We start from the raw sequence: 58,836 nt of genomic DNA on the forward strand, positions 1-58,836 counted from the left end.
CTTCTCACTACTGCCCATCTCTCTCGCACGCTTGGGCATGCTGATGTTCCCGCTCTCGATACTGATAATCTAGCTCAGGGTGGCTTTGTTGGAGCTCTTGGATTATGTGCTGTCTCGGTGCGTCAATTTCTCATGCCTGTTTTGACCAGGATGGGCTGATATTTGTTTTCCAGCTTGAACGTGCATTTTCTCTACTCAGCGACAATGCCGTCAGCATCGAAAATTTGGAGGATGCGGACATACCAACCACAGCACGGAAGACTCGTTTCCAGACACCAAAGACGCTCAACAAGGCTACTGGCAAGGAGACGGGAACAGAGCATGCATTCTCGGTCGTTAAATGGGGGATGAAAACTGCCGCATTTGTTTGGGCAGCAAAAAAGAAGGGCCCGGAAGCAACACACCTGACGGCATCCATTGCATACAAGCACCTGAAGAAGCCTGGTGCAAGCATCAACTCAGACGATGAAATGGATGACCATGAAGATGTCTGGTAATTTGCACTTGAGATTTATCCTAGCCACATCCTACTAAATCCTTTATTTTTCTTTCAGATTTAATCAGGGCAAATTTCTCCCCCCCTCATATTATCTGTACCTTTTGCTCTTTTACATCGTGGTTTGCACCGTCATTTTCTTTTTTTCTACTGCATTTTCCTCCTTTCATGCAGCTTTTAATGACTTTCTCTGTCATTTATGTGCCTTTTTGTCCGGCTTGATTACCTCTTATTCCATCTTTTGAATCTTCTGCAGTCACTTTTCCGATGATATCTAGGACATTTGAATGACACATTTTTGCCCTTTTGCGAGTTTTCTTGTCTTGTGCCGCACATGAAAAGTCGGTACAAGACAAATTGAGACAGTTTAAGAAAGCGAGTGGCCTTGACACGTCTTTTGAGACTCAGGCTCATTTTGTGGCTTATATCGCGGGAAAATATCAAAAAAGGCAGGTTAAGTCATTTGTGATTTTGCTGATGCTGCTCGGGGGACTCGGTCACATTTCATTGGAGTCGCAGAATACAAAGGATTACAGGCGGGAGCTCGAAGAGAAGAAAGAGAGACTAACTAGTGGATAGAAAGGCTCGGGAGAGACGATGTTTGTTGTATATACAGAGCACACCTAGTAGTAACAATATAAATCATATGTCACTTGTATGTCACAGCAGTCCAAGTTGACGCTGCACGTTGCTGAAACCTTCGTGCTCGCTGTGGGCAACAGCGAGCTCAACTACTGCAGCAATTCATCACTTCATGCTACCCATTGTCCAGCATGACCTGAGATTACGGTGCCAGTCGAATCTGGTTGTGTCTGACGGCAGTGTTCACATCCATTCCTAGCCACATAACTCACATTTCGAGATGGGGGCATGGACTGTACGAAGGCAGCCATGGCAGACACTGTGAAGAAGGTGCCGCTCGAACAGAAGATTGTTGGTGTGTAGTTCCATATTGCATATTCTACCATTCCCTCCATAGCTTGGACACTACTGTTGTCATCTTCCGCAATCAAGATTCAAGCCTGTGTTTCAGTTTTGTTTCATGTGTCTCTTTCAGTTTTGCTCATCATTGGCGGACACGACTCGGACACGTTTCCAACCAGTAGATGACGGTCATGCTGCCAAGTCATCGCGAATGAGTTAAATGCTTTTGTCTGTCACAGCTGACACGGTTTCAATAGATGGAATATACTATTCAAAAGCACAGGCGATGTGCGGCCATGCTTCCTGTGGTGTTTGCACAGCCACCAATCAACACCCTTCCATTATACCATGTGACTGGTTATCTTTTCCTTTTGATATTCTGTGTCTCGGGTTCTGAAGTTTCCGAATAACCGTGCTGCGCGCGTACCTACTTATATCACATGGCTTATCTACAGAAAACACATAAAAGACCCAGTAGATAGTATTGTAAAGCCTGGCATTCTTGCAACTAAGCTATTACCTGGTGACATTGCGCAGATCGTCTAAGTCTTTTTCCGTGTGCCTTCACCTCAAGTATTACTACTTCGAGCCGTCGTCACATATTTTTTCACCTTCACTCTAGCTTTATCTAAACCAACCCCACTGCCGTTCCTCGATAACCTAGGTTTGGCCAACTTCTGGCGACGAGTCGACGACAGACACTCTCAACATGACAACAAACCGATACAACCTACGTCCCACCAAAAAACGCGCCCGGGGAGCCCTCCCGACTCCTAATCTCCCCAGTGCTATGCCAGCTACCCCCGTCGACTCCCCCTCGAACATCATGGACAATGACAACAACCCTGAGACAGCCGCTCCTGTAGTGGCTGGATCGGAGACCTCCGTCCTCAGGACTGTTCATTCCTATAGCAATATAGTCCAGGCGAGTAGCCCCTGGATAAGGCCTCGCGCCGCCAGGGAGACAACCACTGAGCAGGTCTCAGTGGCTGACGTTACCCCTGTGTATAATACAGAATCAGTGGAAGACGTAAACGAGATTTTGAACGAAACCATACCTCCCGCTCTCAGTGAAGCGGGTCCAGACTCTGAAAGCGATGAGTCCGACGATGACGATCATCCTTGGATTGCAGTAAAGCATAAGAGAAACCATAAGGGAACCTCTTCGGGGGAAAACGATAACGCGGATGAGAGTTCACCCGCATTAACTCGAGAACAGCGAAACCTCGTATGAGAGGCCGAGCGTCGTCTAACAGACGACGAACGTGAGCGTATTGATCGTAGACGATCGCTGTTGCACTCACGAACAAAAGCTGGCAGCCCTGACCAGCGGATGGTGGGGCCCTCCAAAGGAAAGGCCACTGACCCCAGGGAATGGGGGCAGCGGACCTGGATGAGGAAGAGCTTGACGCAGATGCCCAGCGTGTGGCGTTCAAAGCCTGGAATGCTGCGAAAGCTGCTGCTGAGGATACCGACGCTGATCAGGAAATGAATGACTCGTACCGATGAGCTGGTCGGTTCGGTGGTGAATAATGAACTGTCCGAAGATGAGATTGAAAGACTCATTCAGGAAAGAACAATGGAGGCTGTGTGCAAGGCGGAGGCCAGAATGCAGTGTAAATATGAGAAGAAGATTCGTGAACTGGCCAGAAGGGCAGAACGTGAACTGCCGCAGAAGGAGGCTCTCACTAAGGGTGCGAATAGCGCCTCTACGCAACTGAAACCAGTCAGAGCGATGTTAGAAAGGACTATTAAGCCCTCATCCAAGGCCCAGGCACCCAGCGAAGCTCCGCAGACCATGCAACCAGTGCATCAGGTGACGGTGCAAAGCTACATCGGGCGGGCCCTGAAGAGGACCAAGTCGGACAGGAAGAAGGGCAAAGTCCCATCAGATCCGTCTGACGATAGCTCTGATAGTAGCGACGAGGGCTCTGATGAAACAACAATGTCCGAGTCCTTGACAGAGTCTTCCAGCAGCTCAGACACTGAGGGGTCGCAAAGACGACGAACGAGGAAATCGTCAAGCAAGCGAAAGGCAAAGAAGAAAAGACCCACCATCCTGAGACCAGTGCCACCAACGGTGTATGACGGTGAAGCCGATTCGAGGGCATACCACCGATTCATTACTGAAGGCACCGCCTATGTGAAGGACAGTCGCGTGAGGTCCAAAGCACGTGTGTTTACCCTGTCACGTTATCTAACCGGAAAAGCGCATGAGTTCTATATCCGCGAAGTGGCTAGGGATCCTTACCAATGGCGGTTGACGGAGTTCTTCATGGAACTCTTCAACCATTGCTTCCCAGTGAACTTCCGGACGGAGCTGCGCGCTAAGCTTAAGCGCTGCTACCAGAATGACAAGACAGTCAGAGCTTACTTCTATGAACTCAGTGAACTCTGGAACATGATCGGTGACATTGATGAATGTCAACGAGTCGAACGACTGTGGTTTGGACTCAAGACGGACATCCAGCGTGAGCTATGGAAGAAAGAACTTAACCCCAAGGTCTCCACCTTTAACGAGGTGTTGGCGGCGGCAGAAATAATTGAAATATCCCAATCAGTACCTGTAGGACGGGACCGTCAGTCAAAGAAGGACCCAACGCACCTTGAAAGCTCCTTTGTTACCCCTGAGAAGAATCGCAAAGGCAAGGGGCCGCACAAGCGCAATCAAAAGAAAGGCCCGGGAGCTGGGAAGGGCGACAGGCCGTGGTCTAAGGACCAGAAACCAGGAGATCAGGCCCGCCCAAGGGGAGACGAGGGTCGAAAGCCCCCGACATCAATGGGCAAACAGTTCGAGCCGCTGCCCAAGGAAGAGCATGATCGATTGGCCGCCGAAGGAAAGTGTTTCAGGTGTAAACAACCTGGACACCAATCTCGTCATTGTCCGGAGCAGAATAATGTGAAAATGGACTCACCAGGCAGACCACCAGGCATATCGAGCTATGGAATTGAGGTAGACCTAGGGGAGGTCGATCGATTACGCGGACTGGCCGAGGCGACAGAAGCCGGAGGAGAGGCTTTTGTCAGCTCCATAGGATTCACTGATATGATATGGGAGGCAACATGCAACCCCGGCCCGAATGGCATGGGAGATGCGTTAGCTGAGTGAGCTCATGTCAAGCTGTCGGGGATACTGTATCCTGGGGATGCCCCAGACAATGCGGACTTGCTGGCCACTGACCATTTCTACCTGTACCAGGTAACAGAGAATGAGTACGTCATAATGAACTCAGGATGCAGGCTGGATCCAGAGCTTACCGTACCTATTGCGTCACTGATGAATCCGTTATTCAAACTAGATCGCTGGTACTGGCGTCACCTTGGTCTAAGACGGGGCTATGATAAACGAGACCTCACGAGGAGTGAGCGTCAATGTACCTGGAGGTCTGGGTCTATGGGAGATGCCTTGGCAGAGCACGCTACATTCCTATTGGACTCGCGGTCCCAGTACCCAAACGATGGGCCCGCGTGTAGAGCACCGCGGAGGTTCGAGTGTTGCTTCGTAGGTCATGGGCTCTACAAAGTCTACGACACCGTGTTGTCCTTCTCGGCAACTGTGTCTGAGAAACTGTTAATGAACAGGTGCTTTGACATCACTAACTGGTATGCAAAGCAACTCACTGCAGGCTACCATGCCCTGCAGGACAAGTTTGACAAGTGGACTTGCGAATGGGATGTATTTCGGCTGTTAGATCGCGGATCGCTGTTGCCAATGGATTGTCAGTTGGACAAGCTGGCAAGATATATATTAGAACCCATACCTCCAATGTGGATGTGGCAAGTGCACAGGTTAATACATATCATAGAGTTTAACGGGGTGTCAGTCCCCGCAGGGACATACCCCACATTGCAGCGCAATGCCGCACTGACTTGGGACTTCACGCAACTGTTGCCCAAGCCGATAGTCGTGGTTGTACACATCAACGGTCGCCCTGCTCGTGTTTTGATCGATACCGGGTCGTTAGCAGACTTTATGTAGTTAACCTTAGCGGAACAGTTGCGCTTACCTTTGACGCAACTAGAAAAACCCTTAACCATCCAGCTCGCGGTCCAGGGTTCGCGCTCTAAGGTGAATTACAGCGCGAAGGCCCGCTTGCAGTATCAAGGTATCAATAACAAATGATACTTCAATGTCATAAATCTACAAAACTACGATTTAATATTAGGGACGCCGTTCCTATACCAGCATAAGGTCACAGTGGGATTCAACTGACCAAAGGTTATTGTGGGGAGCAATCTGCCCATGCCAATGAAAGGCGACGAAGTCTCCATGTTGGAGTCTCGTGCGGCGCACATATACTCCGAGGAGCTCGGTAAGGTTCGTGAGTACCTAAAAGAATTAGCATGACCACTGTGTATAAAGGCGGCGGTGACAGGATTGCCACCGTTACGCGCGATTAACCACACGATCCCGTTAATCGACAAGACGAAGGTGTACCTGTGGCGACCATCGCATTGCCCAGAGGCAATGAGGCCACAATGGTCGGAGAAGAGAGCAGCGTACCTTGCGTCGGGACGCTGGCAGGTGACGAGCGCAGGGAATACGGTCCCGATGCTGTTTTTGAGAAAACCCGGATTGGATCGACTGAGGATGGTGTTTGATCTGAGTGAGCGCAACAACAACACTAGGAAGCTCTTGTCACCCCTACCTGACATGGAGGGCATCTTGCGCAGAGTATCGTGTAAGAACTATAAGTCCTTGATCGATGGTCAGGACACCTATGAACAGATTAGAATCATACCTGAGCACGTACCGCAGTCCACCATTACCACACCTGATGGGAATATGGTCAGTAATGTTATCCAGCAAGGGGATTGTAACGCGCCAGCCACTTACCAGGCACTGATGAACCATTTGTTCGGCGAGTACATCGGGAAATTTATGGACGTATACCTTGACGACATCATCGTCTACTCTGATACTCTGGAGGACCATATAGATCACATCAAGAAGGTTTTAAAGATCTTAGAGCGGGAAAATCTTTACCTGAGTGAGAGCAAGCTCCAGTTCTTGTGTGACGAGATAAAAATCCTCGGACGCGTGGTGGGCAAGGATGGGATCCGAATGGACCCTGCCAAAGTGGATAAGATCCTGGCCTGGAAGGTTCCTACGAACTGAACGCTGTGCCGCAGATTCATTGGTTTGGTAGGGTACCTGGCGGACGATATCCACCAGGTGAGGTTACCCTTGGGGGTCCTATCGGAAGCGTCAGCGGATAGTGTTCCATTCCGTTGGATGCACACGGAACAGCGTGCCTTTGATGAGGTTAAACGTTACGTGTCGGCGTGTGCCCCGCACAGTAGGATGCCGTTGGATTACTCACCGGGGCACGCTAGGATATGGATGATGATGGACGCCAGCACCACGGGCATTGGCGGCGTAATCGCACAGGGGGACAACTGGCGAACAGCGTGCGTAGCGGTGTTCTACTCCGCGAAAATGTCGTCCGCCCAATGTAACTACCCTGTGCATGAACAAGAGTTGTTAGCAGGGGTGGAGACTATGACAAGACATCGGGGCATCCTGCAGGGTGTCCCCTTCACCTGGCTGACTGACCACAAGGGCTTGGTCCACTTCTTGAAACAAAAGAACCTGTCAGGGCATCAGGCTCATTGGCAGGAGACGACAGGTGAGTTTGACTTTACCATAGAGTATCTCCCTGGGGAGGAGAACATCTTGCCTGATGCATTATCTCGCCTCTACGAGTTTGATGAGCCAGGGACGGTCAGGGCGCCGAGTGAGTACGTCGCCCTCGATGGGGACGCCATCCCGTCTTTGGTGGTAGGCATCATTTCGATGCCGGTGATAGTGGGCAAGGAGGCGATGGCTGACCTGCCTCGTCGCAGTGCGCAGGTGGTGGCCAGGCCGAGTGATCCGATTCCTGGTATGGGCTCGACCATACCTTTCATGAACCGAGGAGTTCTAGGGATGGACAAACCCAAACCTTTCATGAACCCAAGAGTTTTGGTGGCAGAGAACCCCAAACCTTCCATGAACCGAAGAGTTTTGGGGGAAGGCAATCCCAAACCTTCCATGAACCGAAGAGTTGGGGGATGTGGGCCAGTTGAGCCTGTGGAGATGGGACGCCCTGAGACGTCGGCAGAATTTGCGCGGCGGATAGGGGATCGTTTCGTCCTAAAGGGCCCAGTCGAACGAAAGGAAGGGGGAGAGCACCTGATGGTGCCAAACCCTGAGTATAGCCAACCAGATGAGACGCTGCGCGTGGCAACACGGGAAGAAATTGAAAACCTGAAAGAAGGGTTAACAGAGCCCGAATACCAGCCGGCTAAGCTGCCAATAATGTACCCTGAGAACAAAGCCCTGCTTTCCGAGGTAAAGGGGTGCTATGAGGAAGACTCATTCTTCAAAACAATACTTGACGCCCCTGGCTCGTATAAGAACTTTGAGTTGCAGGACAGGTACCTGTGGCTGCGCCTGCAGGATAGGGTACTACTCTGCATCCCGGACGTCTTGGTGGAAGGACGAAAATTGTGCAAGACTCTAATTGACCAAGCACACTCATTATTAGCTCATCTGGGTGCGCGAAAAACAATGTTGTACTTACGAGAGTATGTCTGGTGGAAGACACTAGTACCTGACGTGCAGGCATTCTGCGCTTCGTGTAAATCCTGTCAACGGAGTAAACCACCGAACCAGAAACCAATGGGACTATTACACTCATTAAAGGTGCCATCGAAGCCTTGGGAGGCAATTGGCGTGGACTTTGTTGGGCCCCTACCATTGTCGAGCAATAGGGACAGGGAATTTGATAGTATCACCATGATAATCGATTTATTCATGGGGATGGTGCACCTCGTGCCAAGCCGAATGAACTACAATGCTAAAGAGATAGCAGAATTAATGTTCGCGGAGGTGTATAAACACCATGGCCTACCTAAAGCGATCATAAGCGATCGCGACGTGCTGTTCACGAGCAGATTCTGGATGCACCTGAATAAGCTGATTGGTATCAAACAGAAGATGTCCAGTGCTTATCATCCTGAAACAGATGGATCTACTGAACGCGCGAATCAGACTGTGACACAGATGATACGATGTGTCATATCACCCAACCAAACAGACTGGGTAGGTCGTTTGCCTGCGATCGAGTTTGCGATAAACTTAGCGCACAATGAGTCAACGACGTACCCGCTGTTCTTTGTCAACTCAGGTCGCATGCCTCGGCCAATGATATGGGAAACGCCCGACTCAACTGAGTACTCAGGGGTAAGAGTATATGCTCAGAAAATGAAGGCGACAGTGCTCACCGCGCATGACACGATATTGGCTGCACGCGTTAAGCAGACAAGAGAGGCTAACAAGCATAGGAGGGCCAGCCCTTTCGTAATAGGCGACCTAGTATATGTGTTGTCTAAAAACATTAGCTTTCCTAAGGGATTATTATGAAAGTTCATACCCAAGTATATTGGCCCTTACCGAATATTGGAAGACTTCAGGAATAACTCGTATCGAATAGAGCTACCCAGCAGGCTGAAACAGCGGGGTGTACATCCTGTGTTTCACTCATCTTACCTACGGATCCACGTGCCTAATGACGACCGTCGGTTTCCCGGACGGCTTGAAACTCAGATCGCTGAGTTCGATGACCATGCGGAACGCGAATGGGCTGTCGATCGGATACTGTCTCATAAAGGCACCCGAACGAATGCGGACTTCGAAGTTCAATGGAAGTCCAGGGACAGGACTTGGCTACCATTCGATCAGGTAGAACATCTTGATGCACTAAAAGATTATTTTAACGTCGTTGGGATAGAGTCCATCGGTGAGCTGGCGGATGGCGACGGGGAGGCACCAACTGACAATCCCCAGGTGTTTTTAGGGCACATATGTCTCACTCCCGTCAGCACTTATAACACTTCCAACTTCAACATCCTTTTGGTACACTCGCAAGAAGAAGATTACCGTCCAGACCCCATGCACAACTCAGCTTTTCGCAACTTTACCCTTTCAGGGCCTGGGATGTATACCTTCTCGGACATGCAAGTCCCCCAACAACTCTACTCGGTCACTCACGAACAAGTCAAGTCTTTTGTGGACTATGACTGCGCTTCTGCGATCTGGAGAAGACCGCACTACCCAGCCTGTGCCGCTCAGTTACGACAAGTTCACATTTGAGTTTAACTTTAATGAGCCCGAGATTCTCGTTAAATTTACTACCGTCGGGACGGATGACGTGGTGAAGATCAACGGACCTGCCGTGACCACTGAATTTCTCGTCGGAGATGACAAGGTCCAACCTACCATCATTCAACCTACTACTACTACTCCCCGTGACCCGGAGGGAGGGCGTTGGCTAAACAAGCGTAAGGCGGAGTTGATTGACGACACCCTATGGGATAACCTTGAGAGGTCCCATCGTCAGAACCTCCGCCATGATGAAGCTATCAAAGCTCAGAAGAGCAAGAGGCAGTACCTTGATAGCCCTCAGCCGCCCTCCTCACCCGCACCTGCCATTCCCTGTCCTCCTAAATCCAATGTCAGTGGTTCCAAGGTTGGGCCTAGCCGGGCCCCAGCACAGAAGGAGACTAATCAGACGGATGACATGCGCATGGGAGGCGCTGAGGATGATTATAACAACGAGGTCGCGAGGGAAGTCGGCCGCGTCAACAAGAAGGACAAGGGTGTAGTGGGTAGGAAGTAAAGGAGACTTGGCAGTCCCCTGGAGGGGGGTATGTGGCATTTGCACGGCCACCAATCAACACCCTTCCATTATTACCATGTGACTGGTTATCTTTTCCTTTTGATATTCTGTGTCTCGGGTTCTGAACTTTCCGAATAACCGTGCTGCGCGCGTACCTACTTATATCACATGGCTTATCTACAGAAAACACATAAAAGACCCAGTAGATAGTATTGTAAAGCCCGGCATTCTTGCAACTAAGCTATTACCTGGTGACATTGCGCAGATCGTCTAAGTCTTTTTCCATGTGCCTTCGCCTCAAGTATTACTACTTCGAGTCGTCATCACACTTCCTTTTCAGCACTCAGCCTAGACTTTCTGGCGTGCTCAACACTAGTTAAGTTTTGACCACCGAATCCAAATTGATGGGAACTGCTGCCAGCTGGTGCTCAGCTTATTTCCTTTCCACAAAACACATGCATGACTTTCATGATTTTGTATCATAGGCCGTGACGTTGGAGCGAACACACGAAAAAACGTACATTTGTTGGTAGGCCAAGTCCATTTAATTCATCCATCAAGAACACATTGGCGCGCGATGAATCAAATGCTCGTGCCATGTGTAGCACCAGTCCCAACATAATCAGCAATGCAAATATCGCAAACAATTGGAATAAGTTGCGGATAAATTGACATTGCGTATGTAGCACGTGGTCATAAACAGTACGTGAACTCCACCGACGGACGCCAATACCCAATCTACGACTGAAAAATACATCTACTAATGGGTCAACAACTCGTAAGTTGGAGCCATCTAGGTCAATTATTCCACAATGCCGTTACAGTTTACCCCTGCGACCACTGGCCTGGCTTCTGGTATGCTCTAGTGGTGAGGTCATGCAGGCATAGGGTCAGGCCTAATGAGTTTCCACATGCATATGGTCAGTGAGTGTGTCTGTGCATCCCTGCAAATCTGAAATTGGGTGAATACATCACCATAGATCGAAGTTCACTAACATGTACTACCAGAAGGACTCAGTGGCGGAGTGCGTCCGGCACATTATTTGATGCCTTCAAAACAATTATGTCATGGAGCGCAGCTTCGTGATGCAAGCACATCCAGATTGTTTGGCTGTCCCCTATACACTACCTGTGGATAAAAGCCAGCGTATTAGTTTTTGATTCAGAAATTACTATCAATTTTCAGCCATGAAATTCACTTCACTCACCACTATGATCATCTCTGCCGCAGCGATGGCTGGCGTAGCCATCGCATCCGAGGATCTGACGGTATCGCCCTTGAACCTACCCTGCCACACAACTGGTGAGCGCTTTTGTTGCCTACAGTGCAGACCTTTGACCACATGCTGATGGCTATCCACTGATGAAGTGGGGTGCTCAAACATGAAAGGTTTCAATCACAGCAACGATTTTGGGTTTTACTGTCTCAATGACAAAATCTATAAGTTTATGGCATGCATGGGTGGAACTAAATGTCATATCACCAGTGGGACTACGTTCTTATGTTCATGAGCGCTGAGCCTTGAGGCTTGCTCCACTCCACAGTACCTGGGTGAGCCTGTCGTTGTCATTGTCTCCTGAAGCTGAGTGCTGATGTACTTGTTTTTACCAGTGCATGGAACAATGAGTATGATGCTTGCGGGAGGGCGTAAAGGAGTACTGATGACATGAAGTTCTGGAGTTTATTGAATCCGGTCATGATGAAGAAGATAGGATTTATAACAACTTTTGTATAGTCAAATTGACGTCAAATATGTTTTCCCGAGTTTCCATGCACTCTGATTCTCTGAAGTCAAACAATATCTGCACAGGCATCATGCCGAATGAGCTCCCTGCGATGTACAATTTGATGCTACGGTCGTTGGAATCCGGATACATGTGGGGACAATAGTGTGGTCATGTCACTTGCGATGCAGTCGTAGTACGGTGTCGACGGAAGAGGTAATGTGTTGCCCCATCCAGATCCTCTGCTCGACCAGCATCTTCTTCACGGCATCTATAGCATGGTTGAGTGCCGCGGCTGCCTCTGTACAGTGCACTGTGCATGCCACCAGCCTTCTTGAAATCCTTGAACAGAAAGCTCCACCCATAGCACGCCAATATGGCCCATAAAACTGAAATCAAACTGCGAGGTTGATGTATCTGATTGATGTGTCTTCTCATCGCCATCGGCGGTACAACACGCTGATGGGAATGTGAATTCGGTGTGTGGAGCATTGTTCTCGAGTCTACCTGCCTGTGTGGCTTCGTCGCCAGAAATATTAGTGAACATGATGTTGAGGGGAACAAGTCTGAGGACAAGCTCGAGCTCGCTGTCAACCAGTGGGGACATAGTTCGCGCCCAGAGCGATCTGCCTTCGTTCGAGAGGAATGAGCTGTGTGGAGAGGAATGGACATGAACACTGCCTTAGGACAGATTTGAGACTGGCATCCCCGTAATTTCAGGTCACACTTGACAATGGGTAGCATGAAGTGGTGAAATGTTGCAGTAGTTGAACTCGCTGTTGCCCACAGCGAGCACGAAGGTTTCGGCAATGTGTGGCGAACAAACCTGCTGTGACATAGAATATTGTTAGGTGTGCTTTGTATATACAATATGTACAGTGGACTATGAAAAATGCATGCGGCATGACGGCAAATCAAGCCGTCACCAAAGATCAACCATAATAAGTCTCCACAAAAACTGAAATGCGAGACTGAAGGCCCGGGGAAATATCGAGTGTTGTCAAATTTGGGGTCACAGATGCAGTGTTCTGCCGGTCAGTGACCTGCAGTGTTGTGTTTGTTCACTGAATGCAAAGTAGTGGGAAAGTCGATGACCGTTGGCAACGTTCACTTGATCATGAATGTGTCGACCCCCATGAGTCCTTGTATATTCTTTATATATGGTGCACGTCACTTAGACACCACCAATTGTGTGCTAATGTCCTACCATCTTGAAAAAATGTCAGAATTTTAATTACTCTTACCAAAACATTCCTTTCGATGAGATGAACAAAACTGTAAGAGCGATTTTCAATCTGACTAAATTTGACAGAGATAATTTTTTTGTCGGCAGTCAGATTGTCCACTTGTTATCTACCCTACTGACAGTCAATCAAAAAGTTGTGCTACAGTCTCCGGAACTCATCGGTGGGACTTGTACTTGGTTGAACTGAACTGCTGGACCTTCAGCTGTGCATCTTTGGTCCCAAGCCCCGACCGATAGGCATCCAACCACCTGTGAGCCCGATGCTCCCATAACCGGATAGTCTGCAACGAAACGGATGCCAATGCTCGTGGCATGTTAGCCTTCAACCCATCGAACGTGCAGTCAGTGTTTATGAAGGTATCTCTTGACCTTTCCCCAGAAGAACTCGATAAAGTTCAGCTCGCAATGGAACTTTGGTAAGAATATGCAAAGATGACCGGCATTCTCGATGATCTCCCGAACGAGTGAATGTTGCTCCTGAAAGTCAGGCTGCAATTCCAGTATGCGCTTGTTGCAGCAATGAGTAGCATCTGCCTCGCACTTTGATTTGCATTTCCCGCACCGGTGCTCGTACAAGCCACGTTCAGTCAGAACGGCCTTGACACCCTTTGGTTTGCCAGGATGTTCCAGATGGTCGGGTGGGAATGACATTTCCTGCTCGACTCATATGCCATCTTGGATAAACCACCCATTCCGCATGCTGGCCTGTTTCCCCCCTGGATGAATATTCATTCAGCTGACAAGAAGCGCATCCTCAGCATATGCAGAATGTCCTTGAGAGTTGTCGATGAGAAATAGTGCTTGATATCCAGGACCGTGAGCACGCTCAAATGTGGGGATGATTTTCTCAGTAAGCTGGGAGTGAACAAATGGGACATTTTCATACAGGCACAGCGATTATGACAAACCTGAGTGCAGAAATTCTCACCGCACCAATAGCCTTCGTGGTTCTTGCCATATTCCATTGTTTCTCCTGCTTCGATTAAATGACCAACTGTGGAACAGATGACATCACTTCAGTGAAGTCCACGACCTGCTCCCTTTTTCTGCAGATGGAATTCATCCTCAAAAACCCAATACTGGCCAACTGCATCATTGGCTTGTGCTGTCAATTTGTCGTGTGCACAGAGAACCAAACAATGTTCAACATAATTTGACAGATTGGCTGGCACTTCAGTATCAACGTCGCCAACAGCAAATCGAACCAATCTGGATTCACAGGCCTTCATAAATGGCAAGAACTGTTGCTGGCGATAGTGGATTACATCTGGATGGTCATGCCCATTGAAATAAAGACCCTTCCGGTGTTTGAGGAAATGAAAACCTTTGCATTGAAACCATCAACGAGCGGTGCTCAGTGAAATGCCTCGGCCAACCTTCAGATGGTTACGGGAAATATTTCAAGCTCCATGTACTTCTTCAGACCACGCAGCATCTCCTCCTCAACAAGGTTTTGTGTGTATTTTGTGGCTTCAGCAGGGATAAGCTTATCTTGTGAGAGTTGAATGAGCTTTTCTGGATTTACGACCCATTTGTTTGAGTGGACATATGCACGCAGCTTGGTGGCAATCGTGGGATCACCGAGAAGGGAGTACACCTTCACATGTCAACCTTATAAAGATTCAGGGAGTTTGCAATCTGCCACCCACAGCCTGGTCCAGCTGCGCACTTGGCGGCCACCCCAGTTTGCAGCAAATCCATGACTTTCCGCTGCCCTCTGTGATGCATCGATGGAGAGCCGTTTCATCTTGATGACCATCGTGAGGTAACTCTGGATTGAGCATGCACATTTTGCCTGCAACCCATTTGGACCTCCAACAAACACCATTTTTTTTGCCTTCAAAAGCTTTTCTATTGAAGTCAATGCCTTCTTCATCTCATCAAGTCGAGTTTCCTTCACCAGCCTTCTCTGCTCACAGTAAGGTACATTGAGCTTGCGCCATTTCAATGGCAGAACAGCTGGCTGATCACCGTCGCTATCATCACCATCAGATTCTGTCCCATCATCTGACTTGTCGGAGAGGTAACGCAATCCATGACTGGCTAACTCGAAGTCAGGTAAGTTTCGAATTCTGGGGCTGACGAGATGGGGAGGGTGCATAAAATCTGGGGCAGTCCAAACATTTTGCGCATAAGCATAACTTGTGGATCATCTCTGACGAATGATGAGTAACTCAGATGTTATTCATTGTTCAAACCTCAAAACTCACAATGTTTTCCTCTTTTCACGGTACTCCACAAGCTCTCTTGCAGCCTTGTCATGCCTCCCCTTTGTTTGGCCCGAGTGGCCATTATATCCAAGTGCCCTGTTCCATTCTGCCTTCTCCCATTCTACCGCTGTCTTCTTCTCGAACATGGGAATAGTTGGCATTGGGTGACCATGAAAACTTTCAGCCTCGGCTCTGAGAGCAGCCAAGTTTTCCTCCAAATCATTGCCCCCAAATTCACAAAGGCTTTCATCGTCAGACCATTTGCTCTCTGATGTGTCCGGTTCATATTCCGAATCACTGCCTGAGTAATCTGCATTGACACCACCCAGGTATCCACAGTCAGACTCCAAGTTGTCGTCCAAGTCAATTTCTATCGGGACATGTGCTGTGCTGTGTGACCCCATGTCATGCACACTTGAGCCTTCGTGTTCAGCATCAATGATGGGGCTATGCTCTGCTTGTGAACGAGACGGAGAAGTGGGCTTATTGGGCCAACGAGCTGCATGAGCCTGAGTAGCTTTGATATTGTTGTTTCTTTTGGTCATTGTACCAGTGAAATGTGGATTTGAAAGGGCCAGTCACTCCACACCATACGCAAATCATATTGTGTACTTAGGTTGAATCCTACGACAACAATATCAAAACAGATTCTCCATCCTCCGCGTCGACTTTGGCAGCGGCTTGTAGGGGTTACCATAATAGGCTAGGGGTTAGGGTTAGGTTTACAAACTTTGAGTCAATTTGGCCTCTGCACACAATTGGTGGTGCCTAAGTGACGCGCACCATAGCAACTGAATGAGGGGGGGCCCTTGACTCTGAACCACCACCATGGTCATATTTTCCCACGCATGAAAAACTGCAGGCAAGGTAGAGCCAACAAGGCTCGCAGCTAACAACTGGCCATACCCACCTGAACCACTACAATAATTACACCGGATAACAAAACAATACCCACTACACATAAGAACCCCATCAAACTGAATCACAATCCAATACCTGCAGCACTTGAGAGCAACACCAACACCCCCACCAACCATCACAACTGCAAAAACAAAAACACGCCCAAACGTAAAACAACAGCCCTCAAACAATAATAAAAACACAAAAACTCCCCCAACACGAACAACGAAACTCTGAGAGCCCTACCCAGAAATGAAACTGCAGACACCACAATGAACCCACAAGTATACTGACCCCTCAGAACAAAAACTCCTCACCCCAACACCCCAAACTAAACACACAGAAAAACCCATCGAAAAAGACTCTAATAATCACTAATACTGTGATATCATCCAATCACGAGCCTAATAAACATGCACACGTATAAAACCCTGCAAGAACAAACTGAAATGACCCTGACTGACAAAACAAACCCGCAATAACCACTAAAATTGTGGTATACAGACTAACACACTGCCCAATGCCAACTAAACCTCCCATGATATGTCAGATCAACAACACTCCACCGCCCCCAAAACCCCTAACAGGGAAAACACCTCCTAACCACCGAGATAAACCAACCTGACCTGCCCTATCCCCAGAACCTCGACAAATATAAAAACCTAGTCGACACCCCATCCAACACCCAGCAAAACATGAGAGATACCCAGCCATCCTCCATCAAATCCCTCTCTCAATCCCTCTGCCCATACCCCAACAATACACGCCCCAACCCCTCCACCCCACACACTGGGCCGCTCTTCTTCCTGCAAAATGTTCTCTGTGAAGACAACAACATGGATCTCCATCCCAATGAAGAACCCACCTTGCAAACACCTCCCTCCCCCACATCACCCACCTCCCCACCTACCCCAACTCCCACTGCGAGAACACTTCATGCACCCCCCCCTCCTATAATCCCCATTACCATGTCAGACCCACAGCCCCCCACAACTAAGGATGCCCACCCCGTAGAAGGGAGCAACCTAGCTGTATCAATCCATGCGCCCAATGCACCAGCGGAAGACCATAACATGCGCTCAACTTCTCACCATCTGAGGAAGACCAGGCCATCCTGGCCCACATTGCCCTCAAGGCCATCCTGGCCGGGCCTGAAACTCAATGTAACGTGAAATGTTGACCTATAAGACAGGTTCAAAGGAGACACGAACTGTCACCAGAAAGACTATCGCCCACATCTACTGATCATGAAAACAAGACAGGAAAGCGAAAGTTGTCTCACCACACATGGTGTATACCAGACCACAGAAACCTATTCAGGTTCAAACGAGCCGTGCCGAGAGGCTGAAGTTTTCACTAGTAGATGATACAAATGTTTTGGGCACTCAATATCCCTCAAAAATGCTAACATAGTCCACTGACAACTGACCAGGATACGCCAGTCCTAAGCTACGACATGATCGTAAGATAGCATTAGTAACACAATCACGCAAAACCCTCAACACAACGTGCCCCCTCAATATGGTCTTTTTTCTGGTTTTGGTGCTTGCCCCCTGAGGCAAGGAGGAGGGCTGCCTCAAACCACTGGGAGGCCCTCTGATGACCCTCCTCAGGGTTTCAGAAGTGGAAACGCCCAACACCAAGGGCAACAACACCCCCAAAACTCAAATAACATAATCCCCCCCCAGCCCCAACAGGCACATGAACCAACAAGACTAAGCAACACAAACACAAGCAAGAAAACGAGAGTGAACATAACCATAGGCACTCTCAACATCAAAGGATGCGCATCCAACAAACTAGGCCCAGGCCAAGTATCTAAATGGCCTGCTGTCAATCAAACCATGCAAGAAAAGAAGATCGGCATACTCTGCCTCCAGGAAACCCACCTAACCACAGAACACCAAACCCAGATAGAAACACTGTTCTGGAGAAGACTAATGGTCCTAAACACAAATGACCCCACCCGCCCTGGAAACTCAGCCGGAGTAGCTTTTGTCCTAAACAAAGAACTCACCAATACCGCCTCAGCCAAAATGAAGACTCTAATCCCAGGACACGCAGCCACACTCTCCCTAAAATGGCACAATAATGAAAACATAAACATCCTAAACGTATATGCACCAAACAACACAAGTGAACACCCCTCCTTCTGGGAAAAAGTAAAAACAGAATGGCAAAGATGCGACATTGGACAAATAGACCTCATGGCGGGTGACTTCAACCTCACAGAAGACCCCATCGACTGAGCACCCACCCACCTCGATAATGAAAGAGCAATAGACGCCCTGAGAGACCTGAGATCAGCTCTAAACATGCAAGATACATGGCGGATGTCATACCCCCAACACAGAATATTCATGTTCAGCAGCAACCACAATACCCTGTCCTGCCTAGATAGAATATTCTTGTCAGATAAACACACTGAGAGCCTTATAAACTGGGACTCACAAATTTGCCAAATCCCTACCGACCACCACATGGTCACGGTAAGGTTTGCACCACCAAACCTCCCACACATTGGTACCGGCAGATGGTCATGGCCAATGGGAATAATATCAGATGACACACTTCAAAAAAACATCATCACATTAGGTATTGAAACACAACAAAAAATAATAGAGAACGAACAAAGGAATGAGGATGCAAACCCCCAAATAATCTGGGAAAAATTCAAAGACGACATGATCAACCTTGCTAAAAAAAACCGCAAAGACCCACCTCGCCAGAATCAACCAACATATAAAGCGACTGACAAAAGACCTACAGAAAACATTGAACATCAGAGATATTGACACGTCAGAGGACATGAGACTGAATAGAATCATACTGGAAAAAGAAATCAAACATCTACAAAAAAAAGATACAAAAATGCAAACCTTAGAGCATGGGCCCAATGGGTGAAACACAGCAAGACGATAAGTAAATACTGGTCCAAAGTGAACAGTCAAAAGACACCGAGAGATACCATTAACAGACTAAACATACCTAACACCAATAGATACACAACAAAGTCTGAGGAGATGGCCAAAACCGCCAGAGACTATCACGACAAAATTCAACAGCAGGAAACATCAGAACAAAACAAATGCACCAGACAAGAAGCAAAAACAGCATTGATGAGAGAAATACCAGAAACACAAAAACTCAACACACCAACAAGCAAAATGCACGGACCACTACAAGAAGACCACATCCTGAACGCACTTCTATCATCAAAATCGGGAAGTGCAGCCAGCATAGATGGAATCCCATATGAAGTATGGAAAAACCTAAATGAAAAACAATCAAACTTCACACTAGGCTGGATGTGCCCAATCTATATAAAAAAGACCGCAATATGATCGAGAACTATCGCCCAATCACACTACTAAACACAGACTATAAAATCTTCACTAAAGCACTTGCAATACATCTCGCAAAAGAAATACATACCCTGATACACCCCAACCAAAGTGGGTTTATCCCAAAAAGATCCATCTTTGACCCAATAAGACTAGCACAGACAATGATGGCCTATGCAGACCTGATGGAAGAAAATGGGGCGATAATAGCACTCGACCAAGAAAAGGCCTATGACAAAGGAAAACACAACTACCTTTTTGAAACCCTCGAAACCTTCAAACTACCACAAATCTTCGTCAACACAGTAAAGAACCTATATAAGTCGGCATATGCACAGGTAGCCATAAACGGCTTCCTCAGCTCACCCTTCAGAGTCACAAGAGGGGTGCGTCAAGGTGACCCCCTATCATGCCTGTTATTTGATTTAGCCATAGAGCCACTCACATGCGCAATCTGCAACTCAACTAAAATCAGAGGATATGAGGTCCCCGGCATACCAGACAGTGTAGTAGTCACCATGTACACAGACAACACTACAATCTATCTATCCCAAGCGGATAGATACACAGACCTAGAAGAAATTCTACAGCACTGGTGCCTAGCATCAGGCGCCAAATTTAACCTAGAAAAAACAGAAATATTACCTATTGGAACAGCCGACCACAGATCAAATGTAATACACACACATAAAATAAACACCCTGGATGAACTGTGGCAAGAACCAATCAAAATCGCAAAAGACAGAAGTCCAATAAGAACCCTCAGTGCATGGATAGGTAATAACATAGAAAATGCAACATCCTGGGAGCCTGTACTAGGAAAGATTGAGAAAAACCTCGCGCGCTGGAACAAATGCCACCCCACCTTAGACGGGAAAAGACTCATTACTCAAATGGTTGTCAGGGGGATGACCCAATTCCTGACAAAAGCACAAGGAATGCCCCAACAAATAGAAAACACTATATCAAAAATAATCAAAAACTTCATATGGGACGGGAAAAAAAACCTCACCTATTAGCCTGGAAAGACTGGAACGCCCCATATCTAAAGGGGGCATCAACCTACTAAACATCAACACGAGAAACGAAGCAATAGACATCATATGGCTAAGCTCCTACATGGACATTTCAACGTCATGCCCAACATGGGCCTCTGTAACTGACAATATAATTAACACCTTGAAACCAAGTGGGACCAAGAATGATGCAGACCTAATCCCCTTCCTAACATCATGGAATCTGCCTGTCCAAGGCCCAAAAGCCAATAAATTACCGAAACAAATAACAAACATGCTCAAAGCTGCCTGCAAACACAACATAAGTTTCGCACTGCTAAAAATATCCAAAGACCTCAAGGATCAACTGCCAGCATGGGTACACCTAGGAGCACCCCAAAAAACATACCATAAAACAAAGAATGAATGCCTAAAATGAACCCACAAAGTCGAGTCCATCAAAGACATAAGATCAACCTCAGTGAGACTCCTAGAAAGAAGGCAACACCGCACACACCACAACTGCACATGTACCGAATCCTCCAATGACAGAACAGCTGGATGCAAGAACCTGCACAAATGCACAACAACCGCTAGAAAGATACTAGATAACCTCCTCCCGAAATTCAATCCAAACACATCGCCTAAGAAAGATGACTTAACACTAACACACCAAAGACTAGAGAAAAATGCACAAGCAATGAGACAACAACAAGGCGAGATCCTCTTCAACCCATCGGTAACAGAAAAGAACAACCTATCTGAATGCTTCCACATTTTTGTTGACCCGGAAAGAGAAATCCAATTACCAGCATATAGACTTAAGATCCCTGCAATGAGAAGATTAATGAACAACAACAAAGTAGTGATATACACAGACGAATCCTGCACCAACAACGGAAAAGAAAATGCAAGATGCGGCGGTGGAATATGGGTAGAAGAGAACCACCCGCTAAACCGTGCAATCAGAATCCCCGGCCCAGACCAGTCAAACCAAGTAGGGAAAATAGCAGCTGTGCTAGTGGCACTACAAACAATAAGTCTGACAACTCCAATAACAATTATCACCGACTCACACTACATTATTAATGGAATGACCTCTGTTAGGTACCGTGCCGACTCAGGAAGCAGAGGGGTCGGGGCTTGGCTTCAGCTCTTGCGCTGTGCCCTTAGCTGAGTATGTGCCCCAAATTTGGAGTGGGTCCGACATTGTCCAACAATAGGACGAGTGGACCGCTTGGGTCCGCTTTGAGGGTCGGGGAGTAAGAGTTACTAGCAGCAGGCCGACTAGGAGCGGAGCTGTCATATACCTGATCCGACCGCTCCGATATTGATATCCACTCCGCTTTCCGACCCCCTCCGCTCCATCCATCCTCTGCTCCATGCTATCACAAGCCCGCATTCCACCCTGCACTTCCGCTCAACCGCTCAACCGGTCCCCTTCCATAATCTCTCCATTCAACTGGATCTCTTTCCCCTTTTAGATATATACTTTCCCCTTTGGTACATAAACCCTTACTTCCAGATCACCGGTATTTCCTATTACCGCTCGATCACTGATCTGACGCGTACATATTGATATCCGCTCCGACTTATGTCTTCGCCTGTGTAAAGCACTTACAAACTATATCCTTGGTACATAGCTTTACAACATAGTTATCCTGGTCACTGCCTCATACATAGTAGTATATAACATATCATGTACTTAGATATTTTCCTTAGTCTTAATATTACTTGTCTTCTTGCAGTTACCTCTTGTGAGAATTCTCAGTAGGACCTTGCCTCCTCTGGACACAAGTCTCAACTTGCTGTCACCTCCGACCCTCCGCTCTGACTTAGAGCCGTGCTCTAAGTCTTTCCCTTATACTCTGCCCCTATCAACTATCCTCCCTTGTCCCTCCACATTATCCTCTGCCTTTCCCACCCCTACCAAACATTCCCCTGCTCCTATCCACCCTCCACATCACTCCCCGCCTTCTCTGCTCCGCTCCTAGTCGGCCCGCCGCTAGTAGCTCTTACTCCCTGACCCTCCAAGCGGACCAAAGCAGTCCACTCGTCCTACTGTCGGACAACGTCGGACCCACTCCAAATTCAGGGCACGTACTTGGCTAAGGGCGCAGCACAAGAGCTGAAGCCAAGCCCTGACCCCTCTGCTTCCTGAGTCGGCACGGTACCTAACAGGAGCGGAGAAGGTGGGGAGTGATGTGGAGGGTGGACAGGAACAAGGGGAATGTTTGGTAGGGTCGGGGAAGGTGGAGGATAATGCGGAGGGACAAAGGAGAATATTTGATAGGGGCGGAGTAATAAGGGAAAGACCTAGAGCACGGCTCTAAGTCAGAGCGGAGGGTCGGAGGTGACAACAAGTTGAGACTTGTGTCCAGAGGAGGCAAGGTCCTACTGAGAATTCTCACAAGTAGTAACTGCGAGAAGACAAGTAATATTAAGACTAAGGAAAATATCTAAGTACATGATATGTTATATACTTCTATGTATGAGGCAGTGACCAGGATAACTATGTTGTAAAGCTATGTACCAAGAATATAATTTGTAAGTACTTACACAGGTGAAGACACAAGTTAGAGCGGATATCAATATGTACGCGTTGGATCAGTGATCAAGCGGTAATAGGAATTACCGGTGATCCGGAAGTAAGGGTTTATGTACAGAAGGGGAAAGTATATATCTAAAAGGGGAAAGAGGTCCAGTTGAATGGAGATGTTATGGAAGGGGACCGGTTGAGCGGTTGAGCAGAAATGTAGGAGCGGATGCGGATGATGATTGGGCGGAGCAGAGGATGAATGGAGCGGAGGTGATCAGAAAGTGGAGCAGATCTTGATATTAGAGCGGTCAGATCAGGTATATGACACCTCCCGCCTCACTACCTGGGAAGACCAAGGATGGATCGACATCACAAATAAACAACTATTCAGGGCCATCTCATACCAACTATGGTGGCAATCAGCCCCAACTGCCTTCCAATGGATAAAAGGCCATAGTGGAAACCTAGGAAATGAAAAAGCAGACCAATTAGCTAATGAAGGCACACAAAAAAATGAATATGACGACATCAAAACCTACATCCCAATAAACTTCGACCTTCAAGGCATGAAGCTAACAGCCATCTCACAACAACTGGCATACAAAGGAATCATGGAAAAAACACACCTAGAATACAAAAGATCAACCCTATCCCTACTTGACATCACCCGATATGCTGTACAAAATGTGTCATCTATGCTTGAGTCTGATAAAAGCATATGGACCAGCTGCCGAAATGAAGACCTTCAAAAAAAAATACAAATGTTCATATTTAAAATGCTCAACAACTGCATACTGCATAGGGGACTTCTGGATGAAGATCCCAAACCTCGAACAACAAGCAAGATGCCAACACTGCGGCAAAAACCCAGAATCTATGGAACATATATTAATCACCTGCAAAAACCTGGAAAAAAAGAGAATATGGGAACTAGCAAAAAGTGTGTGGCCCGAAAAAACACAAACAATGGCCAACCCCCACTCTAGGACTTGTCCTGGGGTGTGGCGCAATCACCTTCCTGCATACCCCAAATGAAAATGACAACAACAAAGAAAATGTGAAGAAAGCTGCGAATAAAAAGGGGGGCAGCTAGACTACTCCGCATCCTAATCTCGGAATCAGCATACCTCATCTGGACCCTGAGATGCGAAAGAGTAATCAAAGAAACATCACACAGCAATGAAGCTATCACAAAATGATGGACCAACACAATAGACAGAAGACTACAACTAGATAGAGCAATAGCGAGCAAGGACAGAAGAAGTCAGAAAGCAATAACGCAAGTCTGCAACACATGGAACAATATAATCAAAACAAACACAAACACACCCCTACAAAAAGACTGGGTGACAACCCTAGAGGTTTTAGTGGGTATTAAGCTACCCAGGCCCCCTGCAGAACGAGGATACCAGGTAGCGTACAGAGCCCCACACTACTCTATGACAATAGAGTGTGCATTAGTAGCATTTTTTCTTGGATGACACCCCATAGTGTCGCTATAAGCGTTTTATGTAGAGCCAGATAGGTGTCGGTTGCTATATAATAAACTCGCTTTTCCAAAAAAAAAAAAAAAAAAAGAAAAGAAACTGAATGATACAGTTCAATTCATATCTGAATGGTATAGATAATAACATCGAGTGCGCAACTACTCATGTCCAGATGCATGTCTAGCTACATATGAACAAACATCACATTGTCTCACATGTCCTTGCCTTCTTTGCTGCATCTGGTAGTGTTATCAATCAAGGTGAGTTTTGCATCCAAGCTATGATATATTAATGCAAACTCAACTGCGCAATAGTAATCAACACTCGTAATAATCCATGTGGAATCCTTGTGCCCCCACTTATATGGCTTATTGTGGCTCATGGTGCGAAACACAGCACCTGCTCTTTTTTCTTGCTCTCGTCCATTGCCATTCCGCAACTGTTGTCCTATGGCCAGCGGCAAGAAGAAGACTTGGAGTACTAATTGTGGCTGGTGGTGGACAGAATTTACAGAACACCCCAGCTATAAGAGTTCAGAACCGACATCAATGATGCAGCAGAAGGCTAAAGTAATCTGCACCAGACAGCTCAAGTATTGCGTTATGGCAGAGCGGGCTCGTGATGAACTTGAGGTACAGTTTGGATCGCGGGATCATGTATGAGATGAGCAGGCGATTAAGGGAGCAGGTAAGCTTAAATTGTACCATCTATTTATTTCTAACACTTTCTATTGTAGTGTGGGCTACTGGCCAGCATGATCCGCAACAGATTTGGCATGTCAGTCATCCAAAAACACTCATGATGCATATCTGGGACTGTGAGCTACATATGGAGAGTGTTCAGTCACGTGTGTGAGGTGACCTTGTAGCGCATGGCTCACCCAACAAATCTACTCGCTCCAATCAAGTGATGCAACCCATGGCGGTACATGCTACACTGTCCATGCCTCAGTTGCACAACAATTCTTCTCAGATTGTGGGACTGTCCTCAGCTCCACATTCACCAGCTCTCAGTCTCTTTATTCCAGGTCTTTTGGTGCTGTCTCCAATTGCCAGTGGCTCTTCAGGCTTGTTATCTTTACCGAGCCTGCTGGCATTTGATTCTCATGCACCCAGTCCCACAATTTCTGATATCATGCTCCTTTTGCTTCCGTCAAAGCGCCAGTGCCTGACCAATTCAGGTACATATTGCTCTGTTTTGCAGCCTGTTGCTGCTGGATCTGTCTTGTCACCATTTGTCAGAGCTCACTGGTCAACCAGCCAAACTTGGACCAATGCTGATCAAGCAGATTTGGAAGCAGGGTTAGCATGGGTAACTGTGAGTGCAGGATTGCCACTGCGATGGGTTGAAAATCCAGAGTGGTTGAGACTTTGTGATAGGTTTATTCTTTGAGCGAAAGCACCGTCGGCGAAGGTTCTTATGAAACATGTCATGCCTCAAGTCCTTCATGGTATCAAAGCCACTGTGAAAGAAGAATGTTGTGGTGCAGTCGGAACACTGCAATGTGATGGCTGGACTGGTGAGAATAGCCATCATTTGCTTGGTTTCATGATGACCGTAAAATGAAAGGTAAGCTGTGGACATTTTTATGACCTTTAAACTAACTGCTTTGTCTTACAAGCTGCATGCTGTCCATGTTCACGATGCATCTGGTGACTCACGCAATGCTGAAGAACTCCTGAAGCAGATTATTGAATCAATCAATCAAGTTGAGAGCAAGTGGGGAGTGATTATTATTGCACGTACTACTGATGCATCTGGAGAATCTTGTAAGGCTTGGCGACTCCTTCGCACCAAATTTCCGCACTTGGTAACACCTGACTGCCTAGCTCATCAGGTAGGTCATTGATGTGAGAATAGTATGTGAGTTAGCTTCATCTATTTTACAGTTCAACCTTATTGTGGGGGATCTCTTCAAAGCCAAGGATGGCTATGGGCAGTATGGTGACCTCGCACAGGAGTTGATTACATGGCTTCATAGCAAAACCCACATTCTTGCACTCCTTCACGAATTGCAAATGTCGACCATGGAAAAGACATTGGCCATCATTTGTGCTGTTCTTACTCGATGGTTGTCACATTATTTAGCATACTGGCGACTTTTAGATGTTTGACCATCACTAGAGCTATTGATAGCAAAGCACGAAGCAGAGATACGGTCTACAGGTAATGCTTGTTCACGAGCAAAGACCTCAGCCACCATTGCAACAATCAAAAATCCAACATTCTGGCATGCAATGGCTCGGTGGGGATATTTCCTTTTTCCTTGGGACATAATGTAATTTTGACTAACATTGCACTACCATTTAGATGGAAAAACCTTTTGGAGCCAATTGCCCTGATGATGAATGTTCACCAAGCTGCCCACTTGAAACCTGAGCATATTCCAATCTCATTTGGGTTTCTCTACTACCGCTACTCAAGAGTTGGTGACGAATCTGACCTTGTGGCTTGAAATGCAGTCTTGGAGAGTGCTGAGCATCACTGGGCTCAAGTTGATCAAGAAGTTTTCATTGCTGCTGTTATTGTTGACCCACTCTACAAAGACAAACCATTCAAAAATATTCCTCTGACAACATGTGCTGGGCTAATGTCCCTCTTCAGTCGCCTCTGGACACATTTTTATGGTGGAGTGCCACCACTTGAGCTTTTTACAGATCTCGATAACTATTTAAAAAGTTCGCCTGAATTCCAGCCACTTGACATATATATGCAAATATTAGTATCTCGAGCGAAGGACCAGGTAATTCATCTACTACAGCTGTGTTCCTCCACGTCTGACCTATTTCTGCATACAGGGCACATCAGTTGATCCTCTTGATATTTGGGATGGATTTTTGCACAGCAGCTCTGAAATCAAGCCCCTCCAGAAAATTGCTCAGCAAATTCTCTCCATTTGTCCAAATTCTGCTTCATGCAAGCGTCTTTTCAGCATCTTCAGTGCAATCCTCACAAAATGGCAAGATCAACTTTCCACCCAGAATCTTATGCTACTTGCAGAGTTGAAGATGTACCTCCATAAGGAACATGTTCACAAAGAATCTGTCAGGAAGTGGCTCAAACGGCGCTACTGCCAGAATACCACCAAGGTCAACCCTGCGGAGGATGATACAAATCCCTTTGGCGGTCCCCAGCAGACAGGTAGCAAAGTTGATGAGCACAAAGGGCTACACCAAATTGCCACACACTTGATTCAAGCTGTCAAGGATGAGGAGTCATTCACAACCTCCAAGATTATGGAGGTAGTTGCTAATCCTTCAGACTTCCAGCGAGTTCCTATCAAAGATCTCTTTGATTTCTCTCGTGCTCAAGATTGGCTAGGATCTTTCTACCAAACGGCCATTCAAGGCTTAGATGCTGAGATTAAGTTATACAAGCTGTTGGATTTGGATGCCAACGGTATTGACAATGCAGAATTTCCTCAGGCAGATGACCTTTTGTATGAGTAAGATTTAGCGAGTTCTCAGTTAGGCAGGCCTTAGCCAATCAGATATGATTATATAATGTTTTCCCTTGGACTCCTGGTACCATAGCTATTCACATTCACCGACTTTTGTGAATGTTCGGTGACCGGCCAAACACTGCACAGACAACTGAATGAATAAGAATGTCTTGCTTGTGGCCTCACTTCAGTTGAGAGACACTAATTTTGTGAGCAAGGGAAATGCGAATGGATGCAGTATTTGAAGGGCCAATGGTGTGCCAGGCATGCTGGCGGGAATCTCCACCAGCTAGCTTTTCACACAGACTGGGCATCTGAGATACGCACAAAGTTCTGCCTCATTTTTCCATATCTAAATGCTCAGATGGTTGGTGTACACGTGTGATTGGTGCTAATATAAGGCAGCAAGTTTGTATTGTACAATCTTGATAAAATTTTCCCTCCTAACATGCCAACGATAAGGGGATTCCAAGATGATGAAGGACGAGACTGGTGGTGAAAATATTTTGACACCCACCCCTTATATTCTCAGAAAGCTGATGAGTCATATGCAAACCCCAAGGAAAGACGTCCAAAGGTGATGTGTAAATTGTGTTGGACTGCACAGATCATCGACGAGCAGCATTGCAATTGGGATGCACTGCAACAGGGGCATATCAATGAAGTACAAACACAGGACCAGATTCTGACATCAAGTGTGTCCTCAACTGATCTTCCCCGAATTTTGGCTTACTTCCTCCTTATTAAAGTGTGGGCACATGAAAAGGCCAAGGGACAACTTGAAAATTGTCCATGGATTCAAGGATGGCCTGAGACCATGTGCACTCATTTAAAAAATTGCCAGAGACAGCCAGAGGATGTGCATGAACAGGCATATGCATTATGTGTTTCATGCAGTTGGATAAAAGGCCCACCAGGTGCTCGTAGTATCAGCCTAAACACCCCCTCCAGCAGGTGGTTGGTCTTCCACTGCAGACACTGCCAAATCTTCACTTTCATGGTGCAGGGATGAATCGTGACATAGTGTCATGAATTCCTAATACAAACCATTTTTCATTTCTCGGTTTTCCTTCGGCTACTTCCAGTAACCAAACCAGTCACATGACTCCCTACACTTTTACACTTTCACACCATCACCAAATCACCTCTTCACCACTTCACATTTCACCTATCACATCTCCGATCAGATCCCCTATGCCCAGGGCTAGAACCATTCCATTACCAATCACTTAATCTCTGCTATGACCTCATCACTTATATATCATGACATCATCATATGTCATCTGCACTATTGTACGACTCTTTTCCCATTGGCTGATTTGTTTCATACTCAGTTATCTCCAATTCAATGTTATGTATATAGTCTAGGTAATTAGTGTAGTTACTCCTTAGACTTAACCTCTTTGTTCCTACCCAGTGTAAACTCAGACGTTCACTCTCAATACTATCATCTTTCTCTTAACTTGACGAGTCCTAGTGGTTGTGTGAAACCTTTGCCATTTGATGAACATTGATCATAACACATAGACTCCATGTCCACAAGCCAATTTTGTGTTCCTCCTTTGTTCTCATTGAGTTTTCCCTTGGCCAGTGGGTCCGGGATGAATTCCGCCCCTCAGGCTAGTACTAGTGCGAGTAATTGGCAAGCACTGACACCAAACTATCAGCCAGGCTCAGTACTGCTGCAATATACCCAATCACTATATTTTAGCGCCCACTCGCTGTATCCACGGTCCAATACTCCAATGTCCAACTTGTCATCAGCATCTGAGTCACCAATCGGACTATCACTTCCACTGGCACATAGCATGTCAAACAGCCTCACACCAATTCTGTTCACAGATGCAGCACATACTTTCCCCTTCGGTACATAGACCCTTATTTCCAGATCACCAGTAATTCCTATTACTGCTCGATCACTGATCCAACACGTACATACTGATATCCGCTCCGACTTATGTCTTCGCCTGTGTAAGTACTTACAAATTATATCCTTGGTACATAACTTTACAACATAGTTATCCTGATCACTGCCTCATACATAGAAGTATATAACATATCCTGTACTTAGATATTTTCCCCAGTCTTAATATTACTTGTCTTCTTGCAGTTACTACTTGTGAGAATTCTCAGTAGGACCTTGCCTCCTCTGGACACAAGTTTCACCTTGTTGTCACCTCCGACCCTCTGCTCCAACTTAGAGCCGTGCTCTAAAGTCTTCTCTTTACTTCTCCACCCCTATCAAGTATTCCCCCTGCTCCTTTCTGCCCTCCACATTATCCTCCGCCTCCTCTGCTCCTATCAAGCATTTCCCCAGCCCCTTTCCACCCTCCCCATTATCCTCCGCCTTCTCCACCCCACTCCTAGTCAGTCCACCGCCATTAAGACCGTGCTCAGTGGTAAAGCGGAGTCTGAGGGGCTTGGCTTCAGCTCATATGCTGCGCCCCTTACCTGAGTACATGCCCCTAATTTTGGAATGTAGTCCGACACAAATTCTAAGGGTTCTGACAGGACGTCGGAATGGGGGTCCTCTGAAGGAGGACCGACGGACTACTAGGTGAGCGTGGGAAAGTCGGGCAGGGTTGTTCCGCATGACAGGAGGGAAGCAGGAGATCACTGTGGTTGGAACCAACAGTAGAAGCGGAGCGGAAGGAACTGCTTGAACGAAGTCCGAAGCAGAGCGGAACGGAGGGGACGGATGCAAGAGTGCAGGGTCTAGTTCTGATGCATGGGAAGTCGGAGAAGTGGGGACGGAGGAACGGGGGGAATGGAGGAGCGGGGGAACAAGGGAATAGGGGAACGGGGAACGGGGGAACGGGGGAACGGGGGAACGGGGGATCGAGGAGGAGGATCGGAGGATCGGAGGATCGAGGATGGAGGATCGGAGGATCGGGTGGGAGGATGGAGGATCGGAGGATCGGAGGATGGAGGATCGGAGGATGGCCGACCTAGGGAGTCAATCCCCTAGGCCAGTTTTAACAGGAGTTGACTAGGATCAGGCCCAAGTCAGAGAACAGAAGAGCAGGGCTTAGAAAAGGTAATATTCAGACTGAGTATCTACAGACAAATGTACATATGTTTATATACTCTAAGTGATGAGCATAGCATAGCAGAAGGCTATGTGCTGAGTGTACAGGAATACAATGGGATGACTGAGACGTACGAGAATAAGGCTCGGGGAACAGTATGTACGCGACAGATCAGAATCAGCTAGGGTATAGGGATTACCAGTGATCTGAAAAGTGGAACTATGATACTAAATGGGGATAGGACCAGTTGAGTGGTTCCTAGTCTAGGAGTGGACCGGTGAGGCGGTCGGACAGACTAATAGTCGGGTGGGGGAATACAAGCAGAACTGAAGGATCCACGCGGGTCGGAAAAGCGGAGGGAGTGGGAGTAGGATCAGGGTGGACCAATAGGGTGGAGGAGCAGGAACCCCAGATAGGGTCGGATGGAAGGGGTATGGGGTCGGAGGACATAGGGGTAGTGTTGGAAGAGTGGAATGGGGTCGGGTGGAGGTAGCAGGGCTAATCCTGCTGAGATGCACTTCATGCATTGTCAGGGAAGGAGGAATGGAGCAGACGGGGAAACAGGGGGTCGGACCAGCAGTAGGGATGCTTATAGGTGGTACTGGGGGTACTTCGGATCCAGGTATATGACAGCTGCTAGTAGCTCTTACCACCCGACCCTCAAAGCGGACCTAAGTGGTCCACTCGTCCTATCGTCGGATAACGTCAGACCCACTCCAAATTCGGGGCACATACTCGGCTAAGGGCACAGCGCAAGAGCTGAAGCCAAACCCCAACCCCTCTGCCTCTTGAGCCGGCACAGTACCTAACAGACTGGAGGAAACTTTTGCCATTTGATTGCATTTATGATAACTGCAAAATGTGAAGTAGGTGCCTAGCAAGTCTTTAATCTTGATGATGCTTCTCAATAGTGTCTAACAGGTTCATACTGTTCGCATAACAGATGTCTCTTTAGAGCAGAAAACAGCTGACCATCTCAAAATGCTCATCCTCGAGGTGGTTAAGGAAGTAGAAGTGAAATGGAAAGCTACAATTGTAGCTATCACATCAGATGCTTCAGGTGAATCCTGGGCAGCCATAAAACAGCTCGTAGATGAATTTCCATGGTTTGTTGCCCCTGACTGTTTTGCTCACCAAGTAAGAATATTCATATACACTACATCTCTGTCTTGAAGACTCATCTCTGAGGCTCGATCTTCCAGGTTAATCTAGTTGTTGGTGATTATTACAAAGTGCCTTCAACATCACTGTTCCTACAGTATATGAAGAAGGCCACTGACCTTATTACCTGGCTTCGGAGCAAGACAATGGTCTTGTCTATGCTCAGGGACATACAAAAGGCCCTGAATGCTGCAAATCCATCTCAAATGCAACAGGTTCTCAGCATAATCCATGCAGTGCTGACATGCTGGACAGCACATTATCTGGCATTTAGGTGTCTACTTGATTTGAGAACTACCCTTGATATCCTTGCCAAACAGGAAAGGGACCACAGCAGTGATGCAAAAATAGTGACAGGTGATGCCACATCTCGATGTAAAGCACAGGAGATGTTAGAATTGATTGAAGATCCTTTGATGTGGCATGTCCTAGCAAAATACTACTCATCAGCCGCTTTAACTGGCTTGTATTGACTTCTTCCTTTTCTCATCAGAATGCTTACTCATATTGGACCACTCGCCTTGGCCATAAATTTTGCTCAGGCTGCACATTGTTGCCTAGATGAAGTCTTGATCATCCTTGGATATCTTGTATCAAGATATCAAGATTTATTAAACATGATGACTTCCACCAATGATCAAATTGGACTTCATGCAATCATTAACTCACTGGAGAAGTGCTGGAGCAAGAGCGATCAAACAGTTTTCATTGCGGCAGTCATTCTCAACCCCCTCTACAAGGCCAAACCATTTGCACAAATCTGTCAATTCACAACTGCTGGCATCACCTCATTATTGCTCAAACTTTGGCAGCGATTTCAGTCCACCCCAGCCCCAGAATCACTTCATCAAGAGATTATCAATTATCTGCAGGATTGAGGTGATTACACTGGCTTCTCTGAGTTGGCTGAAGGTGAACATGTTAAGGTCGTGCTCAAGGGAAAGGTAACTCAAAGGGCTTCGGCTTCAGCTCGTGCGCTGTGCCCCTTACCTGAGTACATGCCCTTAATTTCCGAGAGGCACAGGGGAAGTCCGATGGAAGTTTGGGTAGGTCTGGAGGTCAGATGCAGGGGGAGTTTGGTGGAACTCCGGAAGACTAGAAATGAACAGAGTAAGGCTACTGCAGACAAGTCTGGAGTAGAAGGGGAATAGATTTGGACTACCCTAAGGTAGAGCTGGAGATATAGTCCTAAGGATTAACCCTAAGACTCGGAGTTGGACAAGAGATGAGACTCAAGTCCGGAGAAGCAGGAATGAGCAGAACTAAGATGATATTCGAACTGAGGAGTACTGGAGTGTTACAGGAGTTTATATACTGTAGGTATCATGTAAGTAAATCAGTCAGCAAAGTAAAAGCTATGTCCGAAGCATGTGGAAAGTCTATTAGTAAGTATAACAGATCAAAGCAGTGAAGTCGGAGATGAAGTACAAACAGACGGATCAGTAAGCAAAGCGGAAAGAACATAACCAGTAGCCGGAGAACAGTTATTCTAAAAGGAGATAGTTGCGAGTACAGAGATGAAGGCAGAGCACCAGGCAGACAACAGGACAGAGAGCAGCGGACTTTTGTAGGGGAGATCCGGAATTCCAGATCTGGAGGCACAGGATATGACAGAACGGAATGCTGCTGAACAACAGGTCATTTTTTCTCTCAAATTACCATTCACCTGATTGATGTATTGATATGTTAACTTACAGCATGAACACCCAGATCCTCTCCGAATGTATGAAGGCATTTGTTTTCAGGACCAGCCTCTATCGCCACTCCCAATGCTTGTGCAGCACATTTTCTCTATTTGTGCAAACTCCACATCATGTGAACGGCTGTTCAGCCTTTTCAGTTTGATTCTCAGCAAGTTGTGATCACGTCTCGTGCTTGAAAAAATGCTTGATCTTGCAGAGCTTAGGTTACATTTGCAAGACAAGTACATGCAGAGGGGAAGTGTCAAAGATCGGCTTCATCATTCCAGGCATATCATTCCTGACCCACTCCCCACCCAGCACAAGGATACATCAGCTTCTTCAAATGAAATCGCACCCGAGATCATGCCGAAACCCGAGATTTTGACCTGGATGGTGACGAAAACTCATTAACATCCATCACCACAGCCCTCGGTCAGCAATCGGAGTTGGATGATGTTGACAACCCAATGACATTCACGTCGGCTTTCAAACAAGTCACACTACAGCAACTATTCAATTTCTCAGATGATACATGGACAAAATTGACGGAGAGGATAGGGATGAGATCACTTGATGATGAACTCGAGTTTTATGAGCTTGTCGAGCTGGATGCAGAAGGTGAAGCGGACGATCAGACTTTCGATGATATGATGAGTTGCACAGTTTGATAAATATATCAACCAATCACAACACTGCATCCATCTGTCACGTGATGGGAAAGAGTCAGAGCCATGAACATGGCGGATGGCAGCGCCAGTGGTCGGCCACTGGCACTTCAAACACTGCTAGATACCCGCCTGTACAGAGTGAACGGACACGATGGTTGTATTTGCGAAAAATTGTCCAGTTATGAGGTCACGATTCTTTTGAATTCCTGGCAAATGGAGTGAACAATACTCTCGAGAGTGAGACAGAGCTCGACTGACCAATTCAAGTTGTTGTTTATCCTGCATCTCCACAGACCTTGTGGGAGATATCTGATAAGTGGCGCCAGCCCGTCTGGCCGCAGGTCTTGCCACAAAAGGTCCAGTGCAGGTCCAGTGAATGACATGCACATCAAGGCAAGCACCAGGAGTGTCGAGAGCTCCGTAGAAGTGTCGTGAACACTGAACCAGCTATAAAATTGACCACTGAAGTTCAGAAATAACGACCACACAACGAGTGGATGCAGGCAATGATGAGCCCTCCATATTTGCGGTGGCAGGATAACTTGGAAGGGGCTGATCAAGCGCACAGCCGCAAGTACACGCCCCGTCGTTCAAGGACCTTAAAAGCACTCTCGTTCCACATCATAGCCCCCTACTATGTAGTTCAAGAACTTTGATAAAAGTTTCTTCGAGTCCAATGTCTTTCGGAAACCAGTCGTTGAGTGATGACGGTTAAATTTGAATCAGGCACTGCTGCATGAATACGTTAACCCTCCAGTTCTTGAGCGCATCTCCTACTTGCGTAAAGAGGAAAAGAACCCTTCATCTCAATTAGGTGATGTTACATAAAGTTTAATGTGTGCCTCCACGAGCGTATCTAGAGCCAGCGCACTAACAGGAGATTTCTTTATCGTAGTTCTCTGAGACAATAATGAGTACGCGGCCCACGAAGAAAGTGATCACATACAAGAGCGAACGCCGTACCACGATATACGAACCCAAAGAGTTCCTTGAACTCTGGATGCGCCTTCGACAAGCCGACTGCATCAAGATGTCTGACAGCGAACTTCTTGATGATCTGTGGAATGTGACGTTGAATGCAAGGACGCGTAGGAAAAGGGGATGACAGACAGATTTATTCTCCTGCTCTATATCGCAGATTTCATCGTCCACAGCACGGGCTTTTCCTTTAGGATCGCTTACGGGTCCAAAAACGTCTGCATCTGCTATGTGGTGGGTGTTCTTTGCGGGGAGCGTGGGTACTTTGAATATACCGCCTCTTTCCTTGTCCTTTCCTCGCCCTCGTGGTTTCGAATTCGGTAAATGCAGCATCACCTCTCTCGCCCGTCTCACCACTTCTGAATCATCTCCTTTTCCATTGCCATTGACTTTTATCCTCGTGTTGGCTGCGAGTTCTCCTATGGTTCGTTTGCTTGTGAGGAGATGGAGAGGCGGTTTTCGAGGTGTGGGGTCGTCTGGACGGGGGGGACGAGAAGCGGGGGTGATGCGTGCTACGCGGATGGTTAGAGATGGAGTAGTGGATGAATGGGCCTCTCCGAATATGAGCATTTCGGTCGTTGCAGGGCCATCTATGAATCGCGGCAAGTCTGAATGGAATGAACGAATAATGATGCGAACAAACCAGTATCTCCCAAAGCGACACGCACGCCTATGTCCGTCCGCCCATCAGAAGTGAGACGCGACAGGCAGAGTATATTTTCAAAGTAAACGCGAGATAGGGCTGCAGATGGATGAATGTCCCTGATAAATGTGAATTGGGGTATCACAGGGTGTAAATAGCTCACATACATACAAACGTCATCCGAATGGTCCATGCTTAGCCTCTTGAGCGATTCAGTGCCTTTTAGTCGGAGGGACGGACGACCGCGCATGCTTTCGAGAGCGAGTGCGAGGGAATTGTGGAGGATATCTTTGTTGGCGAGAAGGGTTGCAGAGAAGGTGAGGCCATCGAGGAGGAGGTATGAGTCCGGTAGGGACAGTGACCCGCGATACAGTAGACGGGAGCACATCGACCGCGTTGTTGATGCTTGTTTACCGTTCGACGTGAATATTAATACACTCAAGTGTGCACGTGGGTACATACACCAAGTGATGTATCAATCTACTACTACTAACACCAAGGGCGCTATGCATCCGCAAAACCACTGAAATGAACGCTTACGACTTCAGTAGCGCACTCATGCGATTGGTGGAGATGCTGAACATATAACCGAAAATGTGTGCTTACGAACGCAAACTTGAACTAAACCAAAAAGAATCATTTACACACGAGCGTTTTGTGAGTGCTTTCGAACAAAGTCGCATTTGCTGTCAGGCTGATGCCCATCATGCATGGCTATGCACGGTAGTGATGATGTTATCACAATTTAGTTACAATTGTGAGTGATGTACAGCCGCTTACTGATGTACTATCAATAGATATATCACACTAGTACTTGCTATGGCTTGGTTACAGCCTGCCCTGGCTTTATTGGCGGCTAACGTCGGCGTCGCTGTGAGGAGAGTTACTACTTAAAGTGACTGGAGGAAGGAAAATGCCGAATACACCCTGCTGTCACTGGAACGACTGTCTTCCTTCTTCAGCTTGGTCTGACCACTGAGACTAGTAGTACCTGCTAACTCCAGCTCAATATGAGTGACTATTTTCCTGATTCCATTGGTTTTCAGACTGTAGCAGTGCGTACTCCTCCTCACCTGCCTGAATTGCTTTTATGTGCTCATTGGAATTCAGTATACTGCGGGTGGTCTACATTTGATCCTTGTCTTGTTTTGCATAACTGAATCCCTTGTGACAGTTGCATCCATAACAGCTTTGGTAAGGAGGAACAAGTGGAGAGCGATCATATTTAATCTTTTCTTTCCAGCTTTTTGACTTCACCATCACCTTCGACTCCGAGGTCAGTTATTTTCAATGACCTTATGTAAAGCTGACAAGATGTAGGTTCGTTTTACATGGGGAAGAAAGTGGGGGATCACGAGGATAGCCTTCATCATTTCTCGTTATTTGTCATTCGTAAGCCTTGCTATGACCGTGTATTGTGAGTACTCCCAATGTCTTGTCTACTCTCGGCCTTTACTGAGGTACCTCGAATAGACTCGGTCGAGTCCACTCGTGGAGGAATTGTAAGCTCTTTGCGACACAACATTAAAAGTACTCATAGCGATATTTCAGCCCAATCATGGGACATTTACTGCTGTATATGATGGTTGTGTACACAAGAGCACCATCTAAACTTAAATGCTCAATCTTTTTCTAGTCATCCGCTTTTTGAGTATCGCTTCTGCTGGAGGTGAGTATCAACTCCAAGCCAAGTCGCCCCCTACCCCATCACTTCTTTTTTAAAGCCTTGCTCGTGGCAAGGACCTACGTAATCTGGGGGTGTAAAAAAAGGTTCCTGACTGTGGCATTGGTTTTTACCACGGTGACCTTAGTCCTCCTCAGCCATTTGCTTGTAACTTAAAAAAATTAACCAGGTCGCCTCAACTGCGGTGTTGGTAATGTCAAGTATCGATGCAATTGAATCTGGAGGTCTGTATATTTTTCCCAGATTTCCCCTGCTCACTCAAAAAATTTCAGCTTCAACGCGCGGTGTATTTGAAGAAGGACGTGACGCTAGCATTGTTTATGGCGTGATAATGTTCGGGGAGCTTAGTACGCAGCGTTGCAATGATTCCGCTAGTGACTTCTCACCTCTGCCAGCGCTGATGTCCCTGACGCTGTACAAATGCTTTAAATTCCACCAAGTGGAAAATTGTCCGCTGCTAACTACTCTATATCGGGATGGCATAATTTATATGCTCTGTATTACTCGTGAGTTTTAAAGGCTCTTTTCAGGGACGCGGCCTTACTTTTCGCAGTGGTCTCGATGGCGAATTGTGTTACCATTGCCGTACTACCTGTGAGCGAGTTGTTTCGTATCGCAATATAAGCTTCTGACCACCTGACCAGTCATCATACACTGCACTTCTTGCTGGGTAAACCGTGTTGTTGCTTACCTCGTGTCTAAAGCTGAGTCAGAGAAGCCCACAGCTAGTCGTGCACGGTGTTCTCGCCTCACGTATCCTGTTCAATTTACGAGCATTGACTGACTTGCAGGATGTTGCTACAAGCGAACTGGTTGTCTCGGTAGTGGTTTTTTCTCGATCTATGGCGTTTCAAACCCCATCTTGTATGGATCATGCAGAGTGACATCTTACAAATCAGTAGTGCAGCGTTCAGTGAGGCCAATGTAATAGACAACTACATGCAGCGCGTGCAATATGTAACATCAGTATATAAAAACGCGTCCAAGTCCAGTGTGACCAACATACATTCATGTATAAGATGTGCACAATCACTGCACCTCACTGCGCCTCACTGCGCCAAAGCTTGCAATAAGGCTTGCGAACCGATTGAACGCTAACCGGGCGCGGTATTTAAATAAAAAGCGAGTATTCAAGGTTACAACGAGACTACAAAACTGCGTCGCAAGTACTCCATATTCTGATGTTTCAGATTTCCTCTTCCAAAATCTCCATTCCTCGAGCGGCAGTAAAATTTGTTCAGAAGCAAACCCGTTGATCAACTCAGCAACAGACGACTAGTAACTAGGGCATCGTGCCATCAACCATACTGCACCGATGTAAAAGCAGAAACACGACTCACTGTAGTTCGCTGTCGCGACATGGCATGCCAGTGCTCACTCACATACATAAAAACATGATCTATCATGCCGGTGAGTCATGTGGTTAAATCCAGGACGCAAACTTTATACTCACGCATCCATCATTTATAGCGCAGCCATTGCAGTCATGTTTAGCAAAGCAAAATGTAGCACAACTTTGTTCACTGGTAGGGTCACTGGCAGGTGCTGATGCTGCAGATATTGATGCTGTCAAGGCAGCAACAACGGCGAGGACAAAGGTGAAACGCATTGTTTATGAGGATGTGATGCGAGATCGAATAAATCTGAAGGGGACAGTAGGAAGACGGTTTGCTTTTATGTGCAGAATATTGATATTCATGGCGATGTAGGAAGGACCCATCCACCCTTCCGGACAGATGATATCTGCAATGCCAGCAGATTGCCACCTAAGATTTTGAAAGCTTAGTTCATACAGACGGACCGATCATAACTTGTTACCTTGTGAAGCAAGGTCTATTGACAATCTGGTGCGGAACAAAATTATCACCTTGCGGAGCAAGGTCATGCCAGCTCGAATCCGCTGTCGGGAACAAACCAACGTTTCTTTTCGCTGCCTTTTCACGTCATCTATGACGCCTGTATTTTTCAGCTACAACTACACGTCAACTTGCAGCTCAACATCACAAAAATGGCTCAACTCAACCTAATATAGTGGCTTATTGGGCTCACATCACTGCCGGCCCGGTGTTGCCATTGGGTACTCTCTAACTCGCCTCCCATCGCTTCTCTGCACGCTGTCACGACATTGATAGGATCACTAATGTGGTACCGTTCGTGGGGTATCCCTCATGTGTCCACGCTATGTATATACCAACCCCACTCAATTACATTTTATTTCGCCCACTTTATTTCGTGCAAGCAATATACATGTCATCTGCGAGTGACAGCCAGTGGGAGCGGAACAGAAATACAAGAAGTCGTAAGTATTTTATTCTAGGTCTACAGTGTTATAAATCGTGCTGAGATTGGGATGTGCTGACACAGCACGTATCGCAGAGGCGTGAATGCACTGGCAAGTGGTGCACTGCGTCATTGATCATAATGGCTCGCAGTGGACTTTCCCCACTGAAAACGCGTACTGACTGACTTCTATACCACACCAACCTCTACACTGATCTGGCCTCTGGTCTTCTTCGAAAAACGCGTCCCGTGCATCCCAGACGTCGTAGACGTGCCATGACGTATGCACAGTCTTGCAGTTGGGATTTTGAGCATATCGTCGCTGTGTCGTCGCGCTGGCATTTTTGGGACTCCGCGACACGAATGTGACGATTTATTCCACACACCAATATACGCAAAAATAAAATGAGCGAAATAATCCATAAATACTGTCCGCGATAATGAAGCGTGAGCTTTCAAATTTCATTATCACTGCCTTTTGGCGTAACGGTTAAACGTTAAGGGAAGACAGTCTTGAAAGCTTGACTACTTACATGCTACATCAGCAAAACCCTAACCCTATGTGCAGCGTTGTGCAGCGCTGCACAGCAATCACAGTGTCACAGCGAGGTGCCCCCCATGTACAACGCTGCACAGTGTTGCACACTACACAATTTCTCAATAAAACATAATTGTTAGCATACCATCTTGTTATATATATGTTTGTGACTACATTACACTCATTTTTACATAGAATCAGAACCTGTGTGATGCTGCAGAGCCTTTACAAAAAACTCTGTGTGACCTGTGACACGCTGTGTGGCTGTGGCACTGTAGCCAAATCAGGGTTTTGCTGATGCTACAGTAGATATTCTCATAATGCATAGTAATGCATAATAATTAATAAAAAAACGAAAGAGATATATTTGCCCATATACCACCACTATGCATTATGAGTAGAGCATGATGCATGACATTTCTACCATGGTGCGTGATTTTATATCTCGAAAGTCGGTTTGTTGTCGAATTTCTTTGGCATTTTTTCGTCACGCATTATGAGAATATCTACTGTACTAGCTTGGCGTGATGGCGCCCCAACAATTTGGCAACCAAAGGATACCAAACAAATTAGGTCGACGTGCAGAATTAAGGTTTCCCTCACCTCTTCCTCGATCGAGTAGCTCCCCTCGGGTTCAACGTTCAACGTTCAGGCTCTCTTCTTCCCTAATCCATCTCTCTTCCCACCACCACCATCTCGCTCGTCAATCCAAGTTATCCCCTTCCACTATAAGTCATGGTAGCTCGTGAGTCCTGTTGCGTTGTAGTTTTTGACGTGCATCTCTGTCCCACCAGCCCCCTTAAGTGTTGCCCCTTTTCAAGTTATCTTTCCAGTCAAAATAATCGATCGGCGAGTCCTTCTCATTAACTATTGTATCTCTGCACACAAAGTTAGTGCTGTGCACTTCGAATGCACCGCGCTCATTTCTGGGACTGTCCCCAGCATCGTACCTGATCGCCTCACTCTACCGCACCGCCAGCCCTCGGACCCTCTCCACTGTTTGGCAGAATTCTCCGCACCGTTTTAATTTTTCACTGCGCCGCTAGCTTCTTTGTAGCACAATGCTAATTTAAATACAAAGCAGAAAGGAAGACCTGCCGGATCCCAGGTAAAGCTAAGCGCCGCATCGAGGAATCCGATGACGAGGGACCGGCCAAGCCAACCGCTCGCTCGAGGTGTCTGACACGCAGGAATAGATGGTATGATTTTTTTACCTTAGTTATACTGCGACTCGCGGTTCTGTTTACAAGTTATTGTAAGACCTCCTATAATTCTTCGCTCTCCATCGTTTTCTGACCTTCACCTCAGACTCGGCTCCTTCTCTGCATTTTTCAATTGGACTGCTTTCACGTAACCTATACACTGTCATGTTCTCATTGTTTCGTGACATTCCTTTTCATGCTTTGCACAGTGCTATGGTCATGATCCGGGTTACTTATATTGCCGCGTATATCAATACCTTGTAAGTAGTATTATAATTATGTGTATCGCTGTATCAATATATACCCAGTTCTAGAGTCTAGCCCCCAAGATATTGTGTCTAACTGACTTTTGGGATAAGATGTGTGTTACTAGGCATCTGGAGCCTTCTTTCCCCTCCTCCTTTTCACAGCCCTCGCCTTCAAACTATCCGACTTCAAAACCTGCTCTCAGTCATATTTCTGCCACAGGGGACGCGCCCTCGCCGCACGCGTACACGTGTTGATCCTCCCGAGCCCCCTCGAGCTCGAGTCTCGCTGACTGAAGAAAGAAAGTGCTGATTAGTATACAGCGAGCAGTGAGCGTGTTGATCCTTGTTCAAGTTCGGGTCTTGCTGAGGGAAGACATGACCGATCCATTCGCAGTTTGTGATGTTGGTTGTTCCTCTGTCAGGCTCGAGCCCTGCTGGCAGAAGTCATTGTTCATACGTTGACAGCGAGTGAGTGTACTATCCTCCTTCGAATCGGAGCCTTGCTGACCGAAGAAATTGCTGATCTGTTAGCAGCGTATTGATGTATTAGTCCTCATTGACCGTTGAATCCGAGTGTTGCTGAAAATGATTAGCCGCGGCAATGCATGCACCACTGATGAGATGCTCACACAGGAGATCGATGCGATCGGATGATAACAACTATGGCGCTTGCGCCAATTACTCATTTTACCATGGATGGAGGTCAGGGGGTCCAATGTTCCATAGACCAACGTCACACGAAGCTGTTCCCGTAGAAAAACCATGGTGGTGTGCCCGAATAACACTTGGTCATCGGCGATCGCGGCATTGGTGTTGGACAATTCCACAGAGTTAAGTATTGCTAGCCAGACGCGACGGGAATCAGGTAGGCAACGGCTGGCATCTCAGAGTTGACGGAGCGGTGCAATTTAGGCGCATGTGCAGAGGCACGGGAAGCTCTATCGTCCAGCAATATGTATGATAGCAGGGAGCATCCAGCGTACAGCCTCATAGTTTGGGCAACCAAACGAAACATGAGAATTTACAGTGTAACGCTGCTTGAAAAAGAAGGGACGACTGTCTTGAAGTGTCTTCCTTTTTTCACGATCAGGAGACTAGACAAAAATGGCAGGTACAGGCACTCGGCAGCTTACAGTTAAAGAAACTTCATGCATTTCAGCAGAAAAAGCTTCGGCGTGTGTATCCCCAAGTGGGCACTAAATGTCGTGTCGGAAATTATGGAAACGCAAATACTGGTATAGGGGGCGATGCAAGCAAGAAGACAGATGATAAAAGTGCAGACCTGGATGCAAGGGGAGTTGCTGATTCAAAACCTTTAGCCTAAAACTGACTTCGGATGAATGTCCATTCGATGATCAACGATAGCAGAGTTTGAAACAACTGATTATCTTCAATGCAAATTGGAGACACCAGGCTGTAGTGCCGATTTCGAGGTAGATCAAAAGAAGTCCCGCAACCGTCAGATCTCCGCCAAGAACATTCCAGGGAACAGAAGCTCAACATGTCACCAAATGGAATACCACGTGTATGGACGTCGACTTAATTGAAACTTGAGGGATGACGGCAAATCAGGTGAACCGTGCTTGTTGTCGTCCGACACCTGCAATGACAGTGGTCGAAATAACTTCACTCAGGCTTTCTGTAATGCGTTCAAGAGTTATTATAGTAGTGAAGTGTCCTACCTTAGGGGAATGGTTGAGATTAAAAGGTTGCTACCGAATTTGAACTCGAATGGCGGCGATCAAAGATTGTGCCTACCCGCACCTAAATCTAGGCATTGAGTTGGTTTCTGGATGGTCGAAGGGTTGGGTCCATTTATCCCATTCGATAGTGGTTGTCAACACCTACATCAATAGTAGGTCATGCGATCGTGCTCAGCGTTGAGCATGTGGAAAGCTGCGGCGACAGGAGTCGGACACATGAGCTCAGTCGCTTAGATCGTCAAGCAAGGCGCTTATGATAAGAACCTCATGTCTTGGGCGTCTGATGAAAGATTAACGCAATGAAACAGCATAAAAACGCAGAGTGCACGCACCTCTGCGATTTAGAGCCAGAACCCACAATCTCCCCACCAAGTCCACCTCGGCCGTCAACAATACCTTAATGTCCAGGAAATGACGCAGCTCATGCCAAGCGCCACACCCATTCGAACATTTAAAGATGATGAAGGAAGCGTATTAGCAGTCGCAGGTTTCTCTGATAAACGACGTATGGTAACATTGTCGGACGACGGGATGCTTCGTCTGTGGGACTTGAGGAAAGGCGTTGTGTTGAACAAAACGGAGGGACATCGTAGGAGCAGCGTGTACGCATTGGCGGTATCACGGGATGGCCAAGTGATGGCAAGCAGTGGTAGTGGTCAGCTCATGACCTGGGATGGAAACACCGGCGAACCTCTTAATCCTCCTACCCGCGTCGAATCTCACCTCCAATCGTTGGACTTCTCTCCAGACGGCACCGTGCTGGCCGGTGCATGTGAATTCGAAAGGGACTGTTTTACGTCGCTGTGGGACACAGCAACGTGGCAGCAGCAAGGAACTTCAATCAATTGTCGTACAAGGATGATCTACTGCGTTCGGTTTTCACCGTCTGGCGAACATCTTGCCATCGCGACAAAAGATAATGAGGCTATCCTGTAGTTATAATGCATTAAATGCATGATAGTTACAAGACAAATGTATTGCATTAACCATTGTAACTATCAGCAACCTCTTACATAACATTACATAACATCTAACCTCCGAGGCACTCTCAACCTGCGCCACGCTTTGTCACATGATTCAGGATCAATGTCAGCATTTCTATCTATCGTCCCCAGGCAGAATATAATCCTAGCTAACTAACCACTAACCACCTAACCACTGACCACTAACCACTAACCACTAACCCTCTGACCTCTAACATCTAGCATCTAACCTCTAACAAACCTCTAACATCTAACAATCTAACCTCTAACCCCCTCTTACTAAGATTAAAAATTAATTCATTAGCCATTACAATTGTTAATGCAATACCTTATCTTGTAATTACAATGGTAATGCATTATATCCCCAGGGTGAGGTGAGATAATATCCAAATTTATAATCCAGGCACGTGGTCTTGCATCACAAATTTCAAGGGTCATTCAACGTTTAACTCGACACTTGCGTGGATGCCCTGATGGCACACGGCTTCTCTCAGCGGGCTGTTGGGATGATCCCACCATACGAGAGTGGGATTCGTCAACCTGGAAGCAGGTCAGTGATCCCTGGAAGGGCCATTTCAGCATCATCCACGCTATTTCCCTGAACTCTGACTGGCACTCTTCTTGCCTCCGCATCTGATGACAAGCGTGTCCGCCTCTGGCAAGTTGCAGATCAACGAACCATCGCCATATTCAGACACTCTGATGAGGTGCACTGTGTCACCTTCTCTGCAGATGATAGGCACATCTTCAGTGGAGGCACAGACAACCAGATTTCAGAGTGGCCTGCATCCGAGCCTGAGGACGCTTTACCACAGGATGGTCTGACTCTCAAGGAGCTGGCAACCCTGTAGGTAGTAAGTTCATTTTCATTTTGCTGCCCCTTCGTCACCTAAGCGTCTCTGTTAGGCCAAGGATCAAGCATGCTCTGATATCAAGCACAGGTTCGTGTCATATTGATGCATTAAACAGTACAACTGTAACGCACCAATGATGCATCATTGGTGCAATTGTACTACCTTTGCTTTTCTCACGCTGATGCATCAGCCCGCTCCATGTTGATGCATGCCCACCGCCATCCCCTCCATTCGCTGATGCATCCTTTTTGTTTTCTGATGCATCAGTCCTCTCTTCGCTGATGCATCCTTTTCGTTTTCTGATGCATCAGTCCTCACTTTGTCACGCCCTCCCGCCGTCTTGTGCCCACTGTCCTCCTGCACCCGACCTCACTTTCTCGTGCCCTCCTGCTGTTTCACGTGTGCTATCACACCCACCTGTCATTACATGTGTATTGCATTTATTATTTATCTACTAATATTACAACAAAGGTCTACTATGTGTCCATGTCCATGTCTTGCTGAGCAACGAGCAAGTTGTGGTCAAATGTGTCCACCAGTGCCAAGGTGTCGGTCCAGCTGGTCTTGAAGGACTCAGCAAGCATTCGACGTAAGGAAGCTTGACGTTTGGCATATGCCATACGGCCCTCACGTTCATCTTCACCTGCATCCTCTAACGTGTTTTCCAGGCCTTGCTCGTCCCAGCGCTGCGCGTCCCATTCCAAAAATTGCAGAATCCTTCGCATCTCCTCCTTCAACAATTCCACCTCTTCTGCCCAGTGCATTTCCCATGCCCTGGCTTTGCACCATTCTATTCGCATGTCTGGTTGTCCATGAGTCTGACTAGGAAGCCATGAAATGAAGAGCCACCTACCTTCCGAGGCATTGTCCTTGTCTATCTCATTGGCAGCCACTCCCCACATATTCCAAATCCACAACAACTTTCTTGTTCCCTCTGTTTCTCCCCATAATAAGTCCGTCATCGAGCGGACGTCAGCTCGGTCTAGTGGTCGCAGTGATGAGTGCCACCCAGTCTGATTCACTCGCGGTGAAAGAACCACAAGGGCTTTATGTGCATACTCATAAGTGCTGGCAGCAGCCCCAATCCTCGCCTCAACAGCTTTCAATGTATTCTGTGCCCTTGTGTTTGCTCCTTGTCCACGGAGGTTGCGGTCCTTGTACTTGAGGATTGCAGTCTGAGCACGTAAGTTTGAACACAGAGAGCGAAGTGCATCGTGACCTTGTGCATACTGCAGCTTCCATTCGATGGCCTGGAGGCCGCTGTTGCAAGGTGCAGTCCTGCTGATCTGGGATGGCAGCCAGAGCTTGATTGCTTCTGGTGCAGCAGTCATGCTGCCAGATACTGAACTCTTGCTCACACGTAGTGCAGCGAGTGACAGCATGTATAATTCCTGCATCCTCATCCAGGTATCAATCCTCCGTCGGAGAGTGTTGCTTTGCTGAACCGTCTTCCCTTCTTGATTATCTGTTGTGTGAACTCTGAGGCCAGCTCTGCTTGCTTTCATTCGCCGTCTATTGAAGTAAGAACAATGTCATAAAAGTAACAGTACACTCACTGTTGTTCCTCAAGTTCTAAGCTGGTACTGATTAATATGCTAGGGGTGCAATCCTCATGTAGGGCAAGGCAAGTTCCTGTTTGAAGGTTGATCTCGTCCTCCTTAGCCAGTTCTAGTCATACTGAAGCCATAGTGACAGCTGCAATGCGTCAAGATTAAAATGAGCACATAAGCATTACCATCATTGTCTTGTACTTACTTTCTGCTTTTTGTTTGAAAGGATTAGGCTGTGTAGGGTCGTTCTCCCAAGCCTCCACTTGTTCTCTCCATTGTTTGAGGGTGGCACCATATTCGCCTCGCAAACCATCATTGAGGTCCTCAAAGGCTTCACGATGGTTCTCGCGCTCTGGGAATGCATTCTTTATCTTGTGAAGCATAGTATGACCTGAAAAATCTAAGTTGCCATTTTTTTCACGAAAATTGACGCACCAAGTCCAACAACCTTTTTCCAATTTGAGTCTCCAAAGTAGTCGTCAAGGGTGTCTCGCCGTGTGCCAGGCCCCATTTCTTTGGTGCTCGAAGCAATGGGGTTGATGTTGGCCCAGCCACGTTCTGGTGCTTCTCTGTCAGTCCTGCCTACCCCGTTCTTGAAATTGAATGAAAATGATGTTTGGCACTGCTTAATATGAGTGGGAAGGTGGAACTTTGGCACGAAAAATGAGATTGTCTTGATGGCATGCGAGAGATGCATCAAATCAGAAAGGCACTCATGCGGTGCCATAATTTTTTGTGCCACTGGCATGCGATGTTGTAGGATACATTGAGAGTGTCGAGTACAGTATGACGTAGTGCTGAGAAAAACAAGTAGTTCATGTTAATATATCTACATGCGTGCGTTAGATCACCAACTGCTGGATGCAAATGACAATTTACCTTTCACCCTTTTGAAGATCCCCAATGGCATTGGGCAGTTTCATGTTATGGCGGGCACAGTCGACAGTACCTAAACCAGTGGTAGCGAGTCCATGGTTAGATTTTGTATCAGCCATGTTTACAGCATTGTGACTTGAACACGTTGATTTCTGCAAATCTAACCGTTAATATATGAAAAAGAATAATTCAAACCACGAACCTCCTGGATGCTGTCTGCACCGCTGTGCAAGAAATCTTTATATGCTTTGTCCTCGACAAAATATCCCCAGCCACGACTCAGGCTTGGGTCAACACTGTTGCTTGAAACAGCCTTGCGTTTTAAGTGGAAGATTGTGTCTATAGTGAGGAATAATCCATATAGCCACCTAACAGTACCTATATCAGTAGAAATTCCCCTCCAGACTGGAGCTCGCTCTAAACTTACTGTTGAGGAGCATCTTTCCAACCAGCTGGGAGATTCTTCCCTGGGTGTGGGCACGCTGGGCACAATATAGTACATTCACCCTCAACTGTCCCATCTACACTGCTGGGATCGTGACCTCGCCCCGAGTGCTTAAGCATCTTCAAGTGGCGCCACTCACATATCATCCGTGTAAATGAATCATACTGATCCTGGAGGAAGCTGGATTAACTTTGAAGGCACCTAAAAATTAAGTTTACCTTGATGGGAAGTAAGCCAGTGTTATTGGACATCCGGCTGAGCACATTATAAAATTCGAAGGCAGATACTTTTGACTCAAATGAGAGTAGGTGATAGTGTTCAAGAACATGGAATGTCACAGCGGTTTTTGGATCTGACATTGTTGAAGGAAACCACAATATTTGAAGTAGCTGTTGTATATGGCTTTGGGCTGTTGCGCAATTGCAGAAGTCGAGAGATACTTCGTGTATGCCATGGGTGTCGACAACAATAAAATCATCATTGAATGCGCGACAAGGATTAAGACATTTCTGGCCAGTGGTGTGGCCAAGCTGGATGCGAAGGCCCAGGGTTTTCAGAGAGATTCGCTTGAAGTATTGACCATTCCATTTCTGTATTGATATTAGATATTAGCCTCGCATCCTCATCTCCCAATCAGACATGAAAGCATACCTCCAATTGGTGAAGTGGGTGGTGCACATGAGCCAACAGGATGCAAGGTGAACAATAGATCTCTGACCCTAAGCAGTCCCAACACCTATACTCTGGGCTGGGACAATTACACTCCGAGCAAGATTGAGCGCCAAGTCTATTACATCTTCCTTCAAGACAGATCATTTCCTGCAGAAATAATTCTCGGTGCTTCAACCACATCAACAAAGGATGTTCCTGAATAATGGTGAGCGACATGTCAAAGGACTCAGAACATTATAATGTACATACACCTGCTGCTCATTTTCTCCTTTGCTGCCCTAAAAAGTCCAATTGTTACAGTAACATGAGCGTTACGTGTCATTTCATTCTTCAGACTCGTCTGGACCCAGACCATGGTTATGATTCTATTCCTATCTCTTTCTTTTTGATCTCGTCATTCTGAAACGCGAGAAGCTCTCGCTTCTACCTCTAGATCAGAGAAGCCTCAGCTTCTACCAAACCCTATGCCCTTCCCACTGTTTCGGTTCTCTCATTGATGGGGATTCCCCATGCCCTTTGCCCTTACCGTTCAACCGGTACTTCTTACCTCTTTTTACTTATGACTCACACAACCCCTGACCCTTACCACTACCTCGGTATTGCCTCCGCTTACCCTGTACCCTTACCGTTCCACCGGTAGATCACCCTTACATATATATATCTCACTTGTACTGTAGATAGATTCTCTAACTTGAATCTACTTGGTTCTCATCTAATCTTGTCGTTGGGACTGAACTTCTCTTGCCTAAGAGAATCCCCCTTTGTACAAAGAACCATCTACTCTTGAGACAATACTCTTGAGTTGAATTCCGTCTCTTGGATCACATCCTCGAGAAACTCCAATTGACTCTACGTAAGTAAGGGCCTTAACCCTTACTCAGACTTAGCGCAGGCAAGCTCCTTGCTGGGCTAGTGCCAAAGGCCATGCTCCGAACACCCCTTGCGGGTTTAGCGCCACCGGATCTCATCCGAGAGGTTTCGTGTAACACCAATGATACATCGAGCAGGAGATCTGTTAAGACTGTGCTCAGGGGTAAAGCGGAGTCTGAGGGGCTTGGCTTCAGCTCGTACGCTGCGCCCCTTACACGAGTATGTGCCCCTAATTTCAGAATGTAGTCCGATATGAATTCTATGGGTTCCGACAGGACATCGGAACGGGGGTCCTCTGAAGGAGGACCGACGAACTACTAGGTGAGCGCAGGAAAGTCGGGCGGGGGTTGTTCTGCCCGACAGGAGGGAAGTGGGAGACTACTGCGGTTGGAACCAACAGTAGGAGCAGAGCGGAACGGAGGGGACAGATGCGAGAGTGCGGGGTTTTAGTTCCGACACCCGGGAAGTCAGGTGAGTGGAGGGATGGAGGAACAGGGGAATGGGGGAATGGGGAATTGGGGCAACAGGGGAATGGAGGAGTGGGGGATCAGGGGGTTGGACCAGGGGTGGGGATGTTCATGGGTGGTATTGGAGGTGCTCGGATCCGGTATATGACAAGATCATCGAATGGCTCAGGAATTGACAATGGTGCCACATCATGCAGAGTCAGTGCTGCGCAAGTTCGATTATTGATAGTTGCTTGAGCATTCTTAGGAGGTTTGAGACACTTCAGTGTATAGGTGATGGACCTGTCTTGATGAGCTTGGTATTCAGTATGCTGGCGAGAAGGGACTGTGTCATATCCCGTACCTCCGGATCTGGAATTCCGGATCTACTTCATTAAAGTCCAGTCCTCCGTCTTACTATTCCACCTGGCGCTCCACCTTCATCTCCGCACTCACCCCTAACTCCTTTTAGATTAGCTATTGCTCCGGTTACCAGTTATGTCCTATTCCGCTATGCTTACTGATTCATCCATTCTTACTTCATTTCCGACTTCACTGCTTTGATCCATTACATTTAGTAATAGACTTTCCACATGCTTCGTACATAGCCCTTACCTTTGCTGACTGATTTGATTACATGATACCTACAGTATATAAACCCCTGTAATACTCCGGAACTCCTCAGTTCGAATATCATCTTAGTTCTGCTCATTCCTGCAATCTCCGGACTTGAGTCTCACCTCTTGTCCACCTCCGAGTCTTAGGGGTTGAAACCTTAGGACTAATCCTCTGGCTCTACCTTAGGGTAGTCTAACCTCTGTTCTGTTTCTACTCCGGATTTCTGTAATAGCCTTACTCCGTCCCCACATAGTCTTCCGGAGTTCTGCCGAACTCCACCGACTTCTGTCCTCTGGAATTCCCCGGACTTCCATCGGACTTCCCCTCTGTCCCCCAGAAATTAAGGGCACATACTTGGGTAAGGGGCACAGTGCACGAGCTGAAGCCAAAGCCCTTTGAGTAACCTCTCCCTTGAGCATGACCTTAACAGACTGGGACTGAGTGGTAAATGTTGAGCTTGGTTTTCTTTTTCCGTTTCTTCGGTACTCTGGACATTACATCATAGTATATTGTCTGTATTGAAGATGTCCCTGCCTCAGAAGAGCTGACAGCATAAGTAGGATCTGTAGACATTCTTTGTTGATTTCTGCGCTGATTGTCACGGTGTCGAGCGAAGAGTATTCATCCATACCGATCTCACATTTACAGTTCAAGTCGTTACCAAAAAAAATCAAGCATTCATTTGGCAGAAAATGAACATGATGGAGAGCTGTGCAAACCAAACACGGTGCCACAGACAGACATGTTTAGGGCCAGAATGAATTTTTCACCAGCGATGATGTCCAAATGGCGATGACGCCTTAAAGCTGGCACTGAGATATCAACCAATGCTACCAAACGAAGTATGGTATCGAACCTACTAGTGTGTCACCTGCTTGCTGCAAGCCTACGTCAGATGGCACGATGAACTTTCTGTTCTCCCAGGACAAGTGACTGAATGGTAAAGTACGTAGCAACACGATTGCCTGGTGTCCAGAGTTCAAATCTCACGCTATCCCTATGGCAAGTGTTACATATAAAAGAGAGTTAATGAAAATGTGAAAGCTCACCAGATGTATGATGGAAAAACTCCGATGTAGCGGCCCTGAGTAATGCAACAAAAAGGGGGTTCTAGATCATGCCGTGAAGGCATATTATAGAATATTCCTTGATAAGAGTATAAAAAGCACTCGTCTGCCATAGTGTTTGCAGCCTCCTCTAACTCTAAACTGCCCTCATGCACAGTCACAAACTCCTCTGGTTTGGCCATGTAGGGCATCATGGTAATATCGAGCCAAAGGGGATTGGTGGATCTTGCATTGAGAGGTATCCTGGGACTGGGTAAACTGAAAGACACCATGTTTTTTGGATTAGTCCTCAGAAATGCCCCCATTAATAGTGAAAGACTCACCCTGCATCATGAACATTGACACGGTGGTAGTATTTCCGGTGCTTTCAATGTCGTATTTAACAGTCACTCGGTCGATACAAAGTTCTAGAGAAAATCGCCAGTGGTAGTTACAGTAGTTTTTGGGTTAGTCTTATGAACCGCTACCAATGATATAGCGGTGCACTCACCTCAGACATTAACATTGATATCGAAATTTGCTTAGACGTAAAAAGTGTTATTGGAAATCGATTTTTGGTGCTTGGAATCACTGGTATGACATTTTCAGACAGTATGAGTCACTGTATATAACACTGATGCATCACTGATGCATCTCTATGATTAATACAATATATTGATATCAGGAGCAGTATGGTATAGTAGCTCACTGCGTGAAGTATATCCTGTAGGTCAATCATGACATGCGTGAGCAGAATGCAAGTGGCGGCCAGGATTCCTAGTAGGAGGTGAACACGTACCGGTTGAAATTGGGACTGCTCGGGTTCTTTGCAATGACACTAAAGATGTCGATCTAGTTGAAATTGGGATTGTTCAGATTCTTTGCGATGATACCAAGAATGTTGACCAGTCACTGGAGGACTTGATGATAGACAGTGTGAGATTTTGACATACAGTGATGATAATGTGCATTGTACCATTTCAACATCTGCAAAGTCCTGTTTGATGTAACAGTTAGATATAAAGTTGTCAAATTATCAGTAAAGTGTGACTCACCGCTCATGCTGGTACTACCAATGTTTTTGTGAAAGTCTTCAACTGCTTTTGGGTGGGGGTATCAGCACTGACATTGGTCAGATGGTTTTGTAATGTTCGTTATGGATTGAAACATACCAATGGTGCTCTTGATCATATTTTGGTTTGTTCTTCTTGCTGATGATGATGGTGCAGTTACTGTGTCTTTTGGTACACATCAGTAGCTAGAACAGAGAGAGAAGTGCGCACTTTGCATTTGAATATCTCTTGCAGTAAGAACAAGCAGTGTTGAGTTGCCAATCTTTTGGTGTGTGATGAAATTAAGGCTGAAGCGCTGACTGAGTATGGCTTTGCCATTGTTACCGCAATTGGCAAGCAAGAACTGATGCAAATAAGCCATTTGGTCTCATTATACATCAATCATATAGTACTAGTTAGATCAGCTCAGAGTATGTCCTACCTTGCACAATGATCTCGATAATAGCCAGATTAGTTATTGAACTGGTAATCTTTAGGCTCAAGTGTGACACATGATCATGTTCACTGGCAAGTTGGAACTCAACTTGAACATTGCAAACACTGCGAGTCAATAACTACTATCACGCATGCTATGGCACATTGCATTGGACTGGTTCCTGTATCCACTAACTTCTAATGTCGTCCAGGTGGGTCTCTAGTTGCTGGCCAATATGACACAAATGTACTTACTGAAGTACTAGCCACAGCGCAATACAAACAATTACCTTTGATTTTGATTCTGATGTTCAACCTTCTATATCAATGCCCAGGTGATTCTCTCCTTCAAGTTGCTCTCGATGTGATGTTCTGAATGAGAGTATAGTACATGTTCGTTTCTCAACACTTGAACGTTCAATTACCTTTCGGATTTCAATTCTGATGTTCAACCTTCCATATCAATGCCTAGGAAGTTGGAACTCAATGTTGCAAACACTCTGGGTCAATAACTACTATCACACACACTATTGCACATTGCATTGGACTGGTTCCTGTATCCACTGACTTCTAATGTCGTCCAGGTGGGTCTCTAGTTGCTGCCTAATATATGACAAATGTACTTACTGAAGTACTAGCCGCAGCACAATGCTTACAATTACCTTTGATTTCGATTCCGATGTTCAACCTTCTATATCAATGCCCAGGTGATTCTCTCCTTGCTCTCAATGCAATGTTCTTAATATGAGAGTATAGTATATGTTTGTTGCTCAACATTCAAACATTCAATTACCTTTCAGATTTCGATTTCCGATGTTCAGCCTTCCATATCAGTGCCTAGGTGATTCTCTGCTTGCTCTCAATGCGCTGTCCTGAACTGCGATATTCTGAACTTATACGTTCAATGTTCGATGTCCAGGTAATTCCCACTTGCTCTCAATGCGATGTTGTGAACTTGTCTGATTATGGGAGTATAGTATGCCATGCCGTTCATTTAAACCATCATCAGTCATGGAATGAAAAAGTTGCCTTGTAATCGGATCATGTAGCAAGTTCGTTAAATTAGTTTCCTTTTTTCAATGGGTGATGTTGATCTGTTGTTTGGCAATGAGCGATATAAAGACAGATGTAGACATTGTGAAGGGAGACACTCGTCTATCATCATGCAAAGCGAAAAAAAGTACAACGGCTCCACTATTAGCATGGTGTATAACTGAAAATTCTATGGCAGATGCCGCCAGCTAAGTGGACTACTATGGAACAGTACCTATGGCTCCAAGAACATTTCCCGGAGTATACTGCAATCCACGATGGGGACAAGGAATACACGCTCTTCTGGCCCAAGATTTATCTTTATTGGTTTAGCAGATGGCCTGAGTGAGCTATCCTCTTCCCCGGTATCCCTAATGAAACAATGTTAGAAAAGGAGCAACAAACCAGCAGAAACTGATGCTGAGGATTCACGTAAAGCTGTAAGTTGTCAAATGTGTTGACAATTTTTGACTGCTAAGGCAAAACCCTGGTAGCAATTACAGACCTGGTTTCATTGGCAGACAAACGCATCCAAGAAAAAAAATCGCAGCTTAAAGAAGGATATGTCCATCTTTGAAGCTGCACTGGTACCAAAGTCGCACGCAAAATCCACTGAAGAGATATACATGGATATGGTCTATAGTGAATGGATCAAGCCTCTCATCAAGGCCGAACAAGAGGCAGGTAACATAGGTACAGCTGGCCAGCGCATGGCATTGGGCCTGAAAGTTTTGCAAGGAGCTCCTGGAAGACGAGTCAGATGAGGTTAGGAGGAAGTGAGAGAGAAGTATAATAAACAGAAAAAGGTAAAGAGGGTCGTGTTAGACGATGAAGATGACAATGATGAAACTGATGCTGATCCCATCGCAAAGTAAGTACTGGCTTATGTTTGTGATTTTGATGTACTCACACAACCTATAGAGCTATTGATTATTTACCAATCATATGCCAGCGCTTTGCACGTCTCATCAAGAAAAAAACTCAATTCATAGTCTCCTTCATGTGCACTGGACCAGAGCCGAGGCATGATTGGGACATCATTTCATTATCGTAAGCACACCGAAGTTCGAACTAGAAACATGACTAATGAACTCATGCTACTAAGGTGCCATCTGTCAGAAACCCCCGCTGGGAGTAATTTTTCTCAATTGTGCCCTGACAAGGACAACACCTTCCTTGCGGCATACCAGCAATACGCTGAGTTGATATTCCGTAAGACGATCTTTACTGTCCAAATCACTGTAGACTCACCCCAATACTCGTCCATCAGCTGCAAACGAGCGCGATCCGCTACTGCCAGGTGTTGGAGATGACAATGAGCTTGAAGAGCTTGAAGGATGCGACAATGGTGAAGAGGATATGAATGGAGGATGTGATGGTTCCATGGATTGGAATATTCCAGGTCTTTATATCGTTTCATGCCTGCCTGATGCAAGCAGATGCATCAATGATTAGGTGTTAGGTACCGTGCCGGCTCAAGAGGCAGAGGGGTCAGGGCTTGGCTTCAGCTCTTGCGCTGCGCCCTTAGCCGAGTATGTGCCCCGAATTTGGAGCAGGTCTGACGTTGTCCGACGGTAGGACGAGTGGACCGCTTGGGTCTGCTTTGGGGGTCAGGGAGTAAGAGCTGCTAGCGGCGGACCGACTAGGAGCGGAGTGGAGAAGGCAGGGAATGATGCAGAGGGTGGATAGGAACCAGGGAGATATTTTGATAGGAGCAGAGATGGCGGAGGATAATGCAGAGGATAGGAAAAGGGGTGATAGGAGGATATTGATAGGGGTGGGGTAATAAGGGAAAGACTTAGAACATGGCTCTAAGTCGGAGCGGAGGGTCAGAGGGTCGGAGGTGACAACAAGTTGAGACTTGTGTCCAGAGGAGGCAAGGTCCTACTGAGAATTCTCACAGGATATAACTGTGAGAAGACAAGTAATATTAAGACTAAGGAAAAATATCTAAGTACAGGATATGTTATATACTTCTATGTGTGAGGCAGTGATCAGGATAACTATGTAGTAAAGCTATGTACCAAGGATATGGTTTGTTAGTACTTTACATAGGCAAAGACATAAGTCGGAGCGGATATCAATATGTACGCGTCGGATCAGCGATCGGGCAGTAATAGGAATTACCAGTGATCCGGAAGTGAGGGTCTATGTACCGAAAAGGAAAGCATATACCTAAAAGGGGAAAGAGGTCCAGTTGAATGGAGAGATTATGGAAGGGGACTGGTTGAGCGGTTGAGCGGACGCGTAGGGCAGAATGCAGACTTGTGATTGGGCAGAGCGGAAGATGAATGGAGCGGAGGGGGTCGGAAAGTGGAGCGGATATTGATATGGGAGCGGTTGGATCAGGTATATGACATTAGGCTTTGCTACTTCCTCGACAAAAATTAGTGATGCATCAATGTCAGGCTTTGGTAATACCGAAGCCGGCATCAGTGATGCATCATCATTCAATGAACTTGATCAATCTGTGTTTAACTCCAAGGTAAGGCCATTTCATCATCCTGCCTATGTCATCTAATGGTTTTCCAACACAGGCCCAATCTAATGCATCATTCAAACAGGCCCAGCCTGATGCATTGTCAGGCTTTGGTAATACCAAAGCTGGCATCAGTGATGCATCACTCAATGAACTTGATCAATCTGTGTCTAACTCCGAGGTAAGGCTGTTTCATCATCCTGCCTATGTCATCTAACGGTTTTCCGACACAGGCCCAACTAATGTATCATTCAGACAGGCCCAGCCTGATGCATCACTTGCGCAGGCTCAACTTCACGCATCATTTGATTGGCACAACATTAGTACACTGCCTCCCGATCCAACTAGTGTGCCTGGGATGAATGAGGTGTTCGGGTCATCGTTTTCTCATGCTGATCTTATAGCAATGGGGTTTTTGGGTGGCGGTAGCACCATGCCGAACCCATTTCCCCCAGCATTCAGCTCATTAGCACCCTCACTCACTGATACTAGGAGTACTGTACCAGGATACTATGACGTGCAACATGACACGCAATACAGCATGCATATGTGGAATTTCAGCAACCTTGATTTGCAGGGGTGGGAGATGCCTAGCCCATCCTCATTCTTGAGCTCCCCAATTTCTGCCGAGCGCACCACCACCACAACTGAACAGGATGAGGTTCTTCCTCACTTTACTCGTCAGTCACCCATTCTTCCGGCAGCAAATCATCCTGCAGATGACAGCACGGAAGACCTTGACAGCATTCATACTGGTGCTGGTCTTCCTAAGTCTAAGCACAAGCACAAGTCGAAGCTCCCGGCTGCCAAAGTCAATTGCAATCCTGCTATAGAACCCACCCCCACCATCACACCCATGAACACGGCCAAACCCAAGGCCAAACCCAAAGCAAAACCTCTCACCAAGTCTGGTGTGGTAACAGAGACATCACACGCTACTGCTGATGAAGGCAATATGTTGGGTCATTTGACTGCCCCTAATACCACTATGAAACAAAATCCAGCGGTTGATATCGATGCAGCTCCTCATGTATCAAAGCAAATTCCAATCAAGTCCAGGTGGAATGATGTCGCTGACACTATCGGGTCAGATGGTTTGACGTTCATTGGTATTGGTTGTTATGCCGAAGTATAACGCAGGCAAACAATCAACCAATAAGACCAAAGGTCTGTCGATACGTTCTAGACAACTGTCTAAGGAACGCCCAAGTTCAAGTAGAGGCTAAGTACCGAAGAGGTAACTTAGAATCAAGTCAGAGTGTTCAGAGGAAAATCAGCGTAGGTTAAGCTGAAGAATCAGCGTCACCTAGCCAGGGTTTATATAGTAAACAGGGTACAGGGTATGACATAATAATAGGTAATGATCAGTAAGCTACATGTGTAAGCAATGAGGCATCTGAGTCATACCAAACTAAATATAGAACGATAAGAGTCATGCATAGTCAGTGTGGATCAAGGGAAAGAAGAAAAGAAGTTCATAGAACAACACAGCCGTAACATTGGTAGGGAAGATCCACCTGTTCTGGAGGATGTTGGGGCATCAATGACGAAACGTCCTCCCAACTCGACTATGGGCAGCATGATTCCTGCAAAGTACATCCAAGACATCTTAGTATATTCTCACTTTTTCAATGCTAACGGACACAGAAAAAGGTGAATGAAGGCATGAGCCCATGTCTTTATGTCATGAT

General features: G+C 46.6%; 19 protein-coding genes across 19 annotated transcripts; 14 read left to right on the plus strand and 5 right to left on the minus strand.

Annotated features, from left to right (window-relative positions):
- Positions 1-73: 73 nt before the first annotated feature.
- On the plus strand, positions 74-497 carry EDB91DRAFT_1088212 (uncharacterized protein; the record flags this gene model as incomplete). The annotated part of the gene is made up of 2 exons (XM_041316380.1): positions 74-117; positions 174-497. Coding segments are annotated over 2 exons (368 nt in total), but the record flags the coding sequence as incomplete, so codon positions are not given.
- A 1,632-nt stretch (positions 498-2,129) lies between these two features.
- Positions 2,130-2,929, plus strand: EDB91DRAFT_1256180 (uncharacterized protein; the record flags this gene model as incomplete). Its single annotated transcript, XM_041324115.1, has 2 exons — positions 2,130-2,648; positions 2,792-2,929. The coding sequence occupies 2 exons, from the start codon at positions 2,130-2,132 to the stop codon at positions 2,927-2,929; spliced, it is 657 nt and encodes a 218-aa protein (XP_041169554.1).
- A 1,612-nt stretch (positions 2,930-4,541) lies between these two features.
- Positions 4,542-5,399, plus strand: EDB91DRAFT_1064019 (uncharacterized protein; the record flags this gene model as incomplete). Its single annotated transcript, XM_041314653.1, has 1 exon — positions 4,542-5,399. A coding segment is annotated over one exon (858 nt), but the record flags the coding sequence as incomplete, so codon positions are not given.
- A 4,081-nt stretch (positions 5,400-9,480) lies between these two features.
- Positions 9,481-10,083, plus strand: EDB91DRAFT_1088214 (uncharacterized protein; the record flags this gene model as incomplete). The annotated part of the gene is made up of 1 exon (XM_041316381.1): positions 9,481-10,083. One exon carries the CDS (start codon positions 9,481-9,483, stop codon positions 10,081-10,083), a length of 603 nt encoding a protein of 200 aa, XP_041169556.1.
- A 1,611-nt stretch (positions 10,084-11,694) lies between these two features.
- Positions 11,695-12,551, minus strand: EDB91DRAFT_1175072 (uncharacterized protein; the record flags this gene model as incomplete). Its single annotated transcript, XM_041320352.1, has 2 exons — positions 11,869-12,551; positions 11,695-11,808 (listed from the first exon to the last, which is right to left on the minus strand). A coding segment is annotated over exon 1 (496 nt), but the record flags the coding sequence as incomplete, so codon positions are not given.
- Positions 12,552-15,260: 2,709 nt separating this feature from the next.
- On the minus strand, positions 15,261-15,809 carry EDB91DRAFT_1064024 (uncharacterized protein; the record flags this gene model as incomplete). The annotated part of the gene is made up of 1 exon (XM_041314656.1): positions 15,261-15,809. The coding sequence occupies one exon, from the start codon at positions 15,807-15,809 to the stop codon at positions 15,261-15,263; it is 549 nt and encodes a 182-aa protein (XP_041169558.1).
- A 2,295-nt stretch (positions 15,810-18,104) lies between these two features.
- Positions 18,105-18,959, plus strand: EDB91DRAFT_1240241 (uncharacterized protein; the record flags this gene model as incomplete). The annotated part of the gene is made up of 3 exons (XM_041321987.1): positions 18,105-18,378; positions 18,415-18,658; positions 18,698-18,959. 3 exons carry the CDS (start codon positions 18,105-18,107, stop codon positions 18,957-18,959), a joined length of 780 nt encoding a protein of 259 aa, XP_041169559.1.
- A 1,986-nt stretch (positions 18,960-20,945) lies between these two features.
- On the plus strand, positions 20,946-21,680 carry EDB91DRAFT_1064017 (uncharacterized protein; the record flags this gene model as incomplete). Its single annotated transcript, XM_041314651.1, has 1 exon — positions 20,946-21,680. A coding segment is annotated over one exon (735 nt), but the record flags the coding sequence as incomplete, so codon positions are not given.
- Positions 21,681-26,415: 4,735 nt separating this feature from the next.
- EDB91DRAFT_1064018 (uncharacterized protein) lies at positions 26,416-26,643 on the plus strand (the record flags this gene model as incomplete). The annotated part of the gene is made up of 1 exon (XM_041314652.1): positions 26,416-26,643. A coding segment is annotated over one exon (228 nt), but the record flags the coding sequence as incomplete, so codon positions are not given.
- Positions 26,644-27,324: 681 nt separating this feature from the next.
- Positions 27,325-27,978, plus strand: EDB91DRAFT_1064023 (uncharacterized protein; the record flags this gene model as incomplete). Its single annotated transcript, XM_041314655.1, has 1 exon — positions 27,325-27,978. A coding segment is annotated over one exon (654 nt), but the record flags the coding sequence as incomplete, so codon positions are not given.
- A 3,867-nt stretch (positions 27,979-31,845) lies between these two features.
- On the plus strand, positions 31,846-33,039 carry EDB91DRAFT_1240243 (uncharacterized protein; the record flags this gene model as incomplete). The annotated part of the gene is made up of 5 exons (XM_041321988.1): positions 31,846-31,866; positions 31,922-32,137; positions 32,203-32,497; positions 32,519-32,579; positions 32,655-33,039. 5 exons carry the CDS (start codon positions 31,846-31,848, stop codon positions 33,037-33,039), a joined length of 978 nt encoding a protein of 325 aa, XP_041169563.1.
- A 1,271-nt stretch (positions 33,040-34,310) lies between these two features.
- Positions 34,311-34,511, plus strand: EDB91DRAFT_1064022 (uncharacterized protein; the record flags this gene model as incomplete). The annotated part of the gene is made up of 1 exon (XM_041314654.1): positions 34,311-34,511. The coding sequence occupies one exon, from the start codon at positions 34,311-34,313 to the stop codon at positions 34,509-34,511; it is 201 nt and encodes a 66-aa protein (XP_041169564.1).
- A 701-nt stretch (positions 34,512-35,212) lies between these two features.
- EDB91DRAFT_1210135 (uncharacterized protein) lies at positions 35,213-36,546 on the minus strand. Its single transcript, XM_041320757.1, has 5 exons — positions 36,300-36,546; positions 36,133-36,251; positions 35,622-36,079; positions 35,458-35,568; positions 35,213-35,410 (listed from the first exon to the last, which is right to left on the minus strand). The coding sequence occupies exons 1-5, from the start codon at positions 36,518-36,520 to the stop codon at positions 35,318-35,320; spliced, it is 1,002 nt and encodes a 333-aa protein (XP_041169565.1). The 5' UTR covers positions 36,521-36,546; the 3' UTR covers positions 35,213-35,317.
- A 447-nt stretch (positions 36,547-36,993) lies between these two features.
- On the plus strand, positions 36,994-38,778 carry EDB91DRAFT_216074 (uncharacterized protein). The gene is made up of 15 exons (XM_041326485.1): positions 36,994-37,187; positions 37,243-37,252; positions 37,307-37,326; positions 37,376-37,408; positions 37,453-37,549; positions 37,606-37,634; positions 37,684-37,717; positions 37,769-37,801; positions 37,857-37,933; positions 37,986-38,040; positions 38,089-38,163; positions 38,212-38,322; positions 38,370-38,410; positions 38,461-38,486; positions 38,535-38,778. The coding sequence occupies exons 1-15, from the start codon at positions 37,143-37,145 to the stop codon at positions 38,698-38,700; spliced, it is 852 nt and encodes a 283-aa protein (XP_041169566.1). The 5' UTR covers positions 36,994-37,142; the 3' UTR covers positions 38,701-38,778.
- Positions 38,779-44,210: 5,432 nt separating this feature from the next.
- EDB91DRAFT_1273984 (quinon protein alcohol dehydrogenase-like superfamily) lies at positions 44,211-45,621 on the plus strand (the record flags this gene model as incomplete). Its single annotated transcript, XM_041324622.1, has 3 exons — positions 44,211-44,553; positions 45,265-45,320; positions 45,415-45,621. 3 exons carry the CDS (start codon positions 44,211-44,213, stop codon positions 45,619-45,621), a joined length of 606 nt encoding a protein of 201 aa, XP_041169567.1.
- Positions 45,622-46,100: 479 nt separating this feature from the next.
- EDB91DRAFT_1240244 (uncharacterized protein) lies at positions 46,101-49,347 on the minus strand (the record flags this gene model as incomplete). Its single annotated transcript, XM_041321989.1, has 11 exons — positions 46,101-46,426; positions 46,478-47,136; positions 47,181-47,292; positions 47,380-47,565; positions 47,610-47,886; positions 47,940-48,003; positions 48,054-48,202; positions 48,253-48,418; positions 48,478-48,665; positions 48,714-49,085; positions 49,147-49,347. The coding sequence occupies 11 exons, from the start codon at positions 49,345-49,347 to the stop codon at positions 46,101-46,103; spliced, it is 2,700 nt and encodes an 899-aa protein (XP_041169568.1).
- Positions 49,348-51,992: 2,645 nt separating this feature from the next.
- On the minus strand, positions 51,993-53,581 carry EDB91DRAFT_1088221 (uncharacterized protein; the record flags this gene model as incomplete). Its single annotated transcript, XM_041316382.1, has 10 exons — positions 51,993-52,098; positions 52,151-52,426; positions 52,492-52,532; positions 52,659-52,728; positions 52,857-52,871; positions 52,947-52,985; positions 53,101-53,134; positions 53,203-53,244; positions 53,320-53,385; positions 53,431-53,581. The coding sequence occupies 10 exons, from the start codon at positions 53,579-53,581 to the stop codon at positions 51,993-51,995; spliced, it is 840 nt and encodes a 279-aa protein (XP_041169569.1).
- Positions 53,582-54,889: 1,308 nt separating this feature from the next.
- EDB91DRAFT_1256192 (uncharacterized protein) lies at positions 54,890-56,121 on the plus strand (the record flags this gene model as incomplete). Its single annotated transcript, XM_041324116.1, has 7 exons — positions 54,890-55,011; positions 55,061-55,106; positions 55,161-55,421; positions 55,473-55,537; positions 55,588-55,716; positions 55,772-55,878; positions 55,937-56,121. 7 exons carry the CDS (start codon positions 54,890-54,892, stop codon positions 56,119-56,121), a joined length of 915 nt encoding a protein of 304 aa, XP_041169570.1.
- Positions 56,122-57,067: 946 nt separating this feature from the next.
- On the plus strand, positions 57,068-58,280 carry EDB91DRAFT_1256193 (uncharacterized protein; the record flags this gene model as incomplete). The annotated part of the gene is made up of 3 exons (XM_041324117.1): positions 57,068-57,151; positions 57,204-57,326; positions 57,405-58,280. The coding sequence occupies 3 exons, from the start codon at positions 57,068-57,070 to the stop codon at positions 58,278-58,280; spliced, it is 1,083 nt and encodes a 360-aa protein (XP_041169571.1).
- Positions 58,281-58,836: the final 556 nt, after the last annotated feature.

This window comes from Suillus paluster (genome assembly GCF_016628075.1).
Source record: "Suillus paluster strain FC165 chromosome Unknown EDB91scaffold_176, whole genome shotgun sequence".
NCBI lineage: Eukaryota > Fungi > Basidiomycota > Agaricomycetes > Boletales > Suillaceae > Suillus > Suillus paluster.

What these genes read in the sequence shown, in the direction of transcription:
- EDB91DRAFT_216074 (XM_041326485.1), top strand. Translation starts at nt 37,143, where the DNA reads ATGAGTGACTATTTTCCTGATTCCATTGGTTTTCAGACTGTAGCA. An exon ending in CCATCACCTTCGACTCCGAG is followed by an intron (nt 37,409 to 37,452) that starts GTCAGTTATTTT and finishes GACAAGATGTAG; the next exon opens with GTTCGTTTTACATGGGGAAG. An exon ending in TGGCATTGGTTTTTACCACG is followed by an intron (nt 37,934 to 37,985) that starts GTGACCTTAGTC and finishes AAAATTAACCAG; the next exon opens with GTCGCCTCAACTGCGGTGTT.
- EDB91DRAFT_1210135 (XM_041320757.1), bottom strand. Translation starts at nt 36,520, where the DNA reads ATGTGCTCCCGTCTACTGTATCGCGGGTCACTGTCCCTACCGGACTCA. An exon ending in TAGAGCAGGAGAATAAATCT is followed by an intron (nt 35,569 to 35,621) that starts GTCTGTCATCCC and finishes CACATTCCACAG; the next exon opens with ATCATCAAGAAGTTCGCTGT. An exon ending in GTGGTACGGCGTTCGCTCTT is followed by an intron (nt 35,411 to 35,457) that starts GTATGTGATCAC and finishes TTATTGTCTCAG; the next exon opens with AGAACTACGATAAAGAAATC.